General features: G+C 50.3%; 1 protein-coding gene and 2 long non-coding RNA genes across 6 annotated transcripts; 1 reads left to right on the top strand and 2 right to left on the bottom strand.

Moving 5' to 3' along the window:
* Nucleotides 1-19,641: 19,641 nt before the first annotated feature.
* Nucleotides 19,642-37,995, bottom strand: LOC122492169. The gene is made up of 3 exons (XR_006299562.1): nucleotides 37,828-37,995; nucleotides 37,328-37,440; nucleotides 19,642-20,847 (listed from the first exon to the last, which is right to left on the bottom strand). It is a non-coding gene; the product is annotated as an uncharacterized LOC122492169 (long non-coding RNA).
* A 49-nt stretch (nucleotides 37,996-38,044) lies between these two features.
* Nucleotides 38,045-46,489, top strand: BOD1 (biorientation of chromosomes in cell division 1). 3 transcript variants are annotated; one of them, XM_043595752.1, is made up of 4 exons: nucleotides 38,184-38,651; nucleotides 43,008-43,132; nucleotides 44,527-44,723; nucleotides 45,722-46,489. In XM_043595752.1, the coding sequence occupies exons 1-3, from the start codon at nucleotides 38,415-38,417 to the stop codon at nucleotides 44,720-44,722; spliced, it is 558 nt and encodes a 185-aa protein (XP_043451687.1). In that variant the 5' UTR covers nucleotides 38,184-38,414; the 3' UTR covers nucleotide 44,723; nucleotides 45,722-46,489. The 3 variants fall into 3 exon arrangements, 2 of the variants coding, with proteins under 2 accessions (XP_043451702.1, XP_043451687.1); XR_006299559.1 differs by having other exon boundaries at nucleotides 38,274-38,651; nucleotides 44,527-44,795; XM_043595767.1 differs by lacking the exons at nucleotides 44,527-44,723; nucleotides 45,722-46,489 and having other exon boundaries at nucleotides 38,045-38,730; nucleotides 43,008-43,083.
* Nucleotides 46,490-52,019: 5,530 nt separating this feature from the next.
* LOC122492171 lies at nucleotides 52,020-54,114 on the bottom strand. 2 transcript variants are annotated; one of them, XR_006299564.1, is made up of 4 exons: nucleotides 53,809-54,114; nucleotides 53,197-53,289; nucleotides 52,571-52,726; nucleotides 52,020-52,233 (listed from the first exon to the last, which is right to left on the bottom strand). It is a non-coding gene; the product is annotated as an uncharacterized LOC122492171 (long non-coding RNA). The 2 variants fall into 2 exon arrangements; XR_006299563.1 differs by lacking the exon at nucleotides 53,809-54,114 and having other exon boundaries at nucleotides 53,197-53,487.
* Between the last annotated feature and the right edge of the window lie 16,574 nt (nucleotides 54,115-70,688).

Here is a 70,688-nt window from a genome sequence, read left to right on the forward strand (position 1 = left end):
TCCTTCCCCAAAGGAACAAGTCTCTGGAAGAACAGGACTTGGATGCTGGCCAAGTGCACACAGCAGATACCAGTCGGTATGTGCATCTTTAGGTACAATCTCTGTAATTACTTACCCCACCAGGCCAGCGCCCATGCCCCTCATCTTCACAGCCCCCGCCCCCACCCACCCCCACCCCAGGGCATGGCCTTCTGTCTTACACAAAAGCTTACGTAATTAAACTACAGTGGTTGACATGATCTCTGCTAGGAAAGACCCTGACAGGTGGGTGTTCTCAATGCCTTGTGTCTGTTCATTTTCTATCTCTGAAAGCTCCCTGAGAGCAAGCCCGGCTTCTCATTCGTTAGTGTCATCCGTAGTCTGCCACAGCGCTAGGCACCTGGGTGCCTGATAACTCTCTCTCAACATCTTCGAGGACATCATGGAGAGAACTGCAGACTTCTCCTATGGCGCTGGGTTTCAATTGAGATTCCTTCCATCTCTCAGGAGCTGTGCCTTGGTCAAAGTATTAGTCAGGGTTCAAGTGGGGAGAAGGCCACTAAGGGGCACAGAATAAGGGCTTTACTATCGGAGTTTGGCCTTATCCAGTGGGGGCGAAGGAAGGTCTGGATGGGGCAGGGAGGATCGGAAGGCTCGCGGGCCAGTCGATCGGGAAGCTGAATGGGACTGGGAAGGGGAGCTGATGCCTCCATGTGTCTGCTGTGAGGGTGAAGGGAGGAGAGCTGGACACAGAGCGCAAAAGAGTAAAGGCCTGTGGGTACCACTGTCAACTCTGTGTCTCACTTGCCACCACAGCCAACGCAGTCACACATCTCAGAGAGTGTAGCCACCGCTCCCCTCCACCTCCGGATTTTTGTGCACACGCCTCTTTTGGCCAGCTCACACCTGGAACCATGCAGGGAGGGGGATTCTGGACAACAGGGTTCCGGTCTCACCACGTCAACACGGTACCACAAAGTCAGGTACTGGACCCCCTCCGGGCCACTGTTTCCTCATCAGTGAAATGGGGACCCAACAAGCACACAGTTATTATTTATTACAGTCCTCGTTTATATAACAATTCTGATTGATTGCTATTTAGCAGCCTTTGCCAGAATCTTTGTTACTTATGGGAACTTTGGCCCTTCCCTCTTACCATGGTAATGCCTTTAAGAATTTCCATCCCTACTAAGTCAGAGAGAGAAAGACAAACACGATCTGTATGATCTCACTTATACGTGGAATCTACAAATGGAGAACTCATAGAAACAAAAGGTAGACTGATGTTTATGACGACCTGGGAGGTGGGGGAAATGGGGAGAAGTCGGTCAAAGGGCACAAACTGCCAGTCATAAGATGAGTTAAGTTCGGGGCGTCTAATGTGCAGCACGGTGACCATAGTTAATAATCCTGGATTGTAGACCTGAAAGTCGTTATGAGTTTGTTATGAGCAAATCTTAAATGTGCTCACCATAACAGCAACCTGGTAATTATGTGAGGTGAGGGATGTATTAACTGATAATGTGGTCAACACTGCAATATACGCACGTATCGAACCATCACCTCGAACAGCTTAAACTTGCACCATCGTTACGTGTCCGTTATATCTCAGTAAATCTGAGAATTGTCATTTTCAAAGCCACGGCAGTGGCGTCTGTGGGCAACCGTGTCTCCATTCAAGTCTCACATTTTAAACATTAATTACTGTCCCTCGAGTGGCTTCACATCTGTCGTGCTCTGGCCTCTGGCAGAACCAGGCTCTTCTGTTCCACAGGCCCGTCTGGAGACCGTTCCCATTTCTGCCTCCAGCTTGATTCTGGAGAATCAGCCGGGTAGCATGAGGTTCTCACCTTTCAGGCCTAGTCGCCACTCGCAGCCTGGGGACAGCCTCCCCTTCCTTGGGGAGCCCTGACTCCACAGCTCCTAGCTACAATGTGCCTCCCCAAAGGATGAATCAAGTGAACGCCTGGCCAGGAAACAACAGCTATCCTGTGACTTCAGAAAGCATCCTTCTCTGGAAATTGCAGAGCTGGCCCTTTAAGGCCCCTGGACTGTCTGCTGGGGTGGGGTGGGAGGTGCAGGGAAGAGGAAGGGAGAGTGGTTAAGGGAGGGAGAGAGAAAGACAGAGAGAGGGATCAGTTGTGATACCATGGCAACGCTGAATACTCCAAAATGGATGCAAGTTGAAGAATAATATTCAGGGAAACAGAAGGACAACTTCCCCTGGGCTGCTCACCGGCCCCTGAAGGCTGTTTCAGATGCAGACTGGGCTGGGTGGGTTGAGACCCGGAGGAAGGGACCCACTTCCTCAGAGATGGGGAAACTGAGGCTAGGAGAGGGGTAGGGGGCCAGTCTAAAGACACCTAGTTGGTGAGCTGCAGCTCCAGCACATGGGCCAATGGTTCATTTGTTCTTTTAGGCAACAGATACTTATTGAATGCTTACAATGTGCCAGGCGCTCTTCGAGGTGCTGGAGGTACGGCGTGGAATGAACGAAGGGTCAACAGGGAGTAGAGTGAACTGGGAAACCTTATCCCTTTGCCCAACTTCGTGCAAGCACATGTGGTACACTTCTTGATCTTCGCAGACAAAACCCAAGCAGCTACGTTCTCACAGCACTGGTGGGGAAACTGAGGCTCAAGGAGGCTGAGGCACTTGCCAGGGCCATACACTCAGTCTGCTTGAACTCGGGGACCAGGAGGGGCCTTTACCTCTTTTCTCCAAGAGGTGATGATCCGTAACCAAGTGGCCACGGAGCTCGGCTGATCCCAACTCATCCCAACTTCATCCCAATTTCATGACTTTCAGTACATACAAAAAGGTGGTAAGAGTGGGCTGCCTGTGGGGAGAAGACCGGGCATACGAGAATCAGGGTGAGAAAGGGGACTTTTCAATTGTTAACGTAGGAATTCTTTTAAAAATTTGCTGAGTGAAAACTATAAGTAACCATAAATGTATAAATAATCACAAAATACCCGGGTCTACTATGTTCACCAACTGTACGATCTTGAACAAGTCGCCCGCTTCTCTGAGCCCCGGTCAGGCACCGCTATAAAACTGGTGGGTTGCCGTAAATGGTAAAGAAGTTCATGGATGTGAAATGTACCCAGGCGGCAGCACGAGGCACCATGAGACACAGAGAAGCACAGAAGGCTTTCACTTCTGTTGAAGGGCAGAAGAACACAGAGAAACAGGGGTCGTGAGCTTGAGGTTAGATAGAAGGCAGCATGGCTACCTGGCCTCTCTGAGTGAGGACCTCTAGGGCCACTGTAGGTCTGGCTTAGCCTCCCTGGGGATGCCTCACCTTCAGGTCCTGGACCCAGTGAGTGAGGTCATCCAATGAGATGCTTTCTGCCCAGGAGGGCGCCATGGGGCTCCCAGTATGCAGAGAGTATGACATCTCTCCAGACTGAACCAGGGACCCCGTACCTGCGAGGGACCAAGCTCCCGGTGGGATGAGAACCCATGGCTGTCTAGGCCTAAGAAAGCAGGAGGTGCCTTCCTTTCCACATGGCATTTCCCTGGCTGGCCTCCCTTGGGAGAGAGCAGCATTTCATAGGACGATGACAGCTCAGAGAAGCAAAAGCCAGTTAGGAGGTGGAAGATGGGCCAGGAGTCCCCAGTGAATTATCTTAACTATGAAAAAAAAAAAAAAACCAACCAAAAACCAGCAACATTTTGAAGCCCTTTATGGAGCTTATAGTGAAAAAAATTTGCTTTTTTTCTGCTGGAACAAAGACAGTAGTTATGTTCTATATTCTAGCAAGTTCTTTCGAAAAAAAAATCAAAATCTGGGTTCTGTGGGTCAGATCTGGAATTCAAACGTCTTCTCCGTAAGCGCCCCCCCCCCCCCACCCGCCGCCTTCCTCCCAACTCAACAAGATGGAGATACTTGAATATGTTGTGCTTTTGAAATACTGAAGGATCTGGTGGTCTTGGGCCGACCCACACGCCTGGCAGCAATAGGCAGGGCCCTCGTGGTAGCCATCTCTTTCAGATGGGCATGCGCCCTCCTGACTTCCACACTCTATGCCACCCCCTCCCTGTAAATCACAGCAGCCTACATCCCTCACACTCTGATGCTGGTATAGCCCCTGCCCTATGTCCACACACCTAGCTACCATGCCCGAGGCCTCAAAGAGACTCTAACCAAATCCAGTGCCTGGCTCCGAGATGCATTTCTGTGACTTTGTAAAATGGTTTGCCTTCCTATTACTGATTTCCATCGGTAATGGCTGGCCAAATGAGTTTCTTCTCTGAGCACATCCTGGCTGCAAGTCTGATGTTCTACTGTCTAAGGACTGTGTGATTTAAGGCAAGCTATTTAATGCCTCTGAGCCTCTACTTCCATGGAACTGATTGAGAACAAAATATTATTATTTTATTATTATTGTTATTATTAATGTTTCCCGATTTTGTAGGTTGGCTGGGTGGTTCTTTTGCTTTAATGTGGTGCCAGCCAAGGCCCAGGGATGGCTTGAAGGCCTCGCTCATGTGACTGGCAGTTAGTTCTGACCGCCAGCTGGGAAGTCTGAGGGGCTGCTGGAGGGAATTCTGGTTCTTTCTGCTACCCCTTTCCGCATGGCTGCTTGTGCTTCCTCACAGTGTGGCGTGGAGGGGTGTTCCAAGAGGTGAAGACAGAAGCTACAGCTCTCTGAAGGCCCAGAAGTTAGCCAGCATCACCTCCCTCACATTCTAGTGAACGTAACAGGTGCCAGCCACAAGGACTCAAGAGGAGTGCAAATGGACTCTGCCTCTTGACGTGGACATACAAGGTCTCCTCCCAGAAAAGCATGGGAGGTAGGGAATATTTTTGCACCACTTTGGAAACACGGCGTCCAACAGGTGGATTTCACGGGGCCTCATACACCAAAGGCCTTCAACAATGTTAGTTCCACTCATTCACTCATCCATTCATTCATTGATTCATCCATCCACCTCCCCCCCGCCCCTCCCCCCCACACACATTCAGGAAGCACTTATTGTGTGCCAGCCTTAAACTAGACACTGGCGAGATGGAGTTGGTCCCACCCATCAAGGAAGTCATAATTCTGGATGGGAAACAGGCAGGTAGACCAGTAATTACAGCACAATATGCCAACTGCTTTGGTAGAGGAATGCTTTAGGATTGGCAAGTGGCCCCACACTGGGCCAGTGGGAACCAGCCCGGGAGACTGGCTGGCTCTCCTGAGAGAAAGGTTCTTTTTCACAGGGCTGTTCGGTTTGCCGTCACGTGAAACCTGCCAGTGCCTATCCTGCCACGTATGGGAGGACTTGTGACAGGTGTGCCAACCACATTTCTTCTTTTGCTCAAGTAATTTTGGTTACAGTTGTCCCTCCCTTCCTATTAGAGTGAATCCCTACAAACACTGTTCCTAAGGCACTCACAATATAATAGGAAGGACCCACAGGCAACAAAGAATTATGTTTTAGTGGTATAAGGGATAAAACAGAGATGTGCATAGGATATTATGAAGGGAGGGACTGGGTTCATTTTTTTTTTTATCTTGGAGGCAGGTTTTACCTAGTTCTAGAAGTTCTAGAATGTTCCCTGGAGGAAGCCCCCGCCCATATACCTATCACAGGGCTGGGCAAATTAGCAGATGCCCTCTGTGGACCAGTGAAGAAACGGCAGAGTCTTAAGATAAAACTAGCAGAGATCAAGTTATCCCATTTTAAATCTGCCCCCTTCCTAACTTACTGAACTCAGGCATATGTCAAATTGGCTGCCCTGGTGTCTGTATGACAGAAACAGAATCTCCTTAGCTAAAGCAGCCTTTTAATAGACCTCCAGAGGTTAATGGGCCTGACAGATCTTTGACATTTATTGGATTTTACGAGCTAGTGGATCTGACTCAGAAAGCTGATCAGATATTCCAAATCGATGGCCCCTTTGGGGTACTGTCTTCACACAGAGCGAGCCATAATGAGGTGACCTTGGATGCCTGAGTCCAGAAAGAACAGAGAATGTCAGAATCGTAGGAATTCTAAACCGATCAAGGCCTACACGGTGCCCTCAGGGTCCCTCTGGCCCCGAGATGCTTTGCCCACAGATTCTGTAATTGCACACTCCTTCCAGTTCACCCTGCCTGGACAGCTACAAGCACCAGTATCCTTTTACAAGATTCCTTCCCTCACCCCACAAACATTTGTGAACAGGCTTTGTTATGATGGCATTTAACAAATGAACATTCCCTGGGCCGCTGCTCTGCACCAGGCACAGTTCGGGCAGAGGGGATCCAGAGAAAACTGGATCCTTCTCTTCTAGCGGCTCACAGTGCTATGGGGAAGACTTCCAGAGACCCAAATCCTGTTAGTGCCCTGCGATGGGGCTGGCAGGGGGGAACACAGAGAGAGCGGGCAGTAGGGAGGAAGGCAAGCTGACTGTGGAGGATTAGGGAAGCCTCCCAAGTACAGGGCCTTGTGGCTGGGTTTTGAAAGCCAAGTAGGAGCTCAGCAGGCTGGGGAGGAGAAAAAGGACATCCAGGTGGAGAAACGAGGTATATGACAAATACAAAAGTGCGGAGACACACAGATGCTGTCACTGGAGCATACAGAATCCAGCAAGGACGCATCACTTTTCTCAGCTTGGCAAAAAGAAAAACTTCAGGGCTGGGAAGAACAGGAAAAAGATATGCTCATACGTTACTGGAAGGGATGAGAATTACTATGAAGCTTTTTGGAAATACTGGCAATGTCTGTTCAGATTTAAAATACACACGACCCCTGAGCCTGAAATTCTACCTTTGGGACTTAGGTCTCTATATATTAAAATAAAATTAAGTTTAAGTTTAAATAAAATAAAATACAATTCTGTGCAATTTCCCAGTTGTGGTGAGTATGAGTCGTTGTTCCTGCCCAGAATCTCTTCTTTTGGAAACAGCACTCTGATTTCCTTTGGGGAACAGTTCTTCCCACTTGGGTCCATGTGGATTTATGGTCATCTTGGAGCAGGCTTCTTTATTCTGGGGCTCATCTTAGTTATAGAAATGCCAGCCAAGCAGATACCCATTGGCTTGAGAGAAGGGGAAGGAAGGATTTACTTGGGGGGGCCAATGGATGGCCCTCTCCAAATCCCGTGGCACAGAAGTACAGGGCAGAGATGGGCAAATTGGCCTACGATCTGTCGGTAACCGGTTACTTGTTTGGGCTGCTCATCTGGGGGAGAACTCTCCACCTCATGAGTCTACCTGGTAGGCCACTTCCCATTACAAAAGTCCAAATTCACTTTCCAGTCAGTCTCCTTTGTACCCAGAGAGACAGCACGTAAGCCTGGTTTCTCCTATCACACATGCCCTCTTAGGACACGAACGTGGCCACTACTGAGAAGCAGGGACTGCATGGAATCCATTCTGGCAAGGACGGCGGCCGTGAGGTGAATCGGGTTTCAGGCAGCATCATCCCCCCAATCCAGGGTCCAGACCTGCTGGTGTTGGTGGTGCTGGTGGCAGTGTCCGTGCCCAGCAGGGGAACAGTTGTGCCGTTTGGGAAGTTGCTCCTAGATGTGTGATCTCCAAGCCCGAGTGTCCGGCCTCTGAACAACTCTCAAGGCTACACAACAAACAATCTTTTAAGAAATAATTTTCGGCTTCAACTGGCCAAGTTTGGTCCCTGTCTCCGAGTACGGACAGAGACGCAGAGCAGGCCACGAGCAAGAGGATGCAAGAACTGAGGAGGTCCTCCAGGGCTCACCTCCCCCCATCTTGGACTGCAGCCCGACCCCTAGAGACTGACGAAGAACTTGAGTTCTGAGGGAGGGATGGGGCTGGAGAGAGTCTGAACATTCTGCTCGGTTGGGCAACGGAGGGCTTTGACGTTCATGGTGAAAAGCCAAGTGACCTCTTTTGTGCACCAGGCTGGGAAAAAAGTTATACCCATTCCCCTTCAATACTTTAATAACTACAGAGGTGAGATTCAGGCCACATGTGATTCGCTAAATGGCGGGTGGGGGAAGGAGGTGAAAATGTGGGACGATGGAGCCCATCCCACTAGGAAAAGGATAAACTGACCGATCACCTACTCCACTCACTGGTACTGGGGCTAAGTGAACCGGGCAAACAGGTTAAATTGAACACTACAGGTTCCTCATGAAGGGGAGGCCAGAGTGGTCCTGGGGTGCAAAGAGCTCCTGGCTCCCTCTGGCTGAAGCCCCTTCTGTGCCAGCACATGCCATCGAGTCAGGCTTCCACGAAGCCTCGGGCTTTAAAAACGCAGCCTGGTGAATTCCAGACATTCTGAGTGGCTGCATGGACCGCATGCCCCGTGCTTCAGCTAGGAAAGCACTCTGAAGGCTCTCCTGGAATTCAATTTATTTGTCCGTAGGTTGTTTTGAGATTTCCAGTGAAGAATTGGGGTCTTAATTCAGAGAGGCCAAGCGTATCCATTTAAAATGCCACTAAGCAAAATCTCAATATTGATATGCCAAAAGAAATGCAGCCAGCCCACACAGGACTCCTGGGTTCTAAGTCTATAATCTGCACCCAACTTCTGAACTTCAGGTCCTCCTATGAGGCTGAGGTTGAAAGCCCTGGCTGGAGGAACTCAGCTGACGCACAACTCTATGAATAAACCACTAACCTGTACGCTTTAAAAAGGTGGAGTGTATACTATGTGAATCGTATCTCCATTAAGCTGTCATCACGATGCACAAAAGGGGCATGGAGGGCCAGACTGGGTTTGGATCTCAGCCCTACTAAGCACTAGCCAGCAGACTTGAAGCTAACGACTAAACCTGGCCCTGAGGTTGGTTCCTGAATCTCTAAAACAATCAAATGTGATCGAATCACAGCTATGCCATGGAACCAATATAAAGGGGACACGTCAGCTATGTGTGACATTGCCCGACCCGTGGGTCACACTCAGTAAATGCGTATGCCTTACCAAGTCCCTGCTATGCACCGGCACTGGGGATACAGAGACAGATGACACTTTGCTCCTGCCTTCAAGGAAAAAAGTACCTTAGGGTGGAAGGCAGGCAGTGACGTTATATCTGGTCCCTGTGACTCAGGGACCAGACCACGCAAGTGAGGAGAACCAGAGGGCTCAGGGAGGACAGATGCCGCTCCCTAGACATACCTTCCCTGGCCTCCAATCCCCACAACCCAGTACTTCCTGCCTCATCACCTTCCTTTTGTTCTCTCCGGGGCTCCGTCTGAATGTAGTCTCATTCATTTACTTGCATGCTTCTTTGATGGAGACTGGCATCTCCATGAGAGTAGGGCCCTTGTCTGCCTTGGTCCCCAGTGACCAGAACAGTGTCTCGTTCTTATCAGACGCTCAGTAAATATTTGTGGAACAGAAGGAAGCGTCAGGAAGAGGCCTGGAGGGTAAGGAGGAATTAGCCAAGTGAAGAAGCCAGAAGGGTTGTTGCAGACTGAGAAAACAGCAGCCAGAGCCACTGAGACTGTAGACCGCATGGAATAAGGAGAAGGGATGAGTGGGAAGTGGCAGGAGAGAAAGATGGAGACACAGTGGGGCAGCCCCCAGACACGACTTGGCCCTCACTCTGGGGTGTGTGTGGGGGGGTCTCTAACCACTACCAAGACCCCCCCCCCCCCCCCGTTGGCTCCAGTCTGTGAAAACCTGCTCACATCCTGGTAGTCCTGCTGAGTGCAGCCTGTGCGTTTCTATAGTAACCGTCACCATGGCACCAGAGGCCAGGATCCAACTTCCGGCACCGGCACCGCTGAGGCCCTGAGCTCCTGTCCCCCTCCCCAGCAGCCTCTACCCCACAACACGGAAAGGAGACATGGCTGGGCACCACACTGGGGACATGCAAGGAGGGGTGTGGCCTGATGCAGGGGGACAGGATTAAGCATCAGGTGTATGTCACAACAGACACACCAAGGGCAGACCCAGACTGAACGTTTACTACCAGTTTCGGTTTCATTGCTTGGCTCAGGCAGGGGATGGGAGGTTGCATCTGAACACACAGCAAGCGCTGGAGCAGACAGGCCGCTGTGTGGGTGGCAGGGTAGGGCATGGAGCTTGGGGCTCCTTGCGGCTCCCAGACCTGTGGCCTCTCTGGGCCTCACTCTCCCATCTGCAAAGGGGGAAGGATAAACCATGATACTATTCAGCCCACTGGAAGGATCAGAGAAACAAGCACAGCGCCTTGCACCCGGTAGGGGGCTTGACAAATATCCGGGGAGTGAGTCTGCACAAAGTATTAAAAAATGAATGTCCCCTCCGTCAGTCGACAAAACTATGAGTCCGCCTTCCCTTCTCTCTTCCCTTCCCTGGTCCACATTCTGTTCAGACCCGCTTCTATTGCACGAGCTTCAGATCATCTGTTCTCTGCCATCTCCCATGCTGTTGGACAGGGGTGGGGTGAAGAGGGTGGGAATCAGAGGCTTCTGAGTCACAGACCTGTGTTCTAATCCAGCTGCTCACTGGCTGGCTGGCCTTGTGACCCCAGGCAAGCTGACTCACCTCCCCACCAACTGCTTTCATTGAGATCCCTTTAACTGCAAGACTCATGAGTCCAACCAGCCTGGCTTAAACCCAAAGGAGGGTTGAGGTTAGGGTTGCAGATTGCAAATAAAAATACAGGATGCCCAGGTCATGATCTCGCGGTTTGTGGGTTCGAGCCCCGTGTCAGGGTCTGTGCTGACAGCTCGAAGCCTGGAGTCTGCTTCAGATTCTGTGTCTCCCTCTCTGCCCAGTCCCCGCTCACACTCTGTCCCCCTGTCTCTCTCAAAAATAAATTTTAAAAATTCATTAAAAGAAACACTTTAAAAAAATACAGGATGCCCAGTTAAATGTGAATTTCAGATAAACAAATAATTTTTGTGCTAGGTCTCAAATATTGCATGGGACACACTTATGTTAAAAAATACTTAGTTTGTCAGAAACTCAAATTTTAAATTTCTTTTTAATGTTTATTTTTGACAGAGAGAGAGAGAGAGACAGAGAGACGCAGCATGAGCGGGGGAGGGGCAGAGAGAGAGGGAGACCCAGAATTTGAAGCAGGCTCCAGGCTCTGAGCTGTCAGCACAGAGCCAGGCGCAGGACCCGAACTCACGGACTGCGAGATCATGACCTGAGCCGAAGTCAGATGCTTAACTGGCTGAGCCACCCAGGTGCCCCAACAGAAACTCAAATTTTAATGGGCTAACCTGTTTCCTATCTGGCAGCCCTAATTGGGGTGGGTACCTACTAACTCATGAAACAAACTGGATCTGGGAGTTCAAGGAACACCAGGAGTATTCGCTCTCTCTCTCCCTCTCTCTCTCCCATTCCCATCTCTGGGCTTTGCCTTCTGCAGCCTCAAGGAGGCCCACTCCTTGTGGGGACAGAGAGAGCCGTCAGCTGTTCCCTGCTCCTTAGGACTGGTTATGCAGAGGACCCCTCCCTCCCTTCCTCCCCCGTTCCTCTCTCCCTTCCATCCTGTGCCCACGCTGGCCCCGTACCCCTGGTCTACCCCCTGTAGTTAGCTCTCTGCCACCCTAGACTGTTCCACCCATGAGGGCCAGCAGCTTTGGATCTGCCCCTCACCTCTCACGGCCTCCTTCAGCCTCCCTGGGCCCTGCAACAGCCTGGTCCTGGGCCCTGTGAGTCTTCACGCTTGCTTCTCCCCTCCCCGGGAGTGCCCTGCACTGACTTTGTCCTCCTTCGCCCACTGCTTCCGTGTACCCACGGTGGACCACCACAGTGGACACAGCAGCTCTTCCGAGGTTGCCTCTGACCTGGGCATCCAAAGCTGGCTCTCTGCATTTAAACCATTTTGGCTCTGGGCTTCAGTTTCCCAGTCTGTGAGGTGAGGGGACCGGACCAGCTAGCGGCCACAAACTCCAACAACACAAGTTTGGATCAGGATGTCAAATAAAAACCATGGCCCTATTTGGAGGGGGCAGGAGCAACGGAGCTCTGGCCCCTGGTCAGGTAGAAAAGCAGGCCCGATATTGCAATGCTTCTGATTTTCCCAAAGAACAAGGAATATCAGTATGAATGGAAAACTCTCAATTTTGAGCAGTGGTTCCCATTTGCGACCTCTGGACTAGACTGTCCAGCCCTGCGATCTAGGAAATACCTAGATCTGGGAACTACATGCAGGAGATACCTGGGGGGTTATTTAAAATGCACTTTCTGGCTGTATCCAGGATCCTTGGAGCCAGCCCCCAGGAATCTGCATCTTAGCAAGCACCCTGAGGTGCTAAGCTTCTAGAATTACAAATCCTGGATTTCCCAGGATTTTTAATGGGGTCTCACCTTGCATTTGTATCCATTACAATGGGAGACAGGAGCCCCTTCCCTTTCACGTGGTCTCCCCAGACATGCCCCTCACCCCATTGCAACCCTGGAGCAGACCAGGTGGCAGAGCCAGAAGTTTATGGAGCAGGAGCTCCCTGCCACCTGCCCGTCACTGCTCCAGCTCCACTGGTATAACGTGGAGGCCGCAATCACGATGAGAAACCCGAGGCTACCAAAGGGGTGGTCACTTGCCCAAGGTCACAAGGCCATCAGTGGAGGAGCTGGAGGTTCAAATCCCAGTCTGCGCATCAGAGAACTGTGGAGAGCCTTCTGCCAGGCCAAACTCTCTCTCCCCAGGTGGAAGACAGACAGAAGGTCATTGTCATGTTGAAAGAAGACTGTGGGTTCTCGGTCCTCTTTCCTACCGATCAGCGGCTAACACAATCAGCGGCTAACACAATCGGCACTGAAGGCTGATCACTTATGATGGGGAGCAGGGTACAACAGGGTCACAAGGAGGGGAGGAGGAGTGCGAGTGGCTTTGATGAGAGTAGATGGCTCCTGGGGACAAAAGAGGAGCTGTCGCAGCTATCAGCTCTAATGGACTTCTCACAGAAACAGGGATGGCGGCTGCCCGCTTCTGTCCTTCACCACCCAGCCCTCACACCCTCCCCCCATCAGGTTTAGCTAAAGCTAACTAAGTATGATCATTGTAAAGTTTTAAATCACAGGCCCAAGCAACTGGCAGCTGGGGGCCCCATGGCACTTTGCTGCAGTTTCCATCTTTGGCAACATTGGCCTGGATCAGTGCGCATGCTTATCATCTGGCCACAGTTTGGTGATGTGCAGACTCAGAGTGAACATCTGAGTATCTGCTGCGTGCTCTGTGTTGTGCTACGTACAAACGACTGGAATTTAGTCTGTACCTGCTCTAATGGAATAGAAAAGCCTTATTGCCCCTGATGTGCTATGGGAACAGAGCAGGGAGATTCCTCGCCCGGGAGGAATTGGGGGGAAACTCTGTGAAGGAAGAGGCTCTGAAGCGAGGATGGGAAGGTGTGCTCAATCGGAGACACATAGAAGATGAGAAGGCAGGGGGCATTCTCTGTGGCATAAACTGTGTGCAGAGGAAGGCAGGCGGGTCCCAGCCCTGCCAATTCTGCCTCCCGAACGCTTCCTGTCTGGTCCCTTAAACCCAGTGCATCTCAATCTAGTCATTTGTGTAACCACCCCCCCCCCCCCCGGGCATAGCTATTTCACATTTTTCTTTAAGTTGGTTTACTCATTTTTATAAAACTTACGTTACGAAGAATCTTTCTGTCACAACAGTAATTAAAAAACAGATTTTGCTTATAAATAGATGGTCACTAGAAAAGTGAGAACACTGAAAGCAAGATAATGCTACTGAAATCCAGCCAGGTTCTGCCCCCCCCCGCCAGGGTTGGGGGGAGGGGCGTTGCTGAGTCTGCAGCCTACTCTCTCGTCATTAAAAAAGAGAAAACGGCAAGTGTTAGAGAGGCATTAGGGACACCCCAGCAGCAGCCTGAGACTTCCTCCTTGAGATAATCAAGGGTGAGACAGGACAGAAACGAGATCCTTGCTTTAAGCTTTATGCGTCCCCCACTAAAGAGACCCCAGGTACCAGTGTCCGTACTCTTCGAGAAACTCTTGTCCCAGACAAACCGGAGCCAGCCCCAAACCACATGTGTGCCTCCGCGGTCTCCTGTAGATTGCTGGTTTGCAACTGTGCTCTGGGGAGATGGCAGATGCCATGGCTGTACCTAGAGACTGTCATGGTGGGAGAGCACTTTGCATGACAGCAACCACCACACCCCCACAATAGCAACAACCCTCATCATAGACAACACTTCTCCAATTCTTACTGAATACCAGGCCCTTTGCTAATAAGCATTTAAACACATTGTTATTTAATCCTCACAAAAGTATCCACGAGGGTGCCATTATCATTCCCATTTTACAGGATGACAAAACTGAGGCACAGGAAGGTTCAACACCTGCCCAAGAGCAATGTTACCCTCTTTATGTATTGGATTCCCATACACAATCTCACCGTTTTATTCATCCTTTCATCCAGTCGTTCAGCAGACAGACATCGAGTACCGTCTATGTTTCCTTTCCTTTTATTTGGAGCAATACTCTCTGTGTTTTAAAACGAAACATGCTGTTTCCGGCTCTGCCTGCGCTTTGACTTGCATCCTTCACTCCCGGCATCTTCAGACGGTCTCCTGTTGCCTGTGTGGACTGTGCCGCGATGCACTGCTCAGGTCACCCATCAGGACCTGGACACCTGTTCCTCTGCTTCCAGGTTGCTGGTGGCTCTCGCTGAGTCCGTCTCCGGGAACTGTACTAGACTCAGGGGGACTGTGTGGCTTTCCGTTCTGCTCCCCCCACCCTGGTTGGGGTGGGGCACAGCTGGCAACTAGGGACAGACCATTACGGGGGAACAAAGCAGAGACCCCTTGCATCACTCCAGGGTCACTGTTGGGGCTGCCCCTGCTCCGAGCTCCCCGCGGGTCGGCTGAGGACTCTGTTGCAGCTGCACCGCAGACCAACTTCCCCTGCCAGGCCTGCCACTCACGCCTCCTCACAGGTGGGTCCCCAGCCTGATCCTGAAAATGCCTGGGAGACTCCACCTAAGAGACTGTACAAAGGCATCTGTCCCCATCGAAAGCTATAACCCAGCCCCTGTCTTCCCAGTGGTCCCTCCACAACTGAGACCCAAGCAAAAGGAGTCCCAGTGCGTTGGCACTAAAGGCCCAGGGCCACCTCAACCTCCACAAGCCCTGAAAGCCATGGAGGAGCTTGGTCTCTTTATTTACGTTTTCACACATTAGCTAATTAGATTTGTTCCCAGGCCCCATTACTGGTTCCTCACGTGTATCATAGCCTCGGCTCTTATGACAGGCAGCCACACAGGCGGGCCTGGGAAGATGCTCTCTTTCAGGCCCGCAGGGATCAGCCAGGGCAGGAGAGAGAGGAAGGAGGGGGGAGACTGGATTATAGGGTGTCAGGGAAGGGTCACTGCTCCCCTACCTTTTTCCACCTTTGAGCAAGGAGAGAGCAATCAGCATTTCCCCTCCTTAAGGAGGCATCTTGCCAAGGCAGCCAGAAGGCCTGAGTGGTAAGTGGCCCACCTTTGCTCTATTCTTAAATGGCCTGTTAAAAATAGCCTACATCTGCCCCAGGGTTGACCCCTAACATTTCTTAAATTTCCTTGCAAATTACTGTCTCGGCAATTCCGCAGGCTTCCCACTGTAAGCCCAAGCCCAGCAATAAAGGCAGAAGAGAAACGGAATTAGAACCTGCAGCCCGCAGTGGTGATTTTGGGATGTGGATGTGAGGGCTCACCAGTAATCTCACTTAGCATAAAGCAGGCGGTGGGACTCAGTCTGAAGGAGCTCCAAGGTCACCGTGTCCAGCCCCGCTTTGCATCACAGGAGCAAGGACCAGGCCGTCCAGACACCGTCCTTCGAAGAACAGAGAAACATCGCAACCAGGCAGCCTGGCCTGTCATCGCCTTCAAAGGCCTGGCCACCACATCTAGTTAGTGAGTTCCCACTATGTGCCGGGCCACGAGTCAGCAGCTTGCAACATCCGTGGTCTTCGGATGTCGCTACGTGCTTAAAAATTATTGACTGGGGCGCCTGGGTGCCTCAGTCGGTTGAGCGTCCGACTTCAGCTCAGGTCATGATCTCACAGTCTGTGAGTTCGAGCCCCGCATCGGGCTCTGTGCTGATGGCTCAGAGTCTGGAGCCTGCTTCCTATTCTGTGTCTCCCTCTCTCTCTGCCCCTTCCCTGCTCATGCTCTGTCTCTCTCTGTCTAAAAAATAAATAAAAACATTAAGAAAAAAATTAAAAAAAAAAAATTATTGAGGAGAGGCCCCAGAGTGCTTTGGCTGCTGTTTGTCGTATAAGATACGAAAACTGAAGAACTGTACAAATATGCATGAATTTATTCATTTCAAAACAACCCATTACACGGTAACATGTCACATATGTTTTGAAATCAAAACGTGTCTATACTTTACAAAGTAAACTCTATCGTGCATGCCTGGGTGGTTCCGTCCGTTAAGAGTCCGACTCTTGATTTTGGCTCAGGCCATGATCTCACAGTTCGTGAGTGCGAGCCCTGCACGGGGCTCTGTGACAGCACTGGAGCCTGCCTGGGACTGTCTCTGCCCCTCCCCCACTTGCTTTCTATCACTCTCAAAATACATAAGTATAAACTTAAAAAAGTTATAAAAAGATAAACTCTACCTTACAGAACGAAGATGATTGGTGAGAAGAGGGACACTGTTTTACCTATCTTCAAACCCCTTTAATGTCCAGCTTAATGGAAGACAGCTGGATTCTCCGATCGGCTTCTGCTTTCGGTCTGGGGCAATAGCTTGTTCTGGTTAAAAGGTATAGAGAAAATCTGGCCTCACACAGATACATGGTTGGAAAAGGGAGAAGCAGTTTAACAGCCTTTTCGGATAATGATGGGTGTTCTTTGAAACTACGGTCACACTTGACACGTTTTGGTTAAGCGTAGCTGCAACGTAAAATCCGAAACTGTGCGGCCGAACTGTTCTACTCTGCCCCATCAAAATCCACTGGTCTGTCTCCCACTTTGAAGGGATCTCTTACCCAGGCAAGATTTCCTAACATCTTGATTGTTCATTGGGAAACAACTGCTTCACAGACTCCTGCAGGTTTTCCAAACATTGACACGTTTCACTGTACAGTATCACGAATTCAAAGTCACCAGTATCGCCGCAGTTCTCCCCCAGGACGTTTGATGCGAAGGCGTCAAGTTCAGAATGGCAGATAAAGTTTTCCAAACTGCTGCTTTTCACTTAGCTCGAACTTTATCGCTGGTAACAAATACCGCCAGTTGCGTTCCCTAAAATGACAGGCTCGCTTAATTCATTTCTGAGGGAACATCTATCTGCCAAATGCCCAAATCTGAAAAAGCATGGCGCTCGTCGGTTGTTCTTTCAAGTAAAAAGCATGTGTCGCGAAAACGCAATGAGTGATTCAGCTCACAATTCGACCACATGTGAGCTTTTCCTCCACGCTACCTGCAACGATGATGCTTTTTTGTATGCAGCCAAAATGCTTTATCCGTCCTTCCCGCTTTTCTTTATACAGATCATTAAAAAGACAAGGGTCGATGGGGCGCCTGGGCGGCTCAGTCAGTTAAGTGTCCAACCCCTGATTTCGGCTCAGGTCATGATCTCACAGCTTTGTGGGATCGAGCCCCGTGTCAGGCTCTGTCCTGACAGCAGAGAGCCTGCTTGGGATTCTCTCTCTCCCCCCACCCCTCCCCTGCTCACATTCTCTCTCTCAAAATAAACAAATGAACAACAACAAAAAAGGCAAGGGTCGAGGTTTCATAAAGTTAACCATTTCATTGCCTCATTAGGGACATCCTTGGTGTCCTTACACACGTGCCGGTCTCATGTGTTTTAATGCAACTGGGTGACGGTCACAGATACGGCCATTCCTTGTACATTTTGATATGCCACATCCTTGATTCAAACCAACGTCAGTTTTACCCACCACCGCTACCAATGTTACTAGAATGAAAAATGCAAATGACGTCCTAGAGTTATGGAAATAGCTTTGACCTCAAGGACCCCCTGAAAGAGTTTCGTGGGCTCCCAGGTGTCTCCAGACTGCACCTGGAGAACTGCTAAGCTAGGAGAGTGCAGTTGTTACTGCACCTCCAGAAACTTCCAAGCTGTCAAGAAGATAGAGCATAAACAGACACAATTACCATACGATGTGGTGAGGGCCAGGATGGAGGCATGGCAAAGAGAGCAATTTGTCTTGCGCTGTGGAAACTGGCAAAGCTTTCACAGTGCAGGGAACTTTTGAAATGGGTCTTGAGGGTTAAGTAGGAGCTCACCCAGAGAGAGAAGGTGGATCTCTGTATTCCCACTTTCAGAAGGATGGGTCCTGGGCAGGCAAGGCCTTGGGAAACAGGTACAAAGGAAGAAAATACACAGGAGAGTTCACATTATTAATAAAAATAACATTGGTGGGGCGCCTGGGTGGCTCAGTCGGTTAAGCGACCGACTTCGGCTCAGGTCACGATCTCGCGGTCCGTGAGTTCGAGCCCCGCGTCAGGCTCTGGGCTGATGGCTCGGAGCCTGGAGCCTGCTTCCGATTCTGTGTCTCCCTCTCTCTCTGCCCCTCCCCCGTTCATGCTCTGTCTCTCTCTGTCTCAAAAATAAATAAATGTTAAAAAAAAAAAAATAACATTGGTCACCATCATGGAACACCTCCTCACGCTTTACCTACATTATCTACATTTATTTTTTTTTTAATTTTTTTTAACCTTTATTTATTTTTGAGACAGAGAGAGACAGAGCATGAATGGGGGAGGGGCAGAGAGAGGGAGACACAGAATCTGAAACAGGCTCCAGGCTCTGAGCTGTCAGCACAGAGCCCAACGCGGGGCTCGAACTCATGGACTGCGAGATCATGACCTGAGCCGAAGTCGGATGCTTAACCGACTGAGCCACCCAGGCGCCCCCACATTATCTACATTTAATTCTCTCCCCCAAACCTATGAAATGCATGTGATTCTCTCTCTGTTTAAAGAAGGTGGGTAAGTTCTCAAGGACGCAGAGCAAATTCATAAGGGAAATCAAGATTAAAAACCCGGACTGCCTGCATTAACATATGTCAAACGCTCAGAAGTGCCTGGCACATAGTAAGCACTCAACGTGTTTGAGCTGCTTTTGTTCTTACTGGTGTCCTCAGCGTATTCCTGCCTGGTCTCAGCTGCACAGCCCACCTTCTCATAGTAAGGGCAGGCTCTGTTAACACCACGTATTTTAAGCAGGTCTAGAAGCATGAAAATACGTCGCAGCAAGAGCACTTTTCCTGCAAGCAGTTCTATTCCTGAAGGCTGATTCACTTGGGTCCCTCTGTTCCGTGTCTCATGCCTGCCAAACCTGCGTGGACCCGAGCGGTGTAAAGATAATAAAAGCAGGCCCTGAGGCCGAGTCCCAGGGAAGGCCCAGGGCACTCAGGGCCCTGATTTAAAATGCGCTGGGGTTGGCCTCATCTCAGCTGAGTCTCCTTCCCTTTTCAGTTCTGCCCGTTCACCCTCTGCGGGCTCCTGGGATGAGGCAACCATTCAATCCTGCTGTGCACCTGAAAACAGGAAGATATTCGGTGCATTCACCTTTGACCTATTTCTGCTGCTGTCATTCTAACAAGCAGGTGAGGAGAGCCCCCTGTCCCTGGGCTCTGCCCTGCCTGAAGCAGGCTGGCAGGCTGTTGTCCATATGCTGGCTTTGTCTGTTAGGTTCCCAGACAAAGCGCCCCAGAATGCCAACTGCCCCGGGTTTGGTTACTCTGTTCTTGACACATGATGAGCCCTCGGCATCGTGTGAATCCTGAGGATGGGATGTTGTGTGTGAGCTCCCAAGGGCGACTCAAGAACATCGGTCGTGCTGGCGCTCCCAGGCCCTATTTATTTCCAAATGATCCCGGCCCCCAGGAACCCCTACTAGAAATGGAGCGCGTATCTGGGTAAAGGCTTTGTAGAGACGATCCATCATTTGCAACGTATTTCATCATCTTTCTAAGGCTGGTACAAATGTTCTGCCCGAAGCCACCATGGGGTTCAGTTTCTGTGGCCTGGGCTCAGCCACGACGGTGATGCTGTAGCACTTTCTACATGTCAACCTCTGGGTGCACCACTTCGCGTACATTGTCCGGTTTCGTCCTGAGCATAGCTCCTGGGAAGACTCCAGATAAGTCACTCTCCTGGAATCAGGAACCAGGACCAAGGCCAGTGCGATCAGATTCCCCAGTGTGAGTGCTTTCACTCTTCCATCCCCCTGGCTGGTCCTCTTTGCCATCAGGCTTGGCTGAAATAACCTGGGGCAAAGCTGGAACCAGTATTTTTGGGGGTGTCTCTACCTGCACCAGACCTCTTACCCATGCATTATCTCATTTCATCCAGAAAATAGCCCTGAGGTACAGGAGATGATGTAGAGGCCCAACCTGCCGATCAGCTCGCCCGCGGCCACGCGTCTCAAGCAGAGCCGGATCCAGACCCAGGTCAGCGTGAACTCCAAGTCTGCGGCCAGTGTGTCACACACGTTGTTTCTACTGCACTGGGACATCTGGGTCTTCTGGGAGCACCGAGGGAAACATCTGTGCAGTGAGCACAAGTGGCAGGGCTGGTTACTTCCAGTGAGAGGGAAGCAGGGAGGAAAGGTCTGAAGCCAAAAAGACTTGGGGGTAGGGGACTGCCAGGGCGGGGAGAAGGGCGAGGAAATAAGAAGGCACTCCCCACGGTGCAGGAACAAGGAATCTGGGCAGAGCGTGCTCGTCCCATTGTCAGAATCAGGAGTGTCCACCCCTCCAATTCCTTCCAGATCATTCCAAACATCAGGGCTCGGTTTAAGCAGCACACGATCAGTGGCGCCTTCCTCCAGCCCACGCTCAACCCGATGTCTGCTGGCATCTGCAGTCTGAGCCTCTCTCTCTGGATGTGAATTGCGTACAGTCACGTACTGCGGTCTGTCTCAAGTGTCTCCAGATAGAAAGTTCCCATCGCACAGGAGGCACCCACTGAGGTGGGAAGTTGCTAACAGGGAGGACGCTGTCCTTTTTATTCTTCTCTTATTCTTCACAGGACCCAGAAGACTGGCAAAAACAGACATATGCTCAAATCAATGCATGTGGTGTGGAACTGATCCCATTTTATAGAGCAAAACAGAGGAACTCCTATAAATTAAGTCCGCAGTTCCAGGGTTATCTGATTTTTCTCTAACGATAAATCTCCTGATCACTACAACACTTCAAATTAAAGGCAAATAAGTGTGGATTGATTTAAGAAGGAAGAGGAGGAGGAGAAGGAGAGAGAAAGGGGTAGGAAAGAGGAGGTGGGAGGAAGGGAAAAAAGATGAAGGGGAGGAGAGAAAGGGGAGAGATGAGGAGGGGGAGAAGGAAAAGCAGGGGATGGAAAAAATGGGAGGAAATAATGAGAGGGAGGATGAGGAGGATGGGGAAGAGCTGAGGAGAGGAAGGAGGAGGGGGAGGGGAACAGGGGGAGGATGGGAGGAGGAAGAGGAGGGGAGGAGGGGGAGGAGGGGAGGAGGGGGAGGAGGGGAGGAGGGGAAGGAGGGCAGGAGGGGAAAGAGGGGAGGAGGGGGAGGAAGGGAGGAGGGGAGGAGAGCAGGAGGGGAAGGAGGGCAGGAGGGGGAAAAGGGGAGGAGGGGGAGGAGGGGAGGAGGGGGAGGAGGGGAGGAGGGGGAGGAGGGGAGGAGGGGGAGGAGGGGAGGAGGGGAAGGAGGGCAGGAGGGGGAAGAGGGGAGGAGGGGGAGGAGGGGAGGAGGGGGAGGAGGGGAAGGAGGGCAGGAGGGGGAAGAGGGGAGGAGGGGGAGGAGGGGAGGAGGAGGAGGAGGGCAGGAGGGGGAAGAGGGGAGGAGGGGGAGGAGGGGGAGAGGGGGGAGAGGGGAGGAGGAGGAGGATGGGTTAGAGCTGAGGAAAGGAAGGAGGAGGGGGAGGGGAGGAGGGGAGGATGGAAGGAGGGGGAAGACAGGAGGGGGAGGAGGGGGAGGAGGTAGAGGGGAGGAGGAGGAGGATGGGTTAGAGCTGAGGAGAGGAAGGAGAAGGGGGAAGGGAGGAGGGGGTGGAGGGAGGAGGGGGTAGAGGGGAGGAGGGGTGAAGGGGAAGAAGAAGATGATGGGGAAGAGCTGAGGAGAGGAAGGAGGAAAGAGGAAGGAGGAGGGGGAGGGGAGGAGGAGAGGAGGAGGATGGGGAAGAGCTGAGGAGAAGAAGGTGGAGGGGGAGGAGGGGGAGGAGGGGAGGAGGGGAGGAGGAGGAGGAGGATGGGGAAGAGCTGAGGAGAGGAAGGTGGAGGGGGAAGGGAGGAGGGGGAGGAGGTGAGGAGGATGGGGAAGAGCTGAGGAGAGGAAGGTGGAGGGGGAGGTGAGGAAGAGGAGGATGGGGAAGAGCTGAGGAGAGGAAGGTGGAGGGGGAGAGGAGAAGGGGAGGAGGGGGGGAGGAGGAGGATGGGGAAGAGCTGAAGAGAGGAAAGAGGAGGGGGAGGGGATGGGGGGAGGAAGGGGAGGAGAAGGAGGACAGGGAAGATGTGAGGAGGGGAAGGAGGAGGTGGGGGCAGAGGGGGAGGGAGGAGGAGGAGGAGGTTTTGCTCTGGAATGGGACATAGAGCTTAAAACTGAAATGGGTACAAAATCAGATTGGTGACAGAAATAGCACTCTTTTCCGAAGCATGAATTCTATTTTGCCTAATCTAAAAAGAGATTTTTCTGCGATACAAACCTCCCCGTCTGTGCCTGCTTCACCAAGATGTAGGCTTTGATCGACTCCATCGAGTATGGAAACCTAACCCACCGCAGAATGAACTATATTCGGGGCTCTGTCAGGTTAGTCTCCAAAGAAATCTGACGGACAGGGCCGAGTCTTGAGGCAACACAGAACAGATAACCAGAGTCTGCAGCCCAGCCATCCCTCACGCGGCACAGCCTGGCACTGGGATGGTCCTCCTCGCGGGCAGACCTCGGTGACCGCCCCGGAGACCTCCCGTGCCCACTGCAGGGCTTGACACGGGAGCTGCTCCGCAAACAGTCACCAGCTCACATCTCTGAGCGTACAAACGCGGGCGACGACCGCCAAACTTGACCTACCATCAGGATTCGCCAGCTAATCTCAAAACTGGCCAGATTTCAGACTTCTTCTACAACATGGGTTTTCACGTTTCTTTTCTGTGGCATGTACTGTTGATAACGAACCTCACAGATGATTCGAGCATTCTGGGTATTTATATGGGACTTGAACCTTCCCTGAGGATTCAGACCTGTACCGTGAGGTCAGATTTGACCAAATGTGCGTCTGTGATGTAGGCAACAGGTCTCGTTCTTGTCTTTTCTCTCACTTATCGTGGTTCAGAATTCTGTGTTTTGGGCTTACTTATCTTGTGTCTGTTTGCCCCCCTAAAAGTACTGATGTCCATAAAGACCAGAACCCTATCTAGCCTGTTCACCACAGAATATGACCTGGCACTAATATGACGAATGACACATGGCAGGTGCTGCACAAACATTGAATAAATGAATGAATGAACGGGTTGGATCAAACACCTCTTGGCTTCTTAGCTCCCTGAGACAGACTCTGGGGCTCAGTATCACCAGAAGGCCTTTGGCTGCCTGCTTGGGGTCCCCAAGCCCTTTGTGAGTTAGCCAGTCATGTCAACATGGTGTTGGGACCCCAGATCTGACCTCCAGGGTGGCTGCAGGTCCTCATTTGGCACAGTTGAGACCAGGGGAGCCTTCGCCATAAGGGTGAGCTTGTGCTGGGGGCCTGGAGGACAGGCCCACTATAGAGCTTACTTGACCACTGTCCCAGTCAGGACCCGGCTTGGGAAGAGCATCTCTGACTTCAGCGGCCAGCACCAGCATATGCACACACAGGAGGGCAGCAGGAAGGAAAGTATATCCCCCCTACACACCTGGCCATAACCCCAAGGTCAGGGAGACATGCACTTGGGGAAGGTGGGCCATATATAATAATGCATAGTCTGATAGAGCTACATCTCTATTTTGCAAGACCTGTCCTCTAATGAAGTCACAGCAGGTGCAAGACACAGAGGGGGCTGGGGCAGGCCTCGGGAGAGACAGTGGTGAACATATTCCACCCCTGGCACATGTTCTGGACTGCAGGCCCAGCCCCAACCCTCCAGGTAGGCTTCCTGTGGAATGACTTCTTCAATGAACCCATCCCTGTCCCGCTGCTCCGTCAACCACGGACACACTGACCTGCTAATCAGGCTCGTTCTCACCTCCAGGACTTTATACAACTGCTTCCTTTCCCAGGACCCTCTTTCCTCAGGTCTGAGCATGGCAAGGTCGCAGCTCAAACACCACCTTTCAAAAGAAGCCTTCCCTGACCACCTACTGATATGCACCCAAAATGATTTTGATCTTGATTTTGTTTATTTCTCACTTGCTTCTAAGTTCCAAAACCTGAGACCATGCCACCTTTCACGTACTCCCTTAGCCCAGCACAGGGAAGCACACAGAAGGCACCTGATAAACATTTATGCAGGTAAATGAGTACGTGACTGAGTGACTGAGTGCATGTGCTCAGTTCAACAGTGAGGACCAACATGACTTCCCAGGGTCCATTCATTACCAGGCCTGTCCAGTCAAGACACTAATCCCAAGTCCCCTGGGACGGTGAGGCCAAAACTCTCAGGAAGAGTCTCCCTGTAAGAACAGGCTCTACGTCCAGGTCCTGGCAAGTTTTTATTTTTATTCAACACTGACTACATGGCAAGCACTTGACCTGCAAGCCTTTGTCTAATTCACAGCTTCCCTCTGAGTGGCCACCATGGTGACTCCCATTTCACAGATAAGAAGCCCTACTTGGGGAGGTTAAGCAGCTTGTTCAAGGTCTCTTGGCTGTGAAGTCAAGGACCTCGTTTGGCCCGCCCCTGGTGAGCCAGGGCTCAAAGGCCTCTTTCCTGCCTCCCTGCACCCCTCCAAGTCAGTCAGGAAGCCTGTGCCCGCAGGGGGCAGTGTAGGAAAGAGCTGTTCTCTGAAATGGCTGTTCCCATCCCTTCACCCAGCAAGTATCGACCAGGCCCTTGCTCTGTGTAGGTGCCAAGGTCAAGGGCTGGAGCACAGAGACGGAGCCCCACCCACCTGCAGCTCAGGGACACCCATGCTGCAGTGAGTCACAGCACAGTGGTCTTCTAGAAAGGTTTTTCTTAATTAAACGTAATTAAAATTCCTCAGGTTTTGAAGATTTCTTAAAATTCCTTGGGGGTGGGGGTTGGCAGCGAATGTGGAGTGAGCCCTAGCGTCTCAATTCAGGGGACACACTTGAGGCTAGGGGTAGCAGGACGGGAAGGTGGGGGGCCTTGGCCACACAGGCAAGCTGGCTAGGTGGGCTGGCCTCCCAGGGCTTGCCCCAGTTTGGAGCCATTTCCTCCCCCAATTCTGACTTCCTAGCTCTCCAGCCGTGAGCTCTGGACCCTGGCAGAGGACCACCGGGCACTGGTGTGGAGAAACGTGCCCTGCTCAGTATTTTGTAGCAGGTCTTAAAGTAGAGGCACCAAGACCTCTGCTGAGACACTGGAATTTTTCAATTTGAAGCCCAAAGTTCGCTCTCTCGCTCTCTCTCTCTCTCTCTCTCTCGTTCTTTCGTTCATTCATTCCTGGCAAACTGCGTGTTCTCTCCTCCTTCCCTGGTGAAGCCCATTGTCATTCCGGCAGCATTTCAGCCCACTGCAGGCATAGCGGAGGCTCCCTCTTCCAGATTTCTCTGTCAAATCGCTGGCAAGGACAAAGCCGTTGGGAGCAAGATGCGGTAACTAGCTTTTTAATTTCATGGCCCGAGGTTGTCAGGACAGTGCAGAGAGCATTGCCAACGATTCGGAGAGCGGCCCATGAATCTGGGGCACAGCAGGCAAGAACAAGGGACACTTCAGCTGGTGGGGGTGGGGCTGGGTGCTTGGCAGGCACTTGGAGGAGAAAGTTCTCTTCTTCCAAATTTGTTTCATTTGGATCCCATGTTAATTTAAAAAGATCAGTTCAGCAATTTTTCGCCCTTCCACAAGAAAGTGTTTTAGACGGCTGAGAAAGCAAAAAAGAAGTGTCCTTCTCCAGCGGGGATAAGGATCAGGTGGTCAGAGGCTGCTATGAAATGGGGCTTGTAAATTGGAGGGAGAGCTGCTGTATTTCCAAATCATTTTTGCAAACGTGGATGACAGCACAAATGCACCTCCAGATTAAGACAGTGACACTGTCACAGTGAAAAGACCTGCATCCCAGCCCCAAGCTCAGGGACAGATTTGCCGTGTGACTGTGGGTCAGGGGTCCTCCCTCTCTGAGCTCTGCAAATTGAAAGGACTGAAGAAGATAATCCCTAAAATCCTTTCCCACCTTTACGCTTCTCTGCTTTTTTTCCAAGCCCATCATTACCTTAAATCTGGAGTCTCTGGTCTCATGGGTGGGACCTCAGCTGGGTCTGAACTGAGAGGACTGAGCTGTGCCCACCCAGGAGGGGAGTTGACAGAACCGCATCACGAAGGACAGTCACCGCCTGACAGCCGCACTGCCCGAGATTCCCCGCTGGACATACCCCATTAACCTTTTACACAGTTAAAGTGGTAAACTTGCGCTGGAGTTGGGATTCACGGTTCCCACAGCTCCGTCAAATGCATTCTCTTTCCAATTCCTCACATCCACCCCATAAAGTGAGGTCCTGGTATTTGCTCCATTTTACAGAAAAGGAATGTGTGATTCACGGACCTAAAGGTGGCCCAAGTGTGACCAGAACCCCCTTCCCCAGTACCCTCTGGCCTGCTCTGGGCTAACATACACAAGGTCTGCTTCCGGGAAGTGGCCCATAAGGGGAAGAGAAGCCAGCATGTGCGTCTTCCCTCCTGCCTCCCTGCAGCCTCACAACTGCCCCCTAATTGGCTGTTTTTGTCCAAGGCTCCTAGTCTCCAGCAACATGAACGGACGCTGGGTGATTTAAGCTGAAAGGGAATTTATAGACAGGATACTGGGCAGCTCATGGAACAGATGGGAAGGCTGGAAAATGAGGCTTAGGAAGCAGGCAAGAAAAAAGCGAGGCCACACGGCCAGAATCAGAACCCAGACTCTCGCGACGGCTCCAGCCCAGTAATGTCACCATCGCAGCTGCCACGAACGCACAGCCCCTGGCTCCCCACAGCTCCGCACGATCTCCGCTGGCCTTGGCCACGCGCCTGCACCTGAGCTGCAAGGGAGGCTGGGAAGTGGGGGATGCCTGGCATTTTCACCTTCTTATAGCGAGGCTCTGCCTCTCAACAAGTCGCCGAGGGTGGCGCCAAGCCCCAAACGGGAAGGGCGCCGGGATGCCAGGCAACCACAGAGATGGGAAATGTGCACCATCCGTCAGGTAGGCTCAGTAATGCTGTGTGAACAAGACTTCCTAAATCTGAGTGGCTTCAAATATTAAAGATTTATTTCTTGTTCACTCTACATATCCATCAAGGGCCAGCTGGGGGCTCTGCTCCAGGTCATTCTTTGCCCAGATCTCAGGCTGACAGCACAGCCACCATTTCAGATACTGCCCACTGTCACCCCGGCAGAGCGAAAGGGAGATTCGAGTGACACATGTCACTTCTACTCATGGCTCACTGGCTGCACTACTCACATGGCCCTGCTTTGGGGCCAGCAGGTGCAATCCTGCCTTGGATGTAGGAGACAGAAAGCTGGGAATATCCGAAGAGCATTAAGGATGCCCACAGTCCACTACATGAACCCTGCCAACCACAGCCCATCTAGGGAGTGAATAGAGGAAAAACGCCCTGAAATGGAAATACGTGACCTGACTTTCATTCCAGGTTGAGCTACCAAGGTCTGTGTGTTCCTCTAGCACCTCCAAGGCTCGAGGGATCCCCCACCTTTGGGTGTGGTCACAGAAAGCCGTCCACTCAAATTTCAAATGCCAACAGCAAATGTCAGAGCACCATCTACCATGAAGCATCGAAGGGCCAGGCGTAATCCCACAGCCAGAAGTGCAGATCAGCCCCCTGGAGCTCAGGTGGGCAGGCGGCCTCCTCCTCCTCGCTCACGGGCTCCTTAGTCACTGCACTGTTTCCCCAGAAAGATGGATACTTCTCTGCAGCTCTACGTTCTCTCTGAAAATAAACCCTCTGCCTGCAACTGACGGACAGCAGCAGGAGCTGGGACGTCTACAGGCCACTGGGGCCATAATCTGCTTCAGCCACAGAGAGACAACAGACAAGCGGAATCCCAGAAAAGTGCAGAGAACCAGGCACGGAGAGTGAGGGTCTGCATCTCTGCAGGATCTCACACACCTGGGTCCGACTAGCTACACAGCCCTTCCTTAAGTTGTGATGTTGACACTTCTAAAAGGAGCGAGAGCAGGGGTGCCTGGGTGGCTCAATCGCTTAAGCGTCCCACTTCAGCTCAGGTCATGATCTCACAGTCCGTGAGTTCGAGCCCCACGTCGGGCTCTGTGCTGACAGCTCAGAGCCTGGAGCCTGCTTCAGATTCGGTGTTTCCCTCTCTCTCTGCCCCGCCCCTGCTCATGCTCTCTGTCTCAAAAATAAATTCTAAAACGTTAAAAAAAATTTTTAAAGGAGGAAGAGCAATTATTGGTAACAACTGGGCCAAGGACCAACAGACTAAATACAAAAGCTCCCATCGACACCCAGGCCAGGGAAGAGGGCGGTTGTAGCTTCTGACAAGTGGGCTTCATAGATACAACACAGACCCCTAGTCTCCTCCCATATACATGTGCCACTTCTTCCTTAATAATATGAACCACAATTTCTAACTGGAGGCTGCACCAGAAAGCTCTCCAAGACTGTGGCCAGCCATCTTGGATCACCAGGCAGCATTCCCAAGATGGTGGAGCTTAGGAGTCTGAGGGTCAGAGAGCCACCCTATCCGCCCAGGACTGCCTTCCTCCAGGCTTTTCCATGAGACAGACAAACTCCTGTCGTGTGTAAGCCACTGCTATTTTGCGGTTTACAGGTCTTAGCAGCAAAATGCAACTGCGAACAGCTCTAACAGAAGCAGACGAGTCATGTTAACCACACTCCTGTTTTCAAAGGAGTGTGGAGCTGGCTGAAAGGATGAGCTTCCTGCTTGGATGACCTCCTGGATGGGTCTGGGGATGCAAGAGCGGGACTGGGGCTCAGTCTGGAAAAGGGAGCTGAAGAGAGCTGACTTATGTTGCATCCCACGATGAGAAGTGGGCATTCTGGTGGCAAACTGTGAGGGTGGGAGTGAAGATGGGCACGGGGAGAGGGGCCGGGAGATAAGCTGGACAGAGGCTTGTGCACTCGCGAGGAGAAAAAGCTGATCACGAATCCCTCATGATACGGGAAGCCCCCTATGAGCGAGAAGGTTGAAGGTACAATTTGCGGTTTGTTTTTTAATTTTTTTTAATGTTTTTTTCACTTATTTGTGAGAGAGGCAGAGACAGAATGCGAGCGGGTTGGGGCAGAGAGAGAGGGAGACACAGAATCCCAAGTAGGCTCCAGGCTCCGAGCTGTCAGCACAGAGCCTGACGCGGGGCTCGAACTCACAGACCGTGAGATCATGACCTGAGCCGAAGTCGGACACTCAACCGACTGAGCCATCCGGGCGCACCCCCGTTTGTTTTTTAATGTTGCTGAAATGTCAGTGCCTCCTGTGCTACCCTCAGAATTTCAGTCGGTAATAAAGAATCAAGATGCTGAGTTCCCTACAAAAACCCACAAGCTACAAGGAACAGGGTAGAGGCACAAGTGCCAAAGCAGAGGTGACCATGGAGAATTGCAGAAATCGTGGAGGGGGTCAGGCTTGGCCTTCTGCAGGGCTCAGGATGGCCATGGTAGGGGTGGGGGTGAACAGTCTTATCTAGATCTCAAGGGGCATGTGACACCTGCCACTTGTCTCCTCACTGCTCGTCTCCAGCTTCACCCAGTCTGTGCTGTCCTAGAGAAATTTCTACAAACCGCACATCGGATGCTGGTCCTGCCCTATTTAAAGCTTATCGTCGCCACCCCAAGGTCAAGTTCAACTGCCAAAACGGTAGCATCTGAGACCCCAGTCCACTTCATCAACTTCATCTCTCTCTCTTTTTTGTAAGTTTATTGACTTTTGAGAGAAAGAGAGAGAGAGAGAGAGTGTGTGTGTGCACAGGCAGGGAAGGTGCAGAGAGAGAATCCCAAGCAGTCTCCACACCATCAGTGCAGAGCCCGACTTGGGAGTTCGAACCCATGAATTGTGAGAGCCGAAATCAAGAGTCAGACACTTGGGGCGCCCGGGTGGCTCAGTCGGTTAAGCATCCGACTTGTGCTCAGGTCATGGTCTCACAGTTCATTGAGTTTGAGTCCCGCGTCGGGCTCTGTGCTGATAGCTTGGAGCCTGGAGCCTTCTTCAGATTCTGTGTCTCCCTCTCTCTCTGCCCCTCCCCTGCTCACACTCTGTCTCTCTCTCCCTCAAAATAAATAAACATTAAAAAAAAAAAAAAAAAGAGAGACACTTAGCCAACTGAGCCACCCAGGTGCTCCAAACTCCTCTCTTGCTGGTCCCCACCACACCCCACCCCAAATACATGCTCTACAACCCCACAGAGCTTGGAGACATGCAACTCTTTTCAGAATATACCTATGCTCTTCAAGCTTCTGGGCCTTTACCGAAGCTGACCCTCTGCCTGAGACTCTGAGCCTCTCCTTCTCTACCTATTATCCAGGGAATCTTAATCACAACAGAAGGGAATTCTGGCTGATTCATGCAGTAAAGGAGGTAGTAACGGACATAGTGTGGCTCCCAGAATCTCTGGGAAGGCCAGAGATCCAGGCTTGAGGATGACAAGGCCAGGAGCTGCACCCAAAGTCCCACTACTAGACATTTCATGGTGACACTACTGCCCCATTGCTGGGACAGACAAGGCAGCAGCTGCCTCTGATGCTGCCCATGCAGGCACCGGACCCATGGGGGAGCTCCATCGTGGCCCCTCTGAAGGGGGTGCCACCTCCCCCTTACTTCTTCATATGCCCCCCTGCGGCATCAGCGGGCCAGGGTGATCTCTGACAGTTGGAGTCCAGGCTACATGTTTGGGAAGCGGAGAAATCAAGTCTCTGGGCTCTACGCCTCCTGCCAGCACTCATAAGCTGGAGACTGCCCAAACGCAGGAACGGTGCTCAAAGGAACTTCTAAAAAGAAGGGCAAATGCCCACTGCGCTCATCAGGACCCTGCTCCAACAGTGCCTCCTTGGTGACATTCTCCACGGCTGTGTCGAGCAGTTCCCTGCACCCCTTCTGTTCCCTCTGTACCCACCTCCCTCCTCAAGCACTCTATTAAGGACCTCCCTCCAGGTTTTGAACTCTTCCAGGATGAGGACCAAGGCAGAGATCATGTCTGTATCTCACCTCTCCCCTCTAGCCCTCTGTACCTAGAACAGAATGTGGGTATCATTATTTCTGAGTGAACAAATAAGTGATTTAGCTCCACTACCAAGGACACATACGACAAGAGGACAATGAGTAATAACCGTGACGTATGTATGCACTTACCGTGCCCTCATTTCTGTGCTAGGTACTTCATGTACAATATTTTATTGACAAGTAGGGCTGATTTGGGTCCTCTCTGTTTTGCAGGTGGGGAATGTGAGGCCGATTAAAGACGTTAAGCAACTTGCCAAAGACACTCAGCCAGCACTGCTGACCTGGGCCCCAAACCAGAAGGCTACCTCAGAGGGTTGGCCAGAGAAGGCAATGGAAGGAAATCAGGAAGCTGGCCCAGCACTACGTAAGTCCACGGGCAGCTTCTAGAGCCTTCCTACCTAGGTTGTCTCAGGGGAGGGTAAAGACACAGGGTGCGGGAGCTCCCAGTGGCTCCCTACACTCCTCTGTCCTTGAGCCCCGAAGGATATAAATGTCCCACTATAGCCTGGAGTCCCCAGCAAAGCAGACACCAGGGCAGGGCTGGGGGTGGGGGACAGCAGACAGCGGGTAGAGGCAGGGGGAAGAGCAGCAGGCTGTCATAGATCTGGGCAGGGACGCTCAACCACCCAAGGGCCACATTAAACAACAGCCCCTTTGGCCCGGAAAGAGCTTCCTGAGTTCAGGAACAATAAAATCTACATGCACATACCTCCTCACCCGTGCACAGGCCCTTCCCTGTTCAACAAACCATCACCAGTCTTCTCTCTAGAACCACCACAGGTAGCATGGATCTAGAACGTAGCACCTGCCAGGCACCACATCCCTTGGAGGTAGGTCCTGTAATTACTGTCATATCACACATGAGAAAACGGAGGCTCCAAGAAGAGAGCTGACCCATGATTCATAGCTACAACGTGGTGGGCGGGCCAGAATTCCATCCCAGGCCCATCTCCAGAGGTCACAGTCCTCCTAAAATGTTACAGAAGGCAGAACCCAGGCTTTAGGCATCGGACAGACCCAGCGTGAACTTTGCTTGTGACCTCCCCTCCCTGCACCTCAGCGTCCTCATCTGTAAAATGAGAAGAATGTCTGTCTGCCTTGCAGGGTGTCACTGTCCCAACTACAGATAGTGGGGGCCCCACCGGGGCCAGGTATACAGTAGGCGCCCAATAACTATCACTTCCCTCCCTCTAGCTGGGGCAATCTGCTTCTCCTCCTGCCATAAATCTTTGGAATTTCAGCGGTGTTTCCAGGAAGATCCAACACACCCTAAAGCCAGCTCTCTCTCAGAAATGGAAGCGACTTCCCTCAGCTCAGAGACCTCTGCTTGCCCTGACAGGGCCTGGCTACAGAAAGTGGCCCCTGAGCCACACCCAGACACCCAGCACCTGGCCTCTCTTTGCCTCTGGGGTGGGGGTGGTGGGGTGTCGGGAGGGTCATTCCCCCGGGCCTCACGGTCCAGTCCTCGAATTTAGACGTTCTCTCCAAATACACCGTCACAGAGAAACGCCAAAGGAGCAAAGAAGGCAACTGTCACACAGCTTTCAACTTTGTCCAACGGTTATACCACAGGGCGTGTGGCACACTTATGAATTTATAGGCATCACATGTGTGTCACGCCTGAATTATCTTAGAAGCAGCACCATCACATCACATCACACTGTATTGCACGCATCTGAAAGATGTTAGATTGTCACCGCTGACACCTCTCACAGAAGGTTCTTCTGGCCACCCTGTTTCAACTCCCTTCTTCTGACAGATAAACGGTCAGGGAGAAGATGTCACCCACATATTCAAGGGAACCTTTATCAATGGCAATTGCTGTTAGGTCAAAGTGGGCACAAGGGTGGAGGCTGGGAGTAGGACTTGGGGAGGGGACGACGGGGAGAAGCTGAAAACCCGCATGCCGAAGACCATCACCCTTTCTGGCCTGTTGATGGGTCCAGAAATTTCCACCTAGAGAGGCCACAGTCCCTGACCCTGGCCCGTTGTCAGAACCTCCCAAGAAAACTTGTTTAAAAATGCAGATGGCCATGACTCACCTCTAGGGACTGCTTCTGTAGGTTTGGGGGGATAGCTGAGCATCTATATTTTTAATATAAGGGCCTCAGGGAATTTGGACGGCTGCCAAAGTTGAAGGACTGACTGACGCTGTCTCAAAGGGGGCACATAGTAAATGAGGCTGACTTGTGGCCATTTCTAGACATGAGCTGAAGGGATGGGCCCTGTGAGAAGGAAGTTGATTCAATGATGCATTCAGTCACTCATTCATTCGTTTTTCAGTTATTTCTCAGCTGATGGATTTAGCGGGGGAATGCGGTCAGGGTTGTATCAGTCAGACTGCACTAGGGTCTGCTGTCCTAACAAACAGCTCCAAAAGCTCAGTGGCTTCGAACAACCTAGGTTTATTTCCCACTCCTGCCACATGTCCATTAGGGGCCAGTGGGGCCTCTGCTCCACACCTCCTCCCTTTGGGACCCAGGATGACAGACCAGCCACTACCTTAAACTGTGCTTCTTATCATAGCAGATGGGAAGAGAGTTCTTGGAGCGTCCCATGTTGGTTTTTAAATGTTCCATCACTTCTGCTCACAACTCACTGACTAGAACTCATGACCTGGCCCCAACTAACCCTCAGGGTATTGGTTCATGACTGCTGTGCCTTTATGCTACAGCAGGAAGGGGTGCTTCTTCTATCAGTAAGGCAAAGCTTGCCCAGGAACCTCGGCTGATTATCTCTTTGGCCAGAAGCAGGGCCTACGGCCACCCCTAGCAACAGTGGCATCTAGGGAAGTATATACTTCAACAGGGCACGCTGCAGCCTCTTCTGCTGGTAAAGGAGGAGAATAGATACTGGATAAGCAACTAGAAATAAATAGGAAGACAGGGAGCGTCACTGGAGAATGAGAGACAATGTTGGCAGTGTGACAACAATGAGAGATGGTGGAACCGGACCCCAGCAGCAACAGCATAGAGGACTTGACTACGAACTCGGCTTCACTGGGCTCACCAGCTTAGGGGTTGGCTGAGTGGTTCCCTACGTCATCACAAGATTAAAACTCCCAAAGTAATGCATATGTTAATCAAGATTTCTCCCCCCAATCATAGACTACAACTGAGTGCATTAGAATGTTGTAGCAAGATGGTATCGTTAGCTATTAATGGCCTACTACAGGGGCGCCTGGGGGGCGCAGTCAGTTAAGTGTCCGACTTCAGCCAGGTCACGATCTCGCGGTCCGTGAGTTCGAGCCCCGCGGCGGGCTCTGGGCTGATGGCTCAGAGCCTGGAGCCTGTTTCCGATTCTGTGTCTCCCTCTCTCTCTGCCCATCCCCCGTTCATGCTCTGTCTCTCTCTGTCCCCAAAAAATAAATAAACGTTGAAAAAAAAAAATTAATGGCCTACTACATACCAGGTTCTGCATATATATGATCACCCTAATTTTCAGGACAACAAAAGGTAGGTATTAATATCATCCCACTTTACAGGTGAACAAGCCAACACTCATATTGGTTAATGGATGACCCTAAGTCAATAAGCAGAGGTGCTATGTCTAAACCCAACCCAGATTCCAAACTTCTCTCTTTCCTCAATATTATCTCAGGTTGCCTCTTTCCCTAGACACCTTTCAGGAATAATAATGTGAAATGACAACATGTTAAAAACACCAAAGCCTGAAATGATATCTGAGATGCATGTCTGGTAATAAAGGCGGTAATAGTATTGACTGGTGCTGAGGACTCCTGCTTATTAAAGCTCCGTTTTTTGACGTGTATTTGGATCCATTTTGTCATTAGATACGCTGGAAAATATCAGACAGAAACAAACAAAAAGCAGCTGAGATCACATGGTATAGATACAGCCAACACACTACAGACAGGCAATCTTGAGAAACTCTGGATGCTGTTAATTAGGAAATGAACAGCTGTCCAGCCTAAGAATTGGCAGGGCTCCCTGGATGACGACACAGAAACAAGGAGAAAAAGGGCCACGCCATGAACATGAATAACAATCAACAACGCATCTATCCCAAGTGGCTGCGGTGTCTAAATGCAGTCCTGGATTTAGTCATAGTGCTCTGGAATGCTCTTGCTTATGGACCAGGATCTTGGATTACATGGTTGGAAGGTTACCAGGGCAACCTTTCTAACCTGGGGGCTCACTGCCCCAGCCTCCTACTCTATTTAGTCATGTATTTAGTCTATTCTATACTTAGAAGAGCAAATTTCCCATTCATGATTTTTTCCATCCATCCATCATACATCTTCCAAGAGCCTGTATGTACCAGGCCCTGTTCTAGGTGAAACAGACAATCCCTTCATGGAATTTAGAGGTCAGCGGGAGGAGACAGAGGTAAATCAAACAACCCCCCAACCCAAAGGTAAATTTGCAACTGGAAGGTTATTAAACATTTGCTAAGGGCCAGGGATTATACTAACAGTACTGCCAAAATGGTGCTTAATCTTCTCCAAGGTCCTGAGGAGTGGAGGCTTGGAGAGGTGATTCAGCTTTCCCAAAGTCACACTGCCCCAAAGTGACAGTTGGAATTCCAATCCTGCGCCATCTGATGCAAAAAGCCCGTGCATGCACGTGGCTGCTTTTTCCTATCTCCCTTGGCAACCTATAGATCTCAATTCTTTCCAGCTCCTGCCCTTTCTGTTTCGAGACCTGAGTTTAGACTTAACGGAGTTTCCACTCTTGTATGCAATCTTTGATATAAAATATTCCAGAACCTAGTGCGTGAAATTCACTGGGATAAGGAAACCTGTTTCAGACCAGTTTTAAAACTGAGCTTCAACAATTATTTTTTTTCCTAAAGGATACCTGAAAACGAGACGACCTGGGCCAAAATTAAAGCAATGATCTGTATAGTTTCTAAAGGTGATGGATTATTAACGGAGCAATGGCGCCCCCCAGTGACCACTGTGTGCTACACATCCCTTGACTCGGATTGAGCACATTCTAGATGTAAGCAGTGGCTTCCGGTTGCAAGTCTGGATGAATAATAAGTCTTGATCACCTTGGCTCCTCAAACCCTCACCCCACCCCATTTATATCAATTCCAGAGGCAAGGTCGCAGACATGTGGTGCAGCATCTTCTCACGGTTCAGAGTTGCACCCACCGGGACACAAGGTCCCCATAACCCACAGTGAGATTGCCAAAGGGTGAACCACCTACTGCCAATCTCCAGGATCACATTTCCATTAGATCAACAGATTAATCCATCATTTCCTGCTACAATGCTTCTTTTCTGAAGGTTGTGGCTTAACCGATACCCACCCTCTACACACACACACACACACACACACACAATACACACACTCCGACCCTATCCTAAAACTAAGGAAACAGACAGGAACTTACACATTCACTTTGAACTAGGTATTGTGCTACAGGCTGCAGACACAGTGATGAAGACGTGGTCCCAGCTCTAAAGCTTACACTCTAGTAGGGGAAACAAATGGCTAATTAGTCTATAAACGATTCACTTTTAATTATAATAACTGCTACAAAAATGAGGCTCTGAAAGTCTATATCAAGGAGACCAAAACCAGATGAGGTCTGAAGGTCAGAAATGTGCCCTGGGGAAAGCGAGTCAGGTGTGCTGTGCCAAAAATAGATAAAAGGCTGGTCAAGGTGATCAGAGTTGGTTGGAGGAGAATAAACATGGGGCCCAGGTAGCCTGAACGGGGCTTCTCCTGGGGCTAAAGGTAGTAAGTGTGAGGTCAGTTAATAAGAACAGGCATTAGCTAATCTCAAGGATGGTGAAGTATTAAGAGAATGTCATTAACATTAAAGTTTGCATTTAACTGAGGAAGACTGACCTGATGTTAAAGGTGAATATAAACTAGCACCTGAATACTTATCTTGAGGATTAATTTAAACTCTCTTGAGTAGGAAACATTAGTGTGGAGAGCATCCCAAATCTCTCTATTCCGCCTCTTCCCAGTAGCCACAGATATTGCAGAATTTATTATTTATAACCCCCCACCCCACACTGCTTATGTAAGATGAGAACATAACAATGGCACACACGATTGCCCCAGTCCTGGGCAGGAGTTGAGCTAATAACAGGCAAAAGGCTGAAAGGAGACTACGGTGGGGGCAACCGCGGGGTTCTCGTGGTGAACTGCGGCTAAAAACAAGTCAGGATAAAAAGCCTTACCTAGTGTGTGATGCCAGCTAGATCTCAGAAGGAAGCATACCTTAGGTTAAACACTGCCAGATTTGGATTCGGAACACCTGAGTTCAAAGCCTCGTCTTCAGCCTATAGCTACGTGATCAGGGCAACAAACTCTTTGCGTCTCCATTTCTGTATCTGGAAAACAGCAGTAACAGTATCTGCGTTTTAGTTTTTTGTCAAGCCGTGTGTACCAAGTGCTTTAGCTTCATTCCTGGCATATTCCATTTGCTCGACATTAGTTTATTATTAGTATTACTACCGTCATTAGGACAGTGTCTAATAACTGGGAGGAAACCCACACACGTAAGAAAAAATTCAGGGAAACTTTTGTCTTCGTCACAATGTTCTGCTATTTTTCAATTTTCTAAATACGCACTGCTATTAAAATCTGAAAGGATAAAAAAATATCCACACATAATACAAATTTGACTAGTCTACTGTTTTTTCCCAAATTTCCCGGGCTCCTATTGTTCAAGGAGGACGTGGGTGTGCCTGTTAGGGCACAGATTTCTAGACCCTTACCCAGTAATACTGAATCCGAACATCTCAGGGACAAGCCTGTTAATTTATACTTTTAACCAGCCCCACAGATGATTCTTATAATCGGGCATTTGCCGAGACCTGCAGATTCAAGGCGAGCGCTGCAGCCACTGGCCGAGGAAGGCCAGCGCACGTTGCGGCAATCACGAGGGCCTGAGCCTACAATTCCCATACTGCCCCGAAAACTGAGGCCAAGCCAGCCGGAGCCTGCCGGGAGTTGTAGTTTCTGTCGGCTAGACCTCTGCCTATAAGAAAGGAGGAGGTGACTGCCGAAAACTTCCCGTCCCACAATGCAAAGGCCAGTGGTGACGTCATCGGCAGAGCGCCCGGGATGGAGCGGGCCGTTTCTCCCGCTTCTACCACCACCTCCGCTGCCTCAGAGCCGGCTCCCCCCGCCGCCGCCGCCGCCGCCCTCTCCCTCCTCTCCTCTTCCTCTCCCCCCGCCGCCTCCCCTTTGTCCTCCCCCTCCGCCGCCTCCTTCTTGGGCGCTTCTGCCGCCTCTACACGACTCAGGCCCTCCGTCCCTGAGAAGTTGTGTTCGGTCTCCTCTGTGGGCCCCGGGCACAGCCATGGCAGACGGCGGCGGCGGCGGCGGCACGGGCTCGGTGGGCGGCGGCGGAGCGGGCCAGGCCTCGGCGGGGGCAGCGACAGGGGCGGCGGGGGCAGGTGGGAGCGGCGGCCCCATCAACCCCGCCTCACTGCCTCCCGGGGACCCGCAGCTCATCGCACTCATCGTGGAGCAGCTCAAGAGCCGGGGTTTGTTTGACAGCTTCCGCCGGGACTGCCTGGCCGACGTGGACACCAAGGTAGCCGAGGCCGCCTGGCCGACGGGGTCGGGCTGGGCGTGAGGATGGCGAGCTTGCAGCTTGGCTTTTCTAACAAAAGGTATTTTTAAAAATCTCAGCAGTGAGGCACTAGACCGCTTGGGGCAGTACAGGAAGCTTTCTGAGTGGTACACACGTGGGTTGGGCTCCCAGCCCCATCGCCCTCAGCTGTGTGGAGTCCGGTCGTTCCTCCGGACTTGGGGATTCGGTTCTGGTTTCAGAGCCTAGATCCGATCTTTCCCAAGGTGAGACTTCTTTGAGCCCCTCAGTAACAAACCTCTGTGTGTTAATGTTGGAGAAAGCCAGGTGAGTAAGCAAGAACGGTTTGAACGCACCGTCACCAGAACGCTGTAGCTATTTGTTTCTTCCTTCTCTCCAGCTCAGCAATTTGCAGGCTTGGATTAGGTACGTTGGTGCAGAACCGGCATCCTTGTGGTGGATTGAAGGGGGGTTTGGTGCCTCTCTTAGATCCTAATGCCATAGGTCAACCTAATAAAATGCTATTGCATGTTATTTGCCAAAGTCGTGGGGATTCATTGAAGTCACGTGGGTTGTGTCAGCCGTATAGTAGGTGCTGGGATGTTCGTTTTCTCCCCTTTCAGAAGCTTCTCTAGCAAGACCATGGTGGTAGGTTTAGGAGGCTCTGTTACTGGACAGCTCCTCGAAGGAAGTGATTTCTCTTTGAGAAAACCTGCCTACCTAACAGGAAGATTGTGAACTTAAAATTACAACTTAAAGATAGGGAAAGACATAGTCCGTTTATTCATTGAACGCTTATTGGCCTACAGCATGGTAGGCTGTGTGGGTATAGGAACAAGTCAGTCACCACCTGACCCGTAGACCAGATAATATAGAGAGTAAGTGGTGTTAGAAGCGCTTAATATTTAGTGCTTAATTTTACTTAAAGGTCTCAGATAATACCAGTTAAGCTTTTACCTTTCCCAGGACCCTGGGTGTTCTCCCATCACAGGTTCTCCACTCACGTTTCCTATGTTCTGTTACGTTTTGTGTGGCTAAGTCAATGTAATATGCAGGTTATTTAAAAGAAAAAAAAAAGAGAAAGAGAAAGAAAGAGGGACACCTGGATGGCTCAGTTGGTAAAGTGTCCAACTCTTGATCTCGGCTCAGGTCTCTTGATCTCAGAGTTCATGGATCTGGCTCTGTGCTGAAGGCACGGAGCCTTCTTGGGACTCTCTCTCCTCTCTGTCCACCTACCCCCATGCACGAGCGTGCTCTGTCTCCCCCCACCTCTCTCTCTCTCCCTCTCCCCCCACCTCTCTCTCTCTCCCTCTCCCCCCACCTCTCTCTCTCTCCCTCTCCCCCCACCTCTCTCTCTCTCCCTCTCCCCCCCACCTCTCTCTCTCTCCCTCTCCCCCCCACCTCTCTCTCTCTCCCTCTCCCCCCACCTCTCTCTCTCCCTCTCCCCCCACCTCTCTCTCTCTCCCTCTCCCCCCACCTCTCTCTCTCTCCCTCTCCCCCCACCTCTCTCTCTCTCCCTCTCCCCCCACCTCTCTCTCTCTCCCTCTCCCCCCACCTCTCTCTCTCTCCCTCTCCCCCCACCCCTCTCCCTCTCCCCCCACCCCTCTCTCTCTCCCTCTCCCCCCACCCCTCTCTCTCTCCCTCTCCCCCCACCCCTCTCTCTCCCTCTCCCCCCACCCCTCTCTCTCTCCCTCTCCCCCCACCCCTCTCTCCCTCTCCCCCCACCCCTCTCTCCCTCTCCCCCCACCCCTCTCTCTCTCCCTCTCCCCCCCACCCCTCTCTCTCTCCCTCTCCCCCCACCCCTCTCTCTCTCCCTCTCCCCCCACCCCTCTCTCTCTCCCTCTCCCCCCCACCCCTCTCTCTCTCCCTCTCCCCCCACCCCTCTCTCTCTCCCTCTCCCCCCACCCCTCTCTCCCTCTCCCCCCACCCCTCTCTCCCTCTCCCCCCGCCCCTCTCTCTCTCCCTCTCCCCCCCACCCCTCTCTCTCTCCCTCTCCCCCCCACCCCTCTCTCTCTCCCCCCCACCTCTCTCTCTCTCTCTCCCCCCCACCCCTCTCTCTCTCCCCCCACCTCTCTCTCCTCTCTCCTCTCTCTCTCTCTCTCTCCCCTTTCTCTCTCTCTCTCTCCCTCTCTGTCTCTCTCCTTTCTCTCTCTGTCTCTCTCCTTTCTCTCTCTCTCTCTCTCTCTCTCTCTGGAAAAAAGAAAATAAGAGTATTACAAAGCTGTTGGGGAAGGAGAGTTGGAGCCTTTCCCACCAACACCTTAGATGCTCCTTCTGGTAATTATAGGGTGGTTTTAATTCTGGAAGATAGTGTGTTTTTAGGCACCTGTTGAGTCCTCTGTTGCTTTAGCCCCAAGGTTCTCAGTGTGGCCGGTGGATCAGCTGCATCAACGTCACCTGAGAACTTGTTAGAAACGTATATCCTTAGGCCCCTTCCCAGACTGCTGAAATATTCAGGAGTATACTGATGATTACTTTGTAGTGCACCAAAATACAAATAAACAGAATTGATATGGGAGTCAGTCAAGCTAGGGACAGATTAATACAATAAAATGTAATGGCAGGCGCATTCTTTCCTTTCGCTTCAAGAACTGAAGGGATTATTCTGTAGTGTCAAGATCTGTTCAGGTTTGGTGGTGACGTTTGCTGTCTTTTGTCTTTTTTTCAATACACAGTAATTGTCATTTCAAACCAGGTGAGTTATTTTGAATAGTAGAAAGTAAAACAGGATGCGTAGTTCAAGTTTCTAGTTCCTTTAAGCAAAGAGGTGAATCTGTTGACCCAAGAAAGGACCCAAGGCGCAAACTGCTAGAAGAGTAGGGATGCATTTGGAACCAGGGATGCTCCACGAGGGCCTTCATCTCTGCTCTTTATAACTGTTTTACTGTCACCGTAGAGCAGAGTCATCCATTTGGCTGCTAGTATTTTGATTACATCTTACGTCTTCTTCCTCTAGAAATGGATTCTCAATTCCTATTCAAAGAAATTCCAGGAAACATCAGCATTGTCTTAGCATGGGTCAGGCACCACCCTCGGGCCAGGAGAACGTGGCACCCTCTGCCCGACCCTCGTGAGGAGAGGAAGAAGGAGTAGATAGTACATGGGTGTTTGGGAGTCCACGTGTAGGCTGAAGCCTACTCATTCTTTTGTCGGTTTCACTTACCCGACTGCTAGCAAACTTTGGATACAGTAACACTGCATAATAAACCAAATCACTGGTGATTTATGACAGGCATTCATTCTTATGTTGATAGGGCTGCAGGTCAGCTAAAGTTCAGCTCATCCAAGTAGTCTTCAGCTGGGCTTCGGTTTAGCTCGGCGACACATGAACTCATCTTAGATCCCAGGACATGCCCTCATAGAGGGTCACCAGAGCACAAGAACCAAGCCAGACACAACCACATTTCAGGTCACTTGTCCCTAGCACTCCAATGACCAGACCGTATGACATGGCCAAAACTCAGCATCATTGGGGTAGGTAAGCATCCTCTGCCCATGGCAGAAGGGGACAGCGGTGATACTAAACAGCAATGCACACTGTATCTATCATACCTGGTTTAAAGAAGAGTAGCTGATCATACCAGAAGGTCTCAGAGGCTGAGAACATATGTTCCTTGTGTTCACCAAGTTCCTTCTCATTTTGTTCTGACCCTCGCTGTGTCGAGAACATTTAAGACCAGTAAGTGTCTCAAGCTCCATGTTCGGACCTCAGCCGTACTTCCCCTCAGCCTTTCCCAGTGTTCCATAGACTCTGACTTGCATCTGCATTCTCATTGTGCTGAGGTTTTGGTGACCCTTCATTTTATGCAGAGGGCTTTCCTGACCCCTTCATTGTTGCTAAGGATACTCTGCAAGGTAAGCAGGGCGGCAGCATTTCAGTTTTACAAATGGAAATAACTGAGACTTAAAGATTGGTGACTTGTTGAAAGTCAGACAGCTAGTTAGTGATGGTGCCAGGCTGGAACTCGGTTCCTTTGATTCAGAAACAGACTGGGTCTGCCCTTGGCTTGTGCCACATTTTAGCTAAGTGGGCAAGCTGTTTACTTTTTCTAAGTGTAAGTTTCTAATCTCTAAAATGGGGGCAGGAGAGAGCTAATAAAATCTCCCTGTACAGTTACTTGAAAAGTAAATGGGATGATAAAGCATCTGGCCTTGTGCCTGGCCACCATAAAGTAAGCACTTGTGTCGGGCATTAATTCCCACTCTACTGTGCTGCACGGTGATCTTCATAGTCATAGAAGTGTCTTCAAGGACTTGAAAATTCTACGTTTCTGTGGAAAGCAGTATTCTTGAGTGACTGATTTCTAAAACTTTGGTGCATATAACTTCTTACCTTGTGTCTTCTTTTTAATGTTTTAGCCAGCTTACCAAAACCTGAGGCAGAAAGTGGATAATTTTGTGTCAACACATCTGGACAAGCAGGAATGGAATCCTACAATGAACAAAAACCAGTTGCGAAATGGCCTGAGGCAGAGTGTGGTTCAGTAAGTAACTAGAATTAGGAGTGAAAAGGCAGTAATCACCAGTATAATACACAGGAAAGCGGAAAGCTGATGCGAGTCATTTTTTTGGTCAAGGTGGACGGCACTTTCCAGCAAACCCCACACACGAGTCGCAACAGTCCACCCTTTTATTCAAGTTCAAATGAGCAAAGCACTCAAATGACATTCTTGCTAGTTTATCCAACCTCCATAGGCCTCCTGTGTAAACTTTCCTGGGTGCTCCGAAATATATTCCAGGTTGCAAAACATACTCGCTGCCGCTCGGAGTTTTCAGTGTAGTTGGCACATACGTGGGAGTTTTACACCAAGGATCGGCATTCGGATCTTGGGCAGGAGGAGCTGGATCTTTGGTCTCCCAAGTGAAGGGGAGTTCTACAAAGTCTTTGAGTCCACATGGCTCCTCTAAAGTGTGACGGCAGCTTTTAGGAAGGCGTAGAGTCCTATTAAAGCGTGTCTTTCAAACAAACTGAACTTCAGTTAATAAAGTGCTAGGTCATCCAAGTGACTTCGTAGTGTCACTGGGCATAAAAGTGGAGGTGGGTCCTGGAATCTGGTGTCCTAAGCTAAGCTTCTTCTAATCTCCTCCCCTTTTCTTGTTCTTTTTTTTTTTTTTTAAATTTTTTTTTTTTCAAACGTTTATTTATTTTTTGGGACAGAGAGAGACAGAGCATGAACGGGGGAGGGGCAGAGAGAGAGGGAGACACAGAATCGGAAACAGGCTCCGGGCTCTGAGCCGTCAGCCCAGAGCCCGACACGGGGCTCGAACTCACGGACCGCGAGATCGTGACCTGGCTGAAGTCGGACGCTTAACCGACTGCGCCACCCAGGCGCCCCTCCCCTTTTCTTGTTCTTAATACTAACACTTGTGTTCAGGTCTTCGTCCACTGAACTCTCCTGGAATATCTAAAAGCTTATGAAGCCCACCTCTTTAGAAACAGCAGGAAATTATGCTGAGTGAGAAAAGCCAGTAACAAACAGATGCATGGTGCCGATTCCACATATGTAACTCTGATAAATGAACAATTACAGTGATGGACAGGAGATCAGTAGTTGCCAAGGGCTTGGGGGTAGACGGGGAGGAGGTGAGTGTGACTTGCAGGGGCTAGCTGGCACAGGGGGTGCTGTGGTGGTGTAGGTAAGAGCTTCGTTGTGGTGGCTCCCTGAAGCTACTCATGTGGCTGAAATGGCACAGAGCTACCTGTGCAGGGTACAGCCACACCTGTGAAACCTGAATAAGGTCGTATTGTCTTCGTGTCATTTTCCCAGTTTTGATATCATACTACAGGTACAGGTCAGGTACGCACGGTGCAAACACGAGGGGAGGCTGGGGAGAGGGCGCGTGGACCTTCAGAGAATGATCTCTTTGTCTCCGCAAGGTCAGGGATGTTGGAAGCTGGAGTGGACAGAATCATTTCTCAAGTGGTGGATCCCAAACTAAACCACATCTTCAGACCACAGATAGAAAGAGCAATTCATGAGTTCCTGGCGGCCAAGAAAAAAGAAGCTGTGCCAGCGCCCCCTCCAGAGCCTGAGAGCCAGGACCCCCCAGCTCCATCCCAGGATGCTTCCTAAGGTCCGGTATCCTGTCTTTTGTCCAGGAGCCTTCATCTCTGGCTTATAAATATATAAAATGGATAGAAAAGGGGTAAGCCACCATTGGGGATCATCTTCTTTATACCTTCAGAAAAGCATTTAGTGCAGATAGACTTCCGCGGCTGTTTAGGAGTCGTTTGTTACTGAGAACGAATTAGTAGTGTCCTCTTGTGTTAGCGAGTATGAAGTTGTGTGCCACCAGAGCTAAACATGTAGGCTGTGAATAGATACTTCAGTAGAAACCAACCGGGATGATTGTTGTGCACAAGAGAAATTCAAATGAAAGTCCTGTTTTTCTGAAAATGATTAAATGGGCCTCGCTCCTAATCGCTTCTCGGCCTTTTGGCTAAGATCATGTGTAAATGAGTCTCAGCCCTGGACATGAGTTAAACTTGGGTTTGCAATTGGAATATACAATCGAACAGTGTGTTCTAAAATGGCATCCTAAATGGTGCACACAGTCCGCTTTTAGCCCTGCTGGATTTCCTTGTATTTAGAGATTTGAGTTTACCACTATCCGTTACCATGGGACACTTCTGTTATGCATACCTCTTTTTATTACACTTGGGATTTACTTTAATCTTAAAAGTCAGCTGCAGATGCACAAAACAATGCTTTTTACAGGCTTTGAGCCATTAGTGAATATGAGCAGTGATAGCAAGTAAGCAGCAAATCCTCACTTAGCCGTTGTTAGTTACCATTGGGGTGTGCTCTTTTCAAGGTTCATGAAGATGTCTGTCATTTTTGATAGGAAAGCATCAGTGAGTGAACAAAGCAAGAGCGGGAAGCTCGTGTAGGGCACTGACTCAAGAAGGGGAGGTTGTCTATTTGTGCCAGTATTGGGAGAACACCTCAATTCCGTTACGGAATGCAAAACCTTCATTTCCAGTCTTCCTAGTTGAATTGTAAATTTCTTTAGGAACATAAATGTAGTCTCTCATCAAGAGGCATTTTGATCCGATTCTCTTTTCTTTTTAGAGTATGTCTGACACTTTTTGGAAGCTTCATTAAATTAACTGTGAAGAAATGGATTCGGTTACTTAAGGAGTACACCTTCAGAATGAAGACAGGCCGAGGTCGTCACTGATTTCAGCATTCAGCCTGGACTGTGGGGTAGCATGCAGATTGAACAGGCAGTAGCAAAGTTGACCTTGTGTGCCCCCTCATTGTGCTGCCATCCGGTCAGCCTGTCGAAGGGGATGGCATCCAGAAGACACTACAGAGTTATAAAGAAACACTGCGTCAGCCTGGGGTTGTCCTGAAACAAACCTTTATACTTGAACTTGGAGACTGCGTGTGGATTTTACGGTTTGTGTTTGGGATCCTAGAGGGGCTGGAGCTACAGAGAATGAAGATAACCAGTCCCAAAGATGCAATTTCAAAGAATGACAGTAAAGGTTAGCATGGAGTAGGTGTTAGACAGTGCTTATTTGTCAACTAGAACATGTAAGCATTAGCATCAAATAGCTCTAAAGTTGTCGTGACCCTCTTGTACATGAATCTTGTAGCTTCGGTTTCCTTTCCTCATAAGAGGTGACAAAACATGGGACCCTAGAATGTGTGAGGAAGTACGGACATCGGGTAAAAGGAAAAACATTTGCAGGCTCTCTGTCCAGGGCTTTTTCCTGTCCTGCAAAGGCTGGTGAGTCTTGGGTGTGTTTATTTTATTCTCATGTTTGTTTTTTAGAAAAGTTGAATGATCAATGAATGGCTTAAGTTTTGTAATAAAATCATTTGATACTCTTACTCCGAAGCCTCAACTGAATGGTAGCCTCTAGGCCTGTGAAGGACAACCTTTGTCCTCTGTTGGCATGCTGTGCCCATGCCCACACGTGATTAGTCTGGTGGTGGAGGGTGGGAGGAAGATTGGTGAACGTAACTTAGAGCTGCCCACCCCCTGAAGCTAGTAGGTAACACTAGACGTGGGCAGACAGTCCCTCTCCTCCCCTGGACCATTACTGAGGCCTGTCGTCAGGTGAGGGCAGAACGTTCTGTCCATGTTCCTCTAACCTGCGTTTGCAGCAGCAGCAGCATCCGGGGATCTTGGAAAGGTCGCATATTCTGACCCAGAAGTTCTGGGGTGGGGCCTGTGCCTGTTTCTCACGCTCTAGGTGATGCTCGTGCTGCTGGCCCTTGGCAAACACTTGGTACTGCAAGCCTTGAATAATATCCAAGAAAACTTAAGAGAGTCGTGGTTCTATCGCTGGTTAGTGTCCATCTAGTAAACTTTAAAGCCTTTAGCTGGTTCCCTGTTAAAAATGAACCGCCTCCACCTTTTCCATTTCTTGGCTTGCAGTGAAGTTCGTGGCTTTTAGATTTGCAGGCAATTGTTTGACCCTATTTCTGCCACTTAACCTTAGCTTCTGTTTACTCATGAGGGAAATAGGATCCCATGCACTCTGGATCACTCGCCAGCTCTGTGAACTAAATACATACAAGCAGATCCGTCACAGAAGTGGCACTGAACACAGCGTCCCTGACCAGGAGCCTCAGCATCACCCCAGAAAGTGTTAGAAATGCAGTCCCCACCCCAGACCTGATTCACAGACTTGGGGAGGGGGGGGGAGGGGGGGGGCCCACAAGCCCTCCAGGTGATTCTGATACACAGGAAAAATCATTTTCACCTGAAGAAACTTTTGGAAAGCTGGTGATGTTGACTGGCAATGACGGTTTAGTTATAATTAGCGGGTAAACCTCTCTTCTAACGGCTCCTGAGGGGCGAGTCTCATATTGATTTTTTTTTTTTTTTTTTTTTTAATTCTGTTAGTTCTTCGCAAGGACCGTGCTTTGGGGCATTTTGACTTGGAAACATAAACCTCCTAAGCTTTCAAAACAAGTGTCTTCTGAAGATGAGTTTGCTAAGCAGCTCAGAACACTGTTGAGAACTCTGCAGAAGACTCCCCGGCTATGAAAGATAGAGGAGAGTTGCCTGTGGGACCCAGCAGAGGTCAAGGCCTGCCTGTGCCCGAGGCCCTGGATCAGCACTGATGGGGCCGGGCCCTGCCTCTCTCAGCTGCCCTAAGGATGCCGAGGATAGGGTGGGAAGCAGACAGGACAGGTGGCGCAGCCAAGCTTTTCTTGGCATTATGTACTGCACTCTATCACCTTACCTGCGGAGGAGCCAGGAGGTCAACTTTTACGGTCTTGTCACCAGGGATGGGCTTGGCTCCAAGGCCACATGGATGTGATTACCCGTCCTCTCAAATTGGTCACACTGCCTGACACCTAGCCGGTCGTTCTGTCTCCAGTGCCCACACAGCCATGTGGCCATCCTTCCAGAAACACTGCTGTTATCAAATCTCTTCCTCTCTCTCAAGCCTTTGAAAGGAAGTGGACAAACTAGGCCCCTACCAGGTGGCAGACATCTTCTTATGTCTAAATGTAGTTTAATTCTCATGACCCTGTTAGGATTTATTCTCCATTTCAGGGATAGGAAACCTAGACTCAGGTGAAGCAACTTACTCGTACACCTGCTTAGTGGGGGAGCAAGGCTTGAACCCAAGTCTCTGAATTCAAAGCTCACGTTTCCCTCCTCACCACCCCCTCGCTAGTCTGCCTCCTTATTACCTAAGTTCAGACTTGTCAGTCCTTTGGGGTCCACCCTTCATTCCAAATACAGGGCCAAAATCAAGTCAACTTGACCGCTTGGTACCTCTCAACACGTACCCTTATAGCTCTAGCCAGTCTGTTCCCCTCGCTCAAATGTCCATCACAGGGCAGAGTTTGCTGAACGACCGACCGCCCTCTAACCATGTTCTATAGGCCGTGGAGTTGTGACTATTGTCTATTGTTTTGTTTTTAATTACCAACATTTTTAAATGGGGAGGTTTCCAGATAGAGCTCCATTTCTGGATCCTGATGGAAAATGTCAAGATTTGACAACACATTTATATTCCCACGGGCTAACAATCTGCCAGAACTCTGTAGCAACTCCCCTCTTGAGACAACGTGTGAGACATGCGGATGTCACTGTCTGGTTCTCTCATTTGCAGCACCCTGCTGGCCCCTGAGAATATTGGAGATACTTGCCCTAGAGTATCATCATCCTGTAAGATGATTCAAAACATCTCCGGCTAGAGGGCCAGATCTTCCAGACTGATTTTCATGGAGACTAAGTTTTCAGCTACCTGAGGGCAGTTCTAGAATTCTCTGGCTTGGAATGGAGCCTGAAGTTCCCCCCCCCCCCCCCCCAACATCTCCCTCAGGGTGTCCAGATTGAACCATCCAAGGACGAGCGAAGGGCACAGAACACTGCACACAGATGTGGGCTCAGGGTAAAACCAGCACACGGTATCCCCGGAAGCCCCTCAGACTCACCCGGAGTAGCCGTTTCTCCAGGGCCGAAGCCAGAAGAGGGCTTGTCGGTGTGGCCTAATCAACGTATGAAGCTTAAAACTTTGTAAACGAGAGAGCAAAGGGTAGCAGAATATGCCACGCAGGACATGCTACCCCCAAGTTTGCTGCTTTTTGATACGTGGATTGCTTGGTGCTGCAGGGGCACTTGGAAAACAGCAAATACAGGGAGAGGCTGTCACTGAACTCCCATTATTTGTCTAAAGACCGACACCCCCAAAAGAAACAACAGTTGCCACACAGATCCCCTCCCGGGAATTTATCCACCAGGGAGGACTGACTTACCACGAGAGAAGAGACTAAAAGTCAACCCCACACCCTGACAAACGTCATCACAAACTGTCACACCTCCCATCTGTTCTAAAGGTCCGTGCTCTTTCCCAAAAATCATTTACTCTCCCCTTAGAGGCTTACTTCCCCCTCTCCCTCTTCTTTCCCACTTGAGCTGGTATTTAATTCTGAATTCTAAGCCACCTCAGGGGATTATTTATTCTTCCCTGGGTGTCCCCATGGATACATGGGGTGTACATGTTAAGAAACTTGTTTTTCTCTTGTTAATCTATTACAGGGGTCTCAGCTAAGTGCTGGAAGAGAAGAGAGAAAATCCTTTCCACCCCTCTCTACAGGAGCAATAGATCGGATATGACAGGGATGGCTGAATGTGGCCAAGTTTCTCCAGCACTCGTAAGGGAGCAGCGTTCAGTCTCTACAGACGTGATTCTGTGGGCATGTGGGAGAAGTTTGTCAGACTCAGACCCGCCGAAGCCTTAACGATGGCCGTCCCCACCACAATCCTATGAACTCCTATAATGTGCTGGTGGTGCAAGGCTCAACATTTGAATCCCGACTCTACCATTTGGGCTCTGGGGCAGCATTAGTGATGACAGATCCTGTTGCCGCTACAGTAGGTGAACAAAGAAACAGCAAAAACTCATTAGGCCTAACACAACAAATTTCTCACTTAACACAAAATGGCTGTGGTCCGGGCAACCCTCCAGGGCAAGATCAAGGTCAAGGTGAAATTTAGCATCCTGCCTGCTCCAAGCTTTTAGCCCATCGACTTAACCCTAGACCTCTTCCTTAAGAGCACAGGAAAGGAAGAAAACAACAGAGGGTCTCGCATGAAGGATGAATAATTTGGCCTGCAGGCGATACGCTTCCCTTTCACTCAGAGCCCGGTGGCCACAGCTAGGCACGTGGCCATACCTAATTGCAGGGGTGCGGAGAGGTACAAACCACTCATGTGCCCGGAAGGAGAGGAGAATCAAATGGGGGGGGGGGGGTTCCTAGAAGGCTACCTCCATGTGCCCTCTCGACCAGTGAAAATGGTGTCTTCTTCCCGCAGAGATACTAATCCTGTTCCACGGGAGATGACCCTAAGTATCATTTAGTGGCCACATCCAGCTCAAGGCCCAGGATGTCTCCACCTGAGTGGTGAGGCACCTCCTCCTCCATTAGACCTCATAGCTAAAGAGAAAAGTCATCTGGTTAATACCCCACCTAATCCTTACCAGAGAAGTAACCGGAAAGGGGAAGCGATTCTGTTGTAAGGCCACTTAAACGCGGCATGGCAGGTGTCCCTTGTAGGTCCCACTCCGCCCTGCCGTTCTCTGCGGCCTCTAGCGCCACCCTCTGTGAGATTCTGCCGTTGCCATCACCCCCTCTGGCCACACCCCAACACCACACTGGGGAATCTGAATTGAGAGGCTGCCCAGCTTTCTTAATCCCCATCCTGTCCTAGGAGACTAGAGCCCCAAGGTCGTTTTCGGTTCTGAGCTGAGACTTTTGGAGCCTCGGGATCGTGGGGGTTTGGGTCAGAATGGCTATCTTATAAGCGCAGTAGGAGTCTTACCTAACCGATTCCAACCAGCGACATGGGCCAGAAGCCCCATTCGCAACTTTTTTGTGAGACTCGACTCGTAAATCTGTTGTTATTCCTTTGCTCCCTCACTCTCATACCTCTCTCTTGATTGAAACTTTGACGCTATGGGACTTAATGTGCAAAAGCCAAGCCTTAACGCTTTTCTCCCCGAGCCGTTCTGTCCACCTGAAAAGTTTGCCTCGGCAGCACATTTTTCATCTGATCATTGCCTGGAGGCCTTTGTCACACAAGGGTTCTCGACATTTGCTTCTTGCCATTTAGGGCCCCGAATCAGTTTGCTTACCTAACATTGCAAATCCTCAAATATCTGGACTCCCCTTCTTACTTCTAATGTCTGTTCACAAGCTGGAAAGTTTTTTGGCTGATCTCATCTTCTTGTAAGACCTTGCCAAACACAGGCAACATCGACCACATGATGCTATTAAAAATCCCCTTTCCCATCTCTCCCCTTTTAGGGACATGATCCGCCCCTGCAGCCTTCTGTCCTTTTTTAAAATTCATTTATTTATTTTGAAGGGAAGAGAGAGCAAGCAGGCAAGGGGAGGGGCAGAGAGAAAGGGAGCGACAGAATCCCAAGCAGGCTCCGAGCCACAAACCGCGAGATCATGACCTGAGCCCAAATCCAAAGCCGGACGCTCAACTGACTGAGTCACCCAGGCGCCCCTGCCCTGACCAAACTTCCAGTAACATCTGATGCACTTTGTTCATTGATGATGCACAAATCGACAGATTTGTCTTCATCGGACGGATCAGGTTTGCCCTTACTACATCACCTAAATTAAGCTCTTTATGTTGGAATAATTTCGTTTCGTTCACACGGAGTTGCGACGATACTGAGAGAGCCTGCATAAACATCGACACGTACCTGGTTTCTCTGTTGGTAACGTTCTGCAAAACAATAACATAATCCCGCACCCAGGACTACTTTATTTAAAAACTGATGGCCTTTGCCTTTATTTCTGGCCATCTGCACACCTGCATGATTTGGGGAGTGTGTCAGTGCCATTATGCCTGAGCTTACTTTTGCACCGAGGCTCATTGTTATATATTTTTTATTTTGTTGGTTTAACGGTTTGTTCATTCAAAAAAAAAAAAATCTTTTTTTTTTTTTTGAGCACTTACAAGCATGCCAGGCAGTGCCCTTTGCCATAGGAGTTCCAACGGTGACTGCAAAGGCATGGCCCTTCCCCATCGTGAATAGATTTCGCTGGTTTTCCGGAAGCCGAGGAAAGTGGTGTTTCAAAGTGCCACGGAGCTGACAGGAAGAGGGAGAAAGAGGGAGACATCCACCGAATTCCTCAACGAGGGCCGCGGCAGTTTTGGCTGGAGAGCTAGGGGCTACTGTAAGACGGCAGTGCCTTGAGGAGAGGGACGAGGGAAAGGGAGGAGGGAACGGGGGCCCCTCTTCAGTAATAATGACTGACTTGTGTGTGTGTATTTATTTATGTGATGTACATAGACGCAGCTTGTGGGAAGACATTCCAGGGGCATGAACGGGTTTCACAGGGAGAAGCTCCCCACCCGTGTCCCTCCCAGGTCCATACTTCCCCTCCAGAGACGGCAGGTGCATACACAAGCATGTAAGGTCCTACCTGTGTCTTTGGCTGGGACACGCTCCGCCCCTCTAACTGTCCCCAGGAGAGGTTCCTGGAGAGAAGACTGGTGGCAGGCTTAGGAGCTCTGAGTGGCCGGCAGGTCGTACGTATGGGCCTGGGGGTGGAGGCGACGGGCAAAATCCAACCAGCCACCTTGCAGTTAGAGTCAAAGACGCGCAATGACCAGTTAAGAGGAGGTAGCCTGTTCTGAGCGCTTGCCACATGCAGGCCACTAACAGCCACCCCCGAGGTCACCCGAGGTCATCCAGCGACCAGTGTCAGAGGTGAGAGTCCAACCCTGCTCTGTTCACTTCCAAAACCCAGCTGCTTTCCCCATCTGTGTTGCAGGAAAATACACATGACATACAATTTACCATCTGAACCATCTTTAAGTGTCCCGTTCAGTAAGATCAGGTTGATTCACATCGTTCCACAACCACCACCACCATCCATCTCCAGAACTTGTGCATCTTCCCAAGCTGAAACTCTGTCCCCACCAACTCCACATTCCTCCTCCCCACCCCCCGGTGACCACCTGCTCCTTCCTGTCTCTACAGGAACTCCCCACCAACTCCACATTCCCCCACCCCACCCCCCGCAACCTCGTATAAGTGGAGCCATACCGTGGTCGTCCTCCGTGACTGGCCTGGTTCACCGAGTGCGACCATCTCACCTCTCCATCTTCGTCGGGTTTTGCCAATTGTCCCAGCTCCACGCTGCACAGTGAAAGGACACAGTTCAGAATCACACGTTGCACTTAGTTGCCACATCTCTTTTGTCTCCTCCAATCGGCAGTAGTCTCTCTTTAAGGCTACAGGTCAGAGGGCGCCTGAGCGGCTCAGTTGGTTGGGTGTCCAACTTCGGCTCAGGTCGTGATCTCACGGTTCGTGGGTTCGAGCCCCGCGTCGGGCTCTGGGCTGACAGCTCAGAGCCTGGAGCCTGCTTCGGATTCTGTGTCTCCCTCTCTCTGTGGCCCTCCCCCACTCACACCCTGTCTCTCTCTGCCTCTCAAAAAAAAAAATAAAAATGTAAAAAAAAAAAAAAATTTAAGACTACAAGCCAGATCTTTGGTAGAATATCTCTTCAGGTGGGTTTGTCTGACGACTGCTTAGGATTAGCTCCCAATTCTGCTTTCTCCTGTCCCTATTTATTGGTCCACATGTTTATTTCTGTCTGTATGGACCCATGGATTCCTGTTTCACTCAACGTTTTGTACAATCTGGTGCCATCATTACCTCTTTCGGTGTCGGATTGTCCCAGATTTGGCTGCTGGGCAGCGTTTCAGGCCGGCTTTTGCATCCGTGTCACATCCCTCCATCTGTCCTTGGCCACCTGCTTACTTTCTGACACAAGGAGGTGGTCGAGGCTTATCTCGTGCTTTTCCTGCTCCTGCCCTGGGATCTGCCATTTCTCCAAGAAGCCTGATTCCTTTGTCTGGTATTTAAAAGTCAAATCTGGGGGCGCCTGGCTGGCTCAGTTGGTTAAGTGTCCCACTTCGGCTCAGGTCATGATCTTGTGGTTCCTGGGTTCGAGCCCCACGTCGGGCTCTGTGCTGACAGCTCAGAGCCTGGAGCCTGCTTCCCATTCTGTGTCTCCCTCTCTCTCTGCCCCTCCCCCGCTCACGCTCTGTCTCTCTCTCAAAAACAAATAAGCATTGAAAAAAATAATTAAAAAAAGAAAAGTCAACTCTGGATGTGCCACTACTCCCAGACCCTCTAGGGGTTCGTTCGAATTTCTCTCCTTCCCTTAAGCGTCATTCCTTCTCTAGCCTCTCCCACTAACCTCAATACATTTGCACTGGAACAGTCCCCTCTACACAGAACCTCCTCCTGTCATAGCCAACACCCCGCTCCCAGACAGATGGCCTCCCACCTGTTCAGGCTCTGACACCCCATACTGGTCTACCGCCCCCTGTGCCCATCTCCACGGACGCTTACCTAGTGGCTCAGTAACCGTTTGTAAACCCCTGACCTGAGCCCTGCTGAAAGGTCACATGGTATGAACAGACAAATCCTTCCTGAATCGGAACCAGCCAGGGGTGGTGACAATGAAGAAATGGCTAACGTAGTGAATCATCACCATGTGACAGCCCCTGCCAGGCAGGGCAGGTGACTTGGCTGTCTTCGGGCTTGGCTACAAGAGGAGACGGCAGGGTCACCTCCTGGAGAGTGCCGTAGAGCAGTGAGAGAGCAGGTTTTGGGGGTCAAGCTAGCCCTCTGCGTTCTCTCTGTTCACGTTACTTTATTGTGTCCATCCCACCCCCCATCCGCCTTTCGTGTCTCTTGCTATGGCTCCGTGTCAGCCACTCGGGTAGCAGGCCGCCTGTCTTCCTGATGGCTGCCCAGGACTCATTCTTCATTCCCCCAGCAAGGCCCCCTCAAGCATAGCCAGCAGGTTGGGGGAAAGGCTTTGCAGCCACGTGCACGAGCGGTAGAGACCAACAGAAACTTATTTAGAGTCCATAAGTTACTAATAAAGTCCATAAATCTGACTAAGTTCATTCCAAGCACAAATCTCCCCACAGAGGCTTGGGCAGGGGTGGATGGAAACAAAGTGAACATTATTGGACAAAACCCCCATAGGAGGAGAACCGTAATACGTCATTCCACTTCCCCTCGTTAAGCCTATGCCGGGAACACCCTGTGGTTGGCAGTTGTCAACCACTGCCACCGGACCTGGAGACCCAGGCCCACCTCTCTCCTGCCTTGGCCCGGCCTCCCGCCTCCCGCCTCCCTGCAAGACGACATCTGCACAGCTGACATCGGTAAAGTGGTCCTTTACTATCAGCAAAGCCTGTGGCCCCAACCCTCACACAGGACTCTAGGGAGACAGGCCGGACCACTCGGGGGGGCTGTTTGCCCAAGCCAGTTCTGGGTTGACACGACCTTGAACCGAAATCAGCTTTAAGAAGGCCAGCTGTGGGGCACCTGGGTGGCTCAGCCGGTCGAGCGTCTGACTCTCGAGTTCGGCTCAGGCCGTGGTCTTATGGTTTGTGGGTTTGAGCCCCAAATTGGACTTCGTGCTCATGTGGGGCCTGCTTGGAACTCCCTCTCTCTGCCCCCTTCCTCTGCTCGCACGTGCCCTTTCTTCCTCTCCCTCTCAAAATAAATAAACTTTTAAAAAATTAAAAAAAAAAAAAAAAAGGCCAGTTCTGCCTGTTTCCCTCGGTCTAAACCCTCCTCCTGGAATGTGTCAGGCCGGTAAGGTGCAAGGTGTCCCCTCTCCCACCTGGGGCAGAAGAGAGAGAGGGTGTGCAGCAAGAGACCACGTGGGCCCCCAGTGCTGGAGCCCAGGACATGTCAGGCCAGAGAAAGCCCCATGCCGGGTGACCACGAGGAGGGAGGGACAAGAGAAATGGAGAGGACTCTTCCAGAGCCAGTAGAACAAGGTCTTCCTCTCCTTATTTGCCTCCCACGCAGGAAAGAAAGAAGAGGAAGATGCCCAGCCTGCCCTCAGGGTGCAGAGCCAGCTCTGTGTCACTCTAATCTCAGGAGACGGGCAGAGAAAGGTGATAACCGAGAGCACTGCACCTGAGCGTGGACCGGTATCTCCACGTGAGCCCCGTGGCCCAACAAGGGCCCTGGAATTTGACCAGTCCCTGCAGCACTCGTCCCCTGGCGAGTGGGGGTGTCCTTAGTGGGATCAGACCCAGGGCGGGCTGGCCCAGGGAGACAGGAGCAGACCTTCTGCAAATCTGCCCAGAGTTGTAAGAACCAGAAACAGGAGGTGCGCAGTTCCCGGCCATTGCCTTGGGGACGGTTTTTGAGGGCCCTGATATGGCAATGGCCGTGGACTTGGGGCCCATCCATTTGTGAGGAGTGATACAACCACATCCTCGAGGGACAAGGCACCCCAACCTCTACCTGTGTTACCTGGCAGCTTTTCTTGCTCTGTGGGCTCTGAGATGTGGCACTCTTGTCACGGCTGGGCTGTGTGGGATCAGGAGAAGAAAGGGCAGAGGAAGAAGGAGAGGAGGGGGAAGAGGGGGAAGAGGGAGAAGGAGAGGAGGGGGAGAGGGAGAAGGAGAGGAGGGGGAGAGGGAGAAGAAGAGGAGGGGGAGAGGGAGAAAGAGAGGAGGGGGAGAGGGAGAAGGAGAGGAGGGGGAGAGGGAGAAGGAGAGGAGGGGGAGAGGGAGAAGGAGAGGAGGGGGAGAGGGAGAAGGAGAGGAGGGGGAGAGGAAGAAGGAGGGGGGAGAGGGAAGGAGAGAAGGGGGCAGAGGGAGGAGGAGAGGAGGGGGAGAGGGAGAAGGAGAGGAGGGGGAGAGGGAGAAGGAGAGGAGGGGGAGAGGGAGAAGGAGAGGAGGGGGAGAGGGAGAAGGAGAGGAGGGGGGAGAGGGAGAGGAGGGGGGAGAGGGAAGGAGAGAAGGGGGCAGAGGGAGGAGGAGAGGAGGGGGGAGAGGGAGAAGGAGAGGAAGGGGAAGAGGAAACAGCAGAGAACAGGAAGCTCAGAAACCACCCTCCCCCCCATCACTTAGCCAGACTCTGCATCATTTATTGAAAGAGAGGGTTTCTGGGAGCACCGCGCAGGGGAACATAGTAAGTGCTCATTAAATACTGCTATCACCCCTCGTAGTGGCGGCAGAGTAGCAGAAGCTGTCGGTGATTCATTCAACCACGAAACACCCCAGGACGCAGCGCAGCCATCATCGCCCCCATTTTACAGATGAAGCCGGGGTGGGAAGCAACCTGGCCCACGTGGCCCCACAGCCCCGAGGGTGGCAGAGCCAGAACAAGGGCTTGTCTGCCACGGCAGGTCCCGGGAGCCCAGCCCAAGGCACGGACTTGATCTGGCCAGCAGGCTCCAAGAGACCCGGCGACAGGGGAGAGAGAGATGGGAGATGTGGGCACAGACACAGCAGGGGCGTGCGAAAGCCAGGCGGGGGATCTGAGGGGAAGGGGGTTCAGGAGCAGGCTCACCTGCCGGAGAGGATAGGACAGGCGCAGGAAAGGAAGTGGAGAGAGGCCCTCGGAATTTGAGGGTCTGCAGCCGCCATCCGAGCTCTGGAGTGAAGGCCGCCTGGGTTCGTCCACCACGTGGACCCCTCAGTAGCTGGGCGACCTTGGGCAAATCCCTCCTCACCCTCGGAGCCTCCACTGTCGTCCTCAGTAAAATGCGGGGGGGAAAGGGCAGTCCGGTCCCTCCTTCACAGGCCGCGGGGGTACGGGGCAGGGGCGGGGCACGCGGCTCTCAGTCACGGCCTGTCAGACCCAGCGAGACGGGTGAGCCTAGGGCAGAGGTGGAGGCCAGACGCCTGTCCTCCTCGGACACGTTCCATGCAGCATGCCGGAAGGCGGAGCCGGCGGACCTGTCTACCTGGAAGGCAGGGAGGGCGGGGAACACCGTGCATTTTCCTAGAGGAAAAGTGTCAGAGGAGACCCTCCCTCACCTTTCGGAGGAGCTAGATCCATCGCGCCCTCCCTGTGTGACCACGAGCCAGTCACTGGTCCCCTCTGAACCTCAGTCTCTTTATCTATAAAACTGCTTTGAGGACGACAGATAATCTTAAACAGCAACTGTTAGTATTAAGTTTACCTGGGGAGGCAAAGTAACAGCGGGGGGCCGGGGGGGGGGGGGGAAGCACTAGACCTTCAGAGAGATCAGGGCCCAAACCCCAGCTCTCCGAAAAAGCAGTCAAGCAGCCAGAGGCAAGCTTCTCAGCCTCTCTGTGGTGCAAATAACTGCGAAGATGCATGTGAAGCCCTTAGCACAGTCTAGTAGGTAGTAAGGACTTAAACCATGGTAGCTGCCTGCCTGTTTCCCTGTCAGCCCGAGCCTGATCCGGGCCTGACCTTGCCTTCTATCTCACCCCGCTTTTGTCCCCAGATTTTCAGCCAAGTGTGGCCTGAAAGCTGTCTTTGTGGGGCAGCCAGCCACCCAGGCCCAACCGCAGCTCGGGTCTCATCAGTGCCATTGCTATAAACAGACAGAAGCATTGTAAGTAAACAACCGCTCCCCGGTGGCCCTGAAGGCCGCTGGCCTCTCGAGAGGGGGTTTGGAGGGTGGCAGTCTCGTTTGATTCAAATAACACTCAGACCTAAGGGCAGGGTGGGCCGTGAAAGCCCCCCCCCCCCCCGCCGGCCAGGCAGAGCCCCAGTGGGGTGCAGAAAGCCAGAGAGCATCCAGGCGCTGTCCCTGACTTCTGTCTCGCCCACCCTCAGTGGGGCCTTGCCACCCCTGCCCTGGGTCCTTTCTTCTCACTGAGCTGTGCCCTCCCCGCAGTGAGGAGCTGCCACCCAGGGCACCCACTCGCCTCATCCCCCGGCGTGACCACACAGCTGTACCAACAGCAGCGCACGCCCCGGGGCACCTTACCCACGCCGTCTGAGACCTTCACCGGCCCAAGGTGATGGGTGCCATCACAGGTAAAGAGGCTCCCTGCTGGTAAAACGGCTAGCCCCAAATCATAGGGCTGGGGTGACACGACTGGAATCGGAATCCACGTCTCGGCTGTCAGCCGTGCTCCACGCTGGAAAATCACTTCTGCCTGCCCTGGAGGCAGTCCTCGAAGCTTCGAGGGCTCAACCTTACCCTTCTTTCATCAGGGCAAGCGCACACTCGAACGACCACCCCCCCACACACACACCCCCCGCCAAAAAAACAAACACACACAAAAACCCAAGCATGTTTGCTGAATGACTCTACAAATGGACCCAGAAACCAGAATGCAAAGGGCAGAGGTTTCTCCGGGGGAGGGGGGCGGGTTGCACACGCACCAGTGCTCCGCACGCTGTTTCACAAGCACCAATGCATCCCACCCTCAGAACCACCTGAGAGGGTTGGGGGGTCTGATTCTCGCTTTACAGCGGAAGAAACGGAGGACAGAGGACAGAGCTGAAGTGACGGGCCCGAGGCGCACGCTCTTAAGAGGCAGGGCTGAGTGCGTTCCTGGGGCTGGGGTCCTGACGCCTCACTCAGCCCCTCTGTGCGGTGAGGACCACAGGGTGGCAGGCCCCCTTGGAGGGGACCCCCAGACGCTGTCCCTTCTGGGTGACCAGCGCCCCCTGTGGATGTGGCACAGCGCTGGAGATCATCGTGAGTCTGCTCAGTAAATGGATGCACAGATAAACAGATTACTTCCTGGACTCCTTGGAGTTCTAGAAGCATAGTATACGTGCTAAAAGCATGGACCCCAAAGCCACACTGCCTGGGTACCTCAGGGTTCTCATCTGTACAACGGGTTATATATATTTATGAATTTATAACTCTATGGCTGTCTCAAATTTGTTTTTGGAGCAAGTCACGGTTAGGTGTGCCTTTAAAAGTGTGCATTTACTAAGCTGGTATCTGACCACACTGATGTAAGCATTACCTCTTATATCTGGTTTTATATAAGAGATTGAGTTCAGGCGCTGATCCATACCATTTGTGGGGGAGGGGTCCCCAAGTAGTCTTGGCACTTTGAGCCACTTTGCTTTCCTTCTGTTTCAGCCGAAACGACCCGAAGGGGGTCATTTTAAATGCCAAAGCTGCGAATGTTCTGTGTTGCTAGGGAAAAGCTCAGAGCAAGCTTCTCGGACGCCCCAGGGCCAAGATAAAAATGGAAATGACTAGTGGGTGCTAGAAAAGCGCCTTGCCCAGAAGGGAGCTTGGAGCTCAGAGCGCGTCGGGGTGTGGAGAACTGTCCCCTCCCGAGAGCTGAGGAAGGGCCTGCAAGGCTTTGCCAAGGGACACGGCGGAGACCAAAGGCGAACTCCTTCACTCCATACACGTCCCCTGTGCCTCTGGAGCCAGGCCCTGCTGCCACTCACAAAGTGTCACCCCTGTGTTTGGGGAGCTCACTTTTCAACAAGGTACACAGATGCAGAAATGAGACAGCGTAGCAGGACCTCCCACGCACGCCATGGCCCTGCTTTCAGTTCCGCACCTGGAAGGATGGAGGAAATGTCCCCCACCAGGACCCACCGGGGAGGACATTTTATTTCTTTGAAAGAAATATTTTGACAGAATGACCGGGATGGCGAGACCCTTAGCTCATGTTCACATGAAAAGGATACGACTTAACAGTACAGGGCCGGGGAGACAAGGAAAGGAATGTGTCTTCTCCCAAGGGAAAGGGGAGTAAAGACTAGATAAGAGACATGGGAAAGCTGGGGACCCCCGGGACGAAGGGCCAGAGAGAGACAGCCCGGCAGGAGGATGACCAAAGAGAACATGAGAGAAGGGGATCTTTAGGGCTTTTTATTGTGGAGAGCACCATGGCATCCCAGGCCTCCGGCCCATGTACCGAATCTTGGATAAGTTTGCAGTCACCACTGCTGTCACTGTGTGAGTGGACGACCTTGAGAGCTCTCGGAGGGGCTGGGGGCGTTTTGCTTTTGGAGTAACAGCTACCCTATGCCAGGCGTTATTCTACGTATGTGACGCAACTGACACATTTAATCCTCGTGACAATTTTGTAAGGTTAATCCTATTATCACCCCCATTTCCCAGGGGAGGAAAGTGAGGCACAAAGAGAACAGAGAACCTTCCCCGAGGCTCATAGTTCCTGGGCAGCAGACCCAGGATCCAGCCCAGGCCAGCCCGGCTTTAGGCCCGGGAAAAAGGACCCCTGTCCCAGGCCACACATTTCAGACGCTCCTGCTCTGTTCCTCCTCTGACCATGCCTGTCCCCGCAGGGCAAGGACCACGGACGTGCCCACCTGGATCCCATGTTCTTCCCTTCCCCCTACTGTTAGACCCACGGCCTGGGTACTCAGTATGCCAGAACTCCCTTCCCAAACGGCTCTGTCAGGTAAGACCGGGGTGACCCTGATCAAAGTATGCTGAAAGGAATGGACACGGGGAGCTCCATAGTGTCCATTCCGGCCGACACGCAGTGAGAAACTCACTCTGTCCGTCTGCTCGAGCTGCCATCACAAACTGCCACGGACTGGTGGCTTAAGCAACAGAGATTTATTTTCTCACAGTTCTGGAGGCCGGAAGTCCAAGGTCAGGGTGCCAGCGTGGTCACGTTCTGGGGAGGGCCCTCTTCCCAGTTTGCAGACAGCCACCTTCTCGCTGCATCCTCACATGGCTTTTTCTCAGTGCTTCACTGAGGAAGACAGACCTCAGACTCCCTGGTGCCTCTTCCTATAAGGGCCCTAATCCTATCAGATCAAGGCCCTCACTAACCTTAGTCACTTCTACAAAGGCCCTATATCTCCAAATACGGTCATGTTGGGGTTTAGAGCCTCAACGTATGAATTTGGCAGGGGAGGGTGGGAGGGAACAGGGCCAAAACATTCAGTCCATAATGCTTACCAGGAAAAACACGGGAGTCTCGGTGGTGGGTGATTCAGGCGCAGCACCCGAAAGCTGGTGGACGCTGCTTGGGGTTTCATTTGGGGGAATAATATCCAAACATGAACCAAGGGACCGGACTCTGGAGCCTGCGTGTGGAACATCACTGCAGGAACAGCAATACAGAAGAGGAACTTCCTCCCCTCCACAGGGCTGCGCAGGCTGGTGTTCAACGGTGCCACCTTGTGGCGCAGAGAGGCAAGAGCAAGAAGGGATTTTGACTCTCCAGTTCCCTCTGCATCTGGTATTTCAGAAGCAGGACAACGGAAAGCCCTGGGTTTTTGGAAAAATCAAAAGCAAGATATTACACTTTATCACAACAGAGTTTGAGGGGGAGGGAGCATTCAAGTGATTAACTAGAAGAAATATGACTAGATTTGTACCCTAAGCTATTGGTATAACTCCTATCGGTTCCACAGGAAATGAATGTATCGGCGTAGCTGTTTAGCAGCTTCGTAAAGAAGTTTTGTAGGGGCGCCTGGATGGCTCAGTCGGTTGAGCGTCTGACTTCGGCTCAGGCCGTGATCTCACAGTTCATGAGTTCGAGCCCCGTGTAGGGCTCTGTGCTGACAGCTCAGAGCCTGGGGCCTGCTTCCCATTCTGTGTCTCCCTCTCTCTCTGCCCCATCCCCACTCATGCTCTCTGTCTTAAAAAAAGAAATAAAACATTAAAAAATAAAAAGAAGTTTTGTAGCCATTCAGACTGGCTACTCTTTTAATACATTCACAGCACACAAGAGCATAGGCACAGCTAAATATCCAGAGTGTGTGGTGAGCCTTTAGCGGCTCTCTCATAAAATAAAATGCTTGAAATGCTTTTCAAAAGCGAAAACCCAAGACAGAGCCATTGTCTAAGGTCTAACCGTGGCAAATCGCCATGTTCAGATTTGTGCGACCGGGACCCCTAAAAACGGTATCAATCTTGGGGCACCTGGGTGGATCAGTCGGTTAAGCGTCCGACTCTTGATTACAACTCAGGTCACGATCTCATGGTTCGTGAGTTGGAGCCCTGCACGGGGGCTCTGGGCTAACTCAACTTGGGAATCTCTGTCTCCCTCTATCTGTGCCTCTCCCTGATGATCTCTCTCTCTCTCTCTCTCAAAATAAATAAATACACATTTAAAAAACCATATCGATGATCTGTTAAAAAGCAGGCTTTAAAAAAAAAGGAATGGTTTATAACAACAAGACACCCCTACATACCTATCAGAATGACCAAAATTCAAAATACTGACCCCAAATGCTGGTGAGGATGTGAAGCGACAGGAACTCTTATTCATTGCTGGTGCGGTAGCTACTTTGAAAGCCAGTTTGGCTGCTCCTTACAAAACTAAACATAATTTTACCATACAATCCCACGATAGCGCTCCTTAGGTATTTGCCCAAAGGAGTTGAAACCTTATGTCTACACAAAAACCTACCCGCAGCTGTTTATAGCAGCTTCATTCTTAATTGCCAAACCTTGGGAGCGACCAAGATGTTCTCCAGTAGGTGGGTGGATAAATAAACAAACTGCGGTGCATCCAGAAACTGGAATATTATTCAGTGCTAAAAAGAAGTGAGCTGTGAAGTCATGAAAAGACATGAAGGGAACTTAAATGCAGATCACTACATGCAAGAAGCCAATCTGCAAAAGCTACACAGTGTATGATTCTAACTACGTGACATTCCGGGCAAGGCAAAACTACGGAGACCATGAAAAGATCAGAGGTGGGGTGCCTGGGTGGCTCAGTCGGTTGAGCATCCCACTTCGGCTCAGGTCATGATCTTACGGCTCAGGAGTTTGAGCCCCGCATCAGGCTCTGTGCTGACGGCTCGGAGCCTGCAGCCTGCTTCAGATTCTGTGCCTCCCTCTCTCTCTGCCCCAACCCACTCGCATTCTGTCTCTGTCTCTCTCAAAAATAAATAAACATCACAAAAAAAAAAAAGAGAGATCAGAAGTTGCCAGGGTTAGGTGTGGGGAGGTGAACAGGCAGAGCACAGAGGAATTTTAGGGGAGTGAAAATACTCTGTATGCTATGATAGTGGTGGATAGGTGTCATTATACTTTGTCCAAACCCACAGAATGCACAAACCAAGGGCGAACCCTAAAGTAAACTATGGACTTGGGGGGACTGTGTTGGGGAGGGCCATCCTTCGTTACAAATGTCCCACTCCGGTGAGTGATAGTTGATGATCGGTGAGGCTATGCATGTGTGGGGTCAGAGGATATGTGGGAAATCTCTCTGTCCCTCCCTCTCAATTTTGTTCTGGTCCTGAAACTGCTGTAAAAAATTAAGGTCTTAAAAAAAAAAAAGTAGTAGCAATGTAGAATCGTTGAGTCGTTTTTTTAAGAGTCAGGAGCTGGAGCTCCGCGTCAGAAGAGGAAACATATTCTCCACCATTCACTCTTTAATTTTGGTAATTCACTGTTGTGCAAATATCACGTAGACATCATTTCATGTCACCCCTTCCCGCAATTACAGAGACTGAGCAGCAGAGAGGTTCCAGTGAATTGTCCAAGGTCAAATAGTAAGTAATGATAGATGTAGGAGTCCAACCCAGTTTTGCCACCACTCAGCCTGTCTCTCCGTAAAGAGGACGTGAGGCCTGCAGCAGGCGTTAGGAAAAGTCTGAAAGTTGATTTCAGATACCTGCTAGGAAGGCAATGGCTCGTCTGACGTCTCGATTCGGGATTCAGAAATGCAGACACAGTACTTAGTCCTCAACCTGTCTACGGACAACCACCAGAGAATACTTTCCGTCCAGTTGCAAGGGATTCGTGCCCAAGACACATGAACTCAGCAAGAAACTGCATCTCATGCCTCAGAGTCTGCAGGCAGCCCAAGAACATAGCAACCGAGAATACGATGTCTCCTGTAGCCCCCATGCCGACGTGTGGGCGGAGCTCATGGCCTGACTCGGGCAGCACTAAGGAAGCATTATGTGACTGTAACAAATGGAAAAATCCATATTTCCTTCTGGAAATAAATCTCAGCCCTTAGGTGACACCAAGTCCACTGGCAGGGACTCCATGACCTTGGGCAGGCGCTCGCTGAACTCCCTGAGACATTCATAGCATAATCAAAAGGACACACACGTCAGTGCCCATAAAGCTTCCCGGGGTGGGGGAGAGACAAACTTTGGCAACGGTGGCATTTTATTAGATGGCTGCCCCGTACAGTAAAAATAACCTTTGCATTTAGTAGCCAGATCTTTTTTTTTTTTTCCAAATTGCTTTTGCCTTTCATTAAACAGCCCAATCCAGAAGAGTCTTTCCTTTCATCACAGAGTGGAAAAATTCTCGGTGGCATTCTCCCAGACCTGGGGCCCACCCACTCACGAGTCCCAAGGGCCCCACACGCCCTGATCAGGTGACTCTGGGGCATTCGCTGCACATCATCTCAGGAGGTCTACGTACACAGCTCAGTTCTGGCCACTCAAAGATGAGAGGAAGGAGGGGAAACACTTCGGGGACCGACAATTTTGTTGTGGTTTTATAACTGACCTTTTTTTTTTTTTTTTCTTTTTTAAACAATCTGCCCAGGGAAAAAGACAGAAAACTTTTCCACTATTGCTTGGGCAGCTCATGAATGCGTTAGGTCAAGACTCCCGGGCACGGCGTCAGCGTGACGGTACAGCGGAGACAGCCTGGGGCACCGGCGTCAGGAACACACGGCCCCTCTTTCACGGCGTTTGTGAGGGAGGGAGAGGCCACGCAAGCTCTCCTTCCTCTTGCCCTTCTCCCTGAGTGGCACCAGTTCCTCCTTTTCCCTAAAGGAATCGAAGACCAATTCCACACCTGGAGACATGTCTTCCCTGCCCCACCTCCCCCTCTGGTTAATAACAGACTTTAAACGAATGGCTCCAATCTCCTGTGCAGAGTTCCAAATAACCATGTAGCTACCCTACCTTCGAGGAGGGGGACCAGAACTCCCTGCCATTTGAAGCATGGGCTGCACGTGGCGACTTCCTGCAAAGAGGAGGTATGGCAACAGGGGGAAAGGGTGACCTCACGGAGAAGAAACCTGACAAAGCCTACCTTGGCCGGGGCGATGAAAGTCAACAGCAACCGTGAGAAGTCACATTGACGGTATGTTCCCTTGACATGATGTGATGTGAGTGGCATTTTACCTCTGTGGTCTTCCTCCCCAAACCCATAACCTCATTTTACTCATGAGAAAAATAACGGACAAACTCCAGCGAGGGGGGTAGGGGGCGTTCTACAAAATGCCTGACCAGTATTCTTTCAACTGTCAAGGTCATCAAAAACCTGATGGAAAAGGAAAATCTGGGAAACTGTCACAGCCAAGAGGAGCCTAAAATGACATGGTCACTAATTGCCATGCAGAGTCCTGGATGGGACCCTGGAACAGAAAAAAAGGATACTAGGGAAAAACCAAAGAAATCTGCATTGATATTAGTTAATAACAATGTGACGATGCTTGTTCATTAATTGGGACAGATGCACCATGCTAATATATTAATAATAGGGTCAACTGGGCATGAAATATATGAAAACTCTCTGTATTGCCCTTACAATTTTTCTGTAAATCTAAAACTGAAAATTTTAAGTTTATTTAAAAACAATGAATGGCTTTGGTTTTGCCTCTTGCTCCCCTTGTCTGCCTTCTCCTATGACCTTCTTAGCAGTTCTCACAGTCTACTTGATGTACTTCTGTGCTTATCAGTTTTGCTTCCTCCCTCTGGAGAGATCTATACAAGTTTAGTCCATCAAGCCAGGCATTGACCCAAAGACAGACACACCAATATCTCCCAGTCCTCCTCAGGCATTCTTAAGGGAGCTCCCAAGGGTCTGGGGCCAACACGTTGTTCAATACTTACGCACAGCTACTAGGCTAAGTCCGATATTCACAGGAGCTGAAATTCTCCACTGGTTCCTGTTGGAAGTTATGAGTGATAAATCAATCATCATAATAATGATGCTTATGACTTGTGTGACTTGTGCACTGCCAATATCCTGTGGACCGTTTTGAAACGCAGATGATACAGAAGCCCTCAGCCCTATTATAAATCTGCCTAATTTGCCTATTAACACGGAAACAGAATCACGTGACATTTGGCCCTTGGTGACCAACATAATGCTTTCAAAGTTCATCCATGTTGTAACACCTACCAAGTACTTCTTTTTATTGCCAAATAATATTCCATTGTATGGAGACACCGCATTTTGTTATCCATTCATCAGTGTATGGACTCTTGGGTTATTCCCACTTTTTCCTATTACGAATAATGCTTCCGTGAACATTCGTGTACTGTACTAGTTTTTGTGGGGATATACGTTCCCATTTCTCTTGGATACATCCCAGGACTGGAATTGCTGGATCACATGGTAACTCTCAGTTTAACCCTCTGAGGAATTGCCAAGCTGTTTTCCAAAGTGCTGTGCTATCTCTACTCTCACCAGCTGTCTATGAAGCTTCGAATCTCTCCACCTTCTTTCTAAGATTTGTTCCAATCTACCTCTGATCATAGCCATCCTAGCGGGTATAAAGTCACTGGGGCTTTGATTTGCATTTTCCTGATGACTAATGATGTCGAGCATCTTTTCACGTGCTTGGCCACACGCACACCTTCTTTGGAAAGCTGCCCATCCAAAATGCTTTGTCCATTTTTTAAAAACATTGTTAACGCTTATTTTTATTTTTTATTTTAATTTTCATTTTTTTCATTTTTTCATTTAATTTTATTCATATTTTGCTTTCCTAGAAATAAATCTCGGCCCTTAGGTGACACTGAATCCACTGGCGGGGACTCCATGCCCCTGAACTAACTCCCTGAGACATTCACTGCATAATCAAAGGGACAGACACTTAAGTGCCCATAATTATCCTGCAAGCAGGGGAGGATCAGAGAGAGAAGGAAGCACAGAATCTGAAGCAGGGTCCAGGCTCCGAGCTGTCAGCACAGAGCCCAACGTGGGGCTCAAACCCACAAATCACAAGATCATGGCCTGTGCCAAAATCGGACGCTTAACCGACTGAGCCACCCAGGAGTCCCCGCTTTGTCCTTTTTGAAACTGGTCTGTCATTTTCTTATTGAGTTGTAATGGTTTATATATTCTAAGTGTGAAGTCCCTCATCAAACATATGATTTGCAAAATTTTCATCTCGTTCTGTAGGTTGTCTTTTTTATGTTCTTGTTGATGCCACCTGAAGTACAGAAGCTTTCGGTTTTAACCATGTCCAGTTTATTTGTTGTTGCCTACACTTTTGGCGTCATGTCTAAGAAAGTAGGGTCTACTTATGAAGATAAAAAGCTTCTGCACAACAAAAGAAACAACAAAACTAAAAAGCAGCCAACGGAATGGGAAAAGATATTTGCAAATGACATATCGGACAAAGGGCTAGTATCCAAAATCTATAAAGACCTCACCAAACTCCACACCCGAAAAACAAATAACCCAGTGAAGAAATGGGCAGAAAACATGAATAGACACTTGTCTAAAGAAGACATCCAGATGGCCAACAGGCACATGAAAAGATGCTCAACATCGCTCCTCATCAGGGAAATACAAATCAAAACCACACTCAGATATCACCTCACGCCAGTCAGAGTGGCCAAAATGAACAAATCAGGAGACTATAGATGCTGGAGAGGATGTGGAGAAACAGGAACCCTCTTGCACTGTTGGTGGGAATGCAAACTGGTGCAGCCGCTCTGGAAAACAGTGTGGAGGTTCCTCAAAAAATTAAAGATAGACCTGCCCTATGACCCAGCAGTAGCACTGCTAGGAATTTACCCAAGGGATACAGGAGTGCTGATGCATAGGGGCCCTTGTACCCTAATGTTTATAGCAGCACTCCCAACAATAGCCAAATTATGGAAAAAGCCTAAATGTCCATCAACTGATGAATGGATAAAGAAATTGTGGTTTATATACACAATGGAGTACTACGTGGCAATGAGAAAGAATGAAATATGGCCCTTTGTAGCAACGTGGATGGAACTGGAGAGTGTTATACTAAGTGAAATAAGCCATACAGAGAAAGACTGATACCATATGTTTTCACTCTTATGTGGATCCTGAGAAACTTAACAGAAACCCATGGGGGAGGGGAAGGAAAAAAAAAAAGAGGTTAGAGTGGGAGAGAGCCAAAGCATAAGAGACTCTTAAAAACTGAGAACTAAGGGTTGATGGGGGGTGGGAGGGAGGGGAGGGTGGGTAATGGGTATTGAGGAGGGCACCTTTTGGGATGAGCACTGGGTGTTGTATGGAAACCAGTTTGACAATAAATTTCATCTATTGAAAAAAAAGAAGAAAGCAGGGTCTAATCCAAGGTTACAAAGATTTATACCTCTGTTTTGTTCTAAGAGTTTTATAGCTTCAGCTCTTCCATTTAGGTCTTTGACTCATTTTAAATTCATTTTTATATATTATGCAAGGTAGGGGTCCAAGTTCATTCTTTTGCATGTGTGTATCCAGTCATCCCAACACCCCTTATTGGAAAGATTATTCTCTCTCCAATTTAATTGTCTTGGCAACCCTGTCAGAAATCAATTGACCATAAATGTGAGGGTTTATTTCTCCAGTCTCAATTCTATTCCACTGATGTACATGTCTCTTTATGATGGTACCACACTGTCTTGATTACTATAGCTTTCCAGGAAGTTTTGAAATCAGTAACGGTGAGATTTCTAACCTGTTCTTCTTTTTTCAAGATTATTTTGGCTACTTGGGGTCCCTTGAATTTCCGTATGAATTTTAGAATCTGCTTGTCATTTTCTGCCAAGAAATCACCTGGGTCTGACAGGAATTGCGTTGACTCTGTAGATCAATTTGGGGAGTATTGCCACCCGTATTCGTTTTCTAGAACTGCCATAACAAAGCACCACAAACTGGGTGGCTTAAATAACTGTATCACCTCACAGTTCTGAAGGCTAGAAGTCTGAGGTCAAGGTGTTGACAGGGCTGGTTGATTCTGGGGGCTGTAAGGGAGGATCTGTTCCATTCCTCCCCCCAGCTTCGGTTGTTTTCTGGCAATCTTTGGCATCCCTTGTCTTGTAAATGCATCACTCTGATCTCTGCCTTCGTCTTCACATGTTGTGAAGATGTCCTTTTATAAAGACACCTGTCATATTGGAATAGGCCCACTCTAATGATCTCATCTACACTTAATCATCTGCAAAGATCCTATTTCCAAATAAGGTCACATCACAGGTACTGGAGGTTAAGATTTTAACATCTTTCGGGGGAAACACAACTCAATCTGTAACCATCTTAATTAACAATGTTAGGTCTTCTGATCCATGAACATGAGATGTCTTTCCATTTATTTGCGACTTCTTCAATTTCTTTCAACAACGCTTTGTAGTTTTCAAAGTGTAGGTTTCATACTTGGTTAAAATTTTTCTTGGTATTTGATTCTTTTTGATGCTATTATTGTCAATGAAATTGTTTTCTTAATGTAATTTGCCCTTTACTCATTGCTACTATATCAAAATAAAATTGACTTTTGTACCTTGATCTTGTATCCTGCAACCACGCTGAGCTTATTTACTGCTTCTAATAGTTTTTTAGTGTATTCCTTATGTCATTCTACCTCCAAAGAGATAGTTTTATTTCTTCTGCTTCTATCAGGATGCCTTTCTTTCATTTTCTTGCCTATTACTTTTCTTTTGCCCTGATTTCTACATCATTTGTTTCTTTCTTCTTCATGTGGTACATACTTCTGTAAGCCATCCCAAATGATTTTGTAAAAGATGGGATATAAATTAACACATTTAAAAATAAAGCTCATACTCTATTAATAAAATCTGTTTTTTTTTCAATTCACCCAGAAGCCCTGAATTTTGACAATGAATCTTCCTTGATTCCACTGAATTTTTAGAGGCCA

This window comes from Prionailurus bengalensis, chromosome A1 (assembly GCF_016509475.1).
Source record: "Prionailurus bengalensis isolate Pbe53 chromosome A1, Fcat_Pben_1.1_paternal_pri, whole genome shotgun sequence".
Taxonomy (NCBI): domain Eukaryota; kingdom Metazoa; phylum Chordata; class Mammalia; order Carnivora; family Felidae; genus Prionailurus; species Prionailurus bengalensis.

Coding starts and splice junctions, on each gene's coding strand:
- BOD1 (XM_043595767.1), top strand. CDS start 38,136: ATGCAAAGGCCAGTGGTGACGTCATCGGCAGAGCGCCCGGGATGGAGC.